The 67,630-nt window shown below is 45.1% G+C and overlaps 3 protein-coding genes across 4 annotated transcripts; 1 reads left to right on the top strand and 2 right to left on the bottom strand.

Annotated features, from left to right (window-relative positions):
• Nucleotides 1-40,110: 40,110 nt before the first annotated feature.
• LOC125545046 (serine carboxypeptidase-like 18) lies at nt 40,111-43,207 on the top strand. Its single transcript, XM_048708893.1, has 11 exons — nt 40,111-40,386; nt 40,489-40,628; nt 40,719-40,795; nt 40,898-41,123; nt 41,274-41,311; nt 41,406-41,507; nt 41,605-41,688; nt 41,754-41,915; nt 42,227-42,537; nt 42,629-42,674; nt 42,747-43,207. Exons 1-11 carry the CDS (start codon nt 40,244-40,246, stop codon nt 42,828-42,830), a joined length of 1,413 nt encoding a protein of 470 aa, XP_048564850.1. The 5' UTR covers nt 40,111-40,243; the 3' UTR covers nt 42,831-43,207.
• Nucleotides 43,208-48,017: 4,810 nt separating this feature from the next.
• On the bottom strand, nt 48,018-49,462 carry LOC125545047. Its single transcript, XM_048708894.1, has one exon. It carries the CDS (start codon nt 49,221-49,223, stop codon nt 48,240-48,242), a length of 984 nt encoding a protein of 327 aa, XP_048564851.1. The 5' UTR covers nt 49,224-49,462; the 3' UTR covers nt 48,018-48,239.
• Nucleotides 49,463-50,798: 1,336 nt separating this feature from the next.
• On the bottom strand, nt 50,799-55,582 carry LOC125545048 (protein MICRORCHIDIA 6-like). 2 transcript variants are annotated; one of them, XM_048708897.1, is made up of 18 exons: nt 55,460-55,582; nt 54,879-55,247; nt 54,704-54,778; nt 54,561-54,595; nt 54,372-54,450; nt 54,088-54,177; nt 53,923-53,998; nt 53,748-53,826; nt 53,530-53,664; nt 53,138-53,236; nt 52,933-53,034; nt 52,713-52,862; nt 52,452-52,544; nt 52,103-52,266; nt 51,637-52,012; nt 51,401-51,477; nt 51,277-51,319; nt 50,799-51,182 (listed from the first exon to the last, which is right to left on the bottom strand). In XM_048708897.1, the coding sequence occupies exons 2-18, from the start codon at nt 55,213-55,215 to the stop codon at nt 51,081-51,083; spliced, it is 2,112 nt and encodes a 703-aa protein (XP_048564854.1). In that variant the 5' UTR covers nt 55,216-55,247; nt 55,460-55,582; the 3' UTR covers nt 50,799-51,080. The 2 variants fall into 2 exon arrangements, with proteins under 2 accessions (XP_048564854.1, XP_048564853.1); XM_048708896.1 differs by lacking the exon at nt 55,460-55,582 and having other exon boundaries at nt 54,879-55,303.
• Between the last annotated feature and the right edge of the window lie 12,048 nt (nt 55,583-67,630).

The raw sequence follows: 67,630 nt of genomic DNA on the forward strand, positions 1-67,630 counted from the left end.
ACTATGGCTTCAATGTCAAGGCGCTTGTGTGGGAAGATGCGAACTTGATTTGTAAAGAATGCATGAGTAATAGCTTCGTTGAGGATAGCTCCAGAACCGATCAGATGATATCCTTTCCCTTGAGTAGGGGTTCCTGGAGCTATCGAAGAATGTGTCGTCTGCCCTGAAGCCATTGATATTGAAGGAGCCAGGTGCTGATGCAGGACCTAGGAACCTTGGCAATCTTGGGATTGGCTTCTGTACCTGAGGCCTGTGCTCAACATGATAGTCGAACTGTGGACCGGCAGCAGACTCAGGAACAGAAGTGACGGGATCAGTGGCTTCGCTGTCTTCTTTTTCCGTTGGGGAGGGCTCCACATTAGCTTCATTGGTGGTTGTGGCAGCCGCAAGATTTTCATCCTCCACTTGACGAGCTGGAGGGTCGGTCACAGGCACGTTCTCCTTGAGAACTGCTTCTTGTTGGGACAGGGGAGTGGGAACTTGTGGGACTCCTTCTTCCGCGGCTGATGCAGCCGGATTGTCTTCAGCAGAGACTTGAGGCCTTGGACCTTTGCGAAGCCTGCGCAACGCGGGCGACGCTTGTGGAGTTGGAGTGGGTTGGGCCTCATAGTCTTCTTCCTCTTGTGGGCGATCTGCCCATGAAGCATCCTGTGCAATTGGCATTAGTGGACGACCAATGCTGATGAGTTCGCTGTTCTGAGGAAGGACTGCACCATCTTCTACATTGTCATGTTGACCAATCTCTTCAACAGCGATGGGATCAGCTGCTGGAAAGTCTTCAGCTTCATGAGCCTCTGTGGAAGCAGGCTCATGAATAATCAGTTGGCGTTCATGGCGTTCAGCTTTAGGATAGACCATAGAGATGGGTTCAACTATCAAGGGCTCTGTGGGAGCAGCCCAATCTTTCTTGGTCTTCCTCTTCTTTTTGGAGGGGGCAGTTGGAGAGGCTTCAGAATGTTTCCTCTTCCTGGCTTCAGCCTCAGCAGTCCTTGTCTTCTTGAGCTCTGAAGCTGTTGACCGGCTTTTTGACTTTGAGCCAGTCATTTTAGTTGGGAAGATAATAGGAACTGCTTCCTGCCTTGGTGCGTCAGGTTCAGCCATAGCAGGCTTCTTCTTCTTCTTTGCGGCCATCCTGGGGTTGATGCCAGGACGCCCAAGGGCCTTGCACTTCTCAGCCTCATTATAGGCTTGCACACATCTGTCAGCCAGAGTCTTCATGCGCTCACGCGAACCCTGAGCTTCTGCACGTTTCTTTACAAAGGCTTCCTTGAGCTCGTGCATCATACTCTTGAAGTTCTTCACTTCTTGCACGCTGAGCTTGGCCATATGCTTCTTGAACTGAGCCTTTTCATAGTCAATCTTTTGCTTCAGTTCAACAATGCGCTGGGCAATAGCGAGTTCTGAAGCAATGGCGCCTTGGAAGGCGACACTGAGGCCAATTGGTAGCTGCAAATCTTCAAAGCTGATGTTTGGCGTGTCAAACCACTCGTCAATGAAGTTGTGGATGATGGTCACATCAAAGAGAGGCAGATCATTGAAGATTTCTGCTTCTTCTTTGCTCTTGATGAGTTGCTCAAGAGCGTCATCTGCTAGATCTTCATCACTTGACAGATCAATGTCGTCATTGCGCAGAATGACAGCAGCAGTTAGCTCTTGTCCGGTGTGAGGCAGAGGCATCTTGACTTTCTGGGGCTTGGAGATGCGAGATAAGTCTTCAGACTGCACACTGTCTTCAGGAGGTGCAGTTGCCAGTGGCTTCGCCCTTGAGATTTTTGGTGAGGGGGCAGGCTTTGAAGCTTTAGGCTTCTTCATCTTCTTTGTCTTCGGCGCTGCAGGAGCTTCTTCTGATTCAGCGTCAGCTGCAGGCTCATTCACTGCAGTCCCTTGAACTAAGATGCGGGTGATGAGGCCTTCAAGGTTGGAGAAAGGACCGATGACATTGGGTTCTGCATCTCATGTGCCATCTGCCCTTGGTGCTGAGGGACCAGGGTTGAAGTCTAGCCCCAAAGTCTTCTTGTTCTACTTCGCTGAGTTCTGGATAAACTGGAAGTTGCGCTTGAACAGATTGTCGTCACGACACCATAGTAGTGATGATGGGTGTGCATCAGCTGGTTGTGGCCCACGGACCATGCAGGGATAGAAGCCTTGAGCAATGGCTTCATCTCTGGACCTGGGTAGAAGATTCTTGTATTGGATGTCTCCCCACGGTCTCTTGATGGCATTTTTCTCAGCATATTATTGGGTTACAAATCGGTATTTGAACCATTGTTCTACCCAATATCTTTGAATCCATTGGATTCGGGTCTTGCGCCGATTGTAATCCTCTTCAGGATCTGTCTTGTACAGTTCTGAGAGTTCATCTGGCAGATCTCTGGATGTTTCTCCATGACGCTTTTTGCCACCCTTCCTTGCTGCTTTCTCTGAAGCCATAAACTTTAACTTGAAAGGCTTCAACATGTTCAAAGGCTTCAAAGGTTTTCGCTTGCTGGACCAACAGGAACTGGCTTCGGGAGAATTAATGTGATGTTGTAAGAATTCTGCAAATGAATGCAGACTATGAGAACCAAAGGATTCTCCCACGGACATGTACCTGTGACAGCATTAAGGTGCGAGGGAAGGGGAAGAGGTCATATGCATTCTCAGAAGATTTTGAAGATAAATCAGTTTAGAAGACATTGACCTCATTTTGCGAAGACATTCACTCATGGATAAGGAGTTGGTTCCAGATTTGTACGAATCCACAGATCAGTACAAGTGAGGAATCTAACTACTTTGTGAAGCATAAGTGAATATACTAGGCATGTTATGAGATGCAGTATGAGAGAGATCTAACTTGTGTGAATAGAAACTGCTTGTGGTAGAAAGTGAAAAATCCATAGGATCAACGGTGCTGTAAAAAGGAAGTTTTATGTACCACACTAAGAACTGCTAGACGAAGTGGAAGATGAGGCCGAGCAGTTCGATCTTCCGTGCCCTAACTTGGTGACGGAGGACACCTACGGCGACGGCGGAGAGGACGATGTCCGCGGTCGGTGTGAAGACGGCGTCGGAGAGGTTGCGGCAGCGAAGCGCTTCGTCGCCGGCGTCGTCGAGGGCTAGCGGTGGCGCTAGGGTTCGTGCAAGAGTGGAAGAAGAGATAATGACCGCTGTGAAGTGTGTATTTATAGGTACATGGGCGGCATTGCGCTATTACACAGGTGCCCCTGGCGATTCGCATCTGAGAAACACGTGGCCATTATGTGGAATTTTGGGGTTTGTTCCATGTCCCACGCACGCCTTGATTGTCGGGTGGTCGTTCCTACTTCATGTGGAGGAATGAGCATTGAAAACGGACTTAATGGTTGTCTCTGTATCTTCTGCTGACAAGGACGCAGAGAAGACATTCGACAGTTTCAATAGAATGCATATGATTTGGAGAGATAGAATTTGAGATAGAAAGCATAGAGAGGTTAGGGTCCGATCACATTCACTTAGTGCAAAAGATTCAACAATGAAGACATAGCTATAAGTGAATGTTGTAGAGGACAGAACACTAATATATATATATATCTATATAATCAACATAGTGAAGATAATCATGAAGATATGTTGAGATCGAAGCCAAACCAAATGTGAAGACATTGCAAGGTAACGTCATGAGTGAAACACTTCAAAATAGAACATTTGGTGGTGGCGTTACCCACCGTATAGGAAGTATTAGACCCAGACACGGCGCACAATTATCGTGGCGCTCCGAAGTCAAATTCCACATTAATGTATTCACACTTAGAATGTATGTCTACATTGATTGAAGATATACTTTACTTCGTGTGTTGCATATCTAAGTCATCAATATGCATAAGGGTTAGGATGTGTGCCTGATCACAGGACATTCGAGGATTCCAGGATATTTAGCTCACACCGTAACTTGCAAAATCTCTTCTCATCCAAGGGCTTGGTGAAGATATCTGCCAATTGCTCTTCAGTGTTGACGTGTATGATATCAATATCTTCCTTCACAACATGATCTCTGAGAAAGTGATGACGAATTTCAATGTGCTTTGTCTTCGAGTGCTGAACTGGGTTGTTGGCGATCTTGATGGTGCTTTCGTTGTCGCAGTAAAGTGGCACTTGCTTCAGATGAATGCCATAGTCCTTGAGTGTTTGTTTCATCCACAGAAGCTGAGCGCAGCAAGATCCAGCAGCAATGTATTCAGATTCAGCAGTGGAGAGAGATACACAGTTCTACTTCTTTGAAGACCAACATACAAGTGATCGTCCCAGAAAGTGACATGTGCCTGATGTAGACTTGCGATCAACTTTGTCACCAGCATAATCAACATCCGAGAATCCAACCAGATCAAACTCTGAGCCCTTTGGATACTATAATCCTAGAGTTGGGGTGTGAGCCAAATATCGAAGAATTTGCTTCACAGCTAAGTGATGCGACTCCTTTGGTGCCGCTTGAAATCGAGCACACATGCAAACACTAAGCATAATATCTGGCCTAGATGCACATAGATAAAGTAAAGAACCAATCATGGAGCGGTATACCTTTTGCTCAAACTCTTTACCATTGTCGTCGGGACCCAGATGATGTTTGGCTGGCATTGGTGTTGTGAAGCCTTTGCAGTCTTGCATACCGAACTTCTTCAGGCAATCTTTGAGATACTTCTCTTGAGATATGAAGATGCCGTTGCGTTGTTGTCGTATTTGAAGACCGAGGAAGAACTTCATCTCTCCCATCATGGACATCTGATATTGCTCTTGCATCATATATCCAAACTCTTCACTGTACTTTTGATTGGTGCAGCCGAAGATAATGTCATCCACATATATTTGGCACACAAACAGTTCACCATCATATGTCTTCGTGAAGAGAGTGGGGTCTAGGGAACCAGGTATGAAGCCTTTGCTCTTCAGGAAGTATTTGAGTGTGTCATACCAGGCCCGAGGGGCTTGTTTGAGGCCATACAGTGCCTTGTTGAGCTTGTATACCATGTCAGGATGTTTTGGATCTTCAAAGCCAGGCGGTTGTGCAACATACACTTCTTCTTCAACCTTGCCATTGAGAAAAGCACTCTTCACATCCATTTGATATAGAAGTATGTTGTGATGATTTGCATAGGCCAGCAGTATGCGTATGGCTTCAAGTCTAGCCACAGGAGCAAATGTTTCATCGAAGTCAATGCCTTCCACTTGAGTATATCCTTGAGCAACGAGACAAGCTTTGTTTCTGACAACTTGACCATGCTCATCTTGCTTGTTGCGGTATATCCATTTGGTGCCTATTATATTGTGCTTCCGTGGATCAGGACGCTTAACTAGTTCCCATACATTATTCAGCTCAAACTGTTGAAGCTCTTCTTGCATAGCTTGAATCCATTCAGGTTCCATGAAGGCTTCTTCAACTTTCTTGGGTTCTGTTATTGAGACGAATGCGAAGTGCCCACAGAAATTTGCTAGCTGAGTTGCGCTTGAACGAGTGAGTGGACCGGGTGCATTGATGCTATCAATTATTCTTTCAATCTGCACTTCATTGGCAACGCGAGGATGTACAGGGCGAAGACTTTGCTCTTGCTGATCATTGTCGTTGTTAGAAGGAATGTCTTCAGGCTGAGCATTGTCTTCATGTTGATCAGGTGCTGAGATGATAAGTTCTTCTTCAGGATGAGCTTCAGAAGGTATAATTTCTCCAGTTCCCATTAGCTTGATTGATTCACTGGATGGAACTTCATCTAGCACATTTGGCAGTTGCTCTCTTTGTGAACCATTGGTCTCATCGAACCGCACATCCACTGTTTCAACCACTTTGTAATGAAAGAGATTGAAGACTCTGTAGGAGTGCGAATCCTTTCCATATCCAAGCATAAAACCCTCATGTGCTTTTGGTGCAAACTTTAAGGTGTGATGTGGGTCCTTGATCCAGCACCTTGCGCCAAATACTCTGAAGTAACTGACATTTGGCTTCTTGCCAGTAAGGAGCTCATAAGATGTCTTGTTCAGAAGCTTGTGAAGATAAACACGATTGATTGTATGGCATGCAGTATCAATGGCTTCAGGCCAGAATTTTCTTGGGGTCTTGTATTCATCTAGCATCGTTCTAGCCATCTCAATGAGTGTTCTGTTCTTACGTTCGACGACGCCATTCTGCTGTGGTGTGTACGGGGCTGAGAATTCATGTGTGATGCCCAAGGTATCAAGATATGTATCAAGGCCAGTGTTCTTGAATTCAGTGCCATTTTCACTTCTGATGTGCTTTATCTTGGCGCCATAATTGTTCATAGCTCGATTGGCGAAGCGTCTGAAGACATCCTGCACTTCAGTCTTGTAAAGGATTATGTGCACCCAAGTGTATCTAGAGTAATCATCAACAATAACGAAGCCATAGAGGCATGCATTAGTAGTAAGAGTTGAGTAATGAGTGGGACCGAAAAGATCCATGTGAAGCAGTTCGAAGGGTCGAGTAGTGGTCATGATTGTCTTCGAAGGATGTTTGGCCCTCGTCATCTTCCCTGCTTCACAGGCACTGCATAAGTGGTCTTTCTTGAACTTGACGCCCTCGATGCCTATGACATGCTTCTTCTTCGCAAGGGTGTGGAGGTTCCTCATGCCAGCATGCCCGAGCCTCCGATGCCAGAGCCAGCATTCTGAAGCTTTTGCTAGAAGACATACGGCAAGCTGTGGTCCTGCTGAGAAATCTACTACGTACAGATCATCTTTTCGATACCCTTCAAACACTAGAGACTTGTCAGATTCCATTAGTACAAGGCAACGATATTTTCCAAATATTACGATCATGTTCAAATCGCAAAGCATTGAGACAGACAATAAGTTGAAGCCAAGGGATTCAACAAGCATGACTTTGTCCATGTGTTGATCCCTTGAGATTGCAACTCTACCTAGACCCAATACCTTACTTTTACTAGTGTCAGCAAATGTGATGTGGCTCTTGTCGGATGGACGTAAGGTTGAGTCCATAAGAAGACTTCTTTTGCCAGTCATGTGATTTGTACACCCACTATCAATAATCCATTCTAAAGACGCTGGTGTCGTACCCTACAGTGCAGTTAGGGGGATAGACTTCACCAAGAGCATTGTGAAGCAAAAACATTTGACGAACCAGTGGGTTATGAAAGCTTAGATCCAGATTAGGACTAATAGGGAGAGTAGCAAGCGATTCAGGAACGAAGTACATAGTAAGACCATTTGGGCATTTGATCTTGCGCCCTACAAGATGTTTAAGGTCCCCAGCAATGGCGTCAGACGATTTTGGTTTTCTGCTGGAGACATTTCCCTGCAAGAGAGAGTTAAGCTTTCTTAGCCACCCACATCTTCAAGGGTGGCTGAGAAGCAATAAGTCTAAGTGCAGCATCTGAGAATTTTGGCTTTGGAGCCCTAGCAAACAGTCTTGCAGGCGGACAATAGTACTCATAAGAATAAGCAGAATAGTTCTTGGTCTTATGAACATGGCGGTTTGATGAACCGCTCTCATATTCATATGCCTGAGTATCGTTTCCCTGCAAAACATTTGCGTTAGTGCGACTCAGGTGAGTCCTCTGTCTGTATGAAGCCTTTGGACCGTATGAAGCCTTTGGTCTGAGGTTTGTCTTCTTCACGTGAGGTGTCATGATGACATTCACAGGAAGATTCTCCACACACCTTTTCGAAACCCAGATCTTCTTCATAGGCGGTCCATTCCTGCAGTTAGTACCAATGTACCTGGCAAACACTTCACCATTCTGATTCTTAAACAGTATATAGTTTGCATCAAAGGATTCATCAATGATAATGGAGTTAGCACAGATGAAGCCAGATAGATTGGATGGGTCTGGTGAAGGTTCCTTTGCAGCAACCCACATGGTTTTGGGGTACTGCTCAGGTTTCCAGTAAGAGCCATCAGCATTCATTTTCCTTACGAACCCAACACCCTCTTTCCTCGGGTTTCGGTTCAGAATCTGCTTTTTGAGGACATCACATAGTGTCTGATGCCCTTGAAGACTTTTGTACATCCCTGTTTCAAGCAATGTCTCCAACCTAGCATTCTCATCAGCAATAGCAGTGCTATCCTCAGCAGAGGGGTTAGTTACCACATCAACAGTTGAAGATATTGCAACAGTAGTAGCAGTAGAACATTCAGCAACAGAAGTAGTATTATCACGCTCAATGCATTTAAGACATGGTGGTTCAAATCCTTCCTGAGCGGGACTGATCTATTTGGAGTGAAGTGACTCGTTTTCCTTTTGAAGATCTTCATGAACCGCTCTCAATTTCTCAAGATCTTGCTTCCTTTGAAGATAATCATAGGAAAGCTTTTCATGAGTTGTTGAGAGAGTTTCATGACGACTTTCAAGTTCCTGATACTTAACGTGAAGATTTTTTATGTCTTCAATTAAGGATTCAGATCGAGTCATTTCAGCACCTAACAGATCATCGCTTCTGTCTAACAGTTTTTGAATATGTTCCATAGCTTTCTGCTGTTCAGTTGCAATTTTAGCAAGTGTTTTGTAGCTGGGTTTTGAATCACAATCAAAGTCATCGTCACTAGATGTTTGATAGTGAGTAGTGCGTGTGTTTACCTTGGCACCGCGAGCCATGAAGCAATAGGTAGAATTGGAGTAGTCCTTGTCATTTGCATCGGTGTCAGTGACGAGGTCATTGTCTTCAGTATTGAAGATGGACTTGGCAACGTATGCTGTAGCCAGACTTGCAACGCCTGAATCGGACTCCTCCTCAGACTCCACCTCTGCCTCCTCAGAAGCGGACTCCTCCTTCGAGTCCATTTCCTTGCCAACAAATGCACGTGCCTTGCCAGATGAGCTCTTCTTGTGTGATGAAGACTTTGAGGAAGACTTGGACGAAGACTTTGAGTATTTCTTCTTCTTCTTGTCGTCAGAGTCATATTCCTTGTTCTTCTTCTTCTTCTTGTTCTCATTGTCCCACTGTGGACACTCAGAGATGAAATGGCCAGGTTTCTTGCACTTGTGACATGTTTTCTTCTTGTAGTCGTGAGAAGAAGCTTCATCATTCCTTGAGCTTGATCGGGAAGACTTTCTGAAGCCTTTCTTCTTGGTGAATTTTTGGAACTTCTTCACAAGCATAGCAAGTTCTCTTCCAATGTCTTCAGGATCATCAGAACTGCTGTCAGATTCTTCTTCAGATGAGGAGACAGCTTTTGACTTCAATGCATGAGTTCGCCCATAGTTTGGACCGTAGATATCTCTTTTCTCAAAAAGCTGAAACTCATGTGTGTTGAGCCTCTCAAGTATGTCAGATGGATCGAGTGTCTTGAAATCAGGATGTTCTTGAATCATCAGGGCTAGGATGTCAAACGAACTATCAAGTGATCTCAGTAGTGTCTTGACGACTTCATGTTTGGTGATCTCAGTAGCGCCGAGGACTTGAAGCTCATTTGTGATGTCAGTGAGTCGGTCAAAAGTGTGCTGGACATTCTCATTGTCATTTCGCTTGAAGCAGTTGAAGAGGTTGCGAAGGACACTGATTCTCTGATCTCTCTGGGTTGAGATGCCTTCATTGACCTTGGAGAGCCAGTCCCAGACCAGCTTAGATGTCTTCAAAGCACTCACACGGCCATACTGTCCTTTGGTCAGGTGACCACAGATGATATTCTTGGCAGTAGAGTCCAGTTGAACAAATTTCTTGACGTCAGCAGCAGTGACACCTTCTCCAGCCTTGGGAATGTCGTTTTCGACGACATACCATAGATCGACATCAATGGCTTCAAGATGCATGCGCATCTTATTCTTCCAGTAGGGATATTCAGTTCCATAGAAGACGGGGCACGCAGCGGAGACTTTAATTATCCCTGCAGTCGACATAGCTAAAACTCCAGGTGGTTAAACCGAATCACACAGAACAAGGGAGCACCTTGCTCTGATACCAATTGAAAGTGCGTTATATCGACTAGAGGGGGGTGAATAGGCGATTTTTATGAAAGTCTTCAAAACATGGAAGTTATGAAGACAAATGATAGAAATAAACCTATTACCATGCAGCGGATGGTAGACTACACTAGGCAAGCCATATTCAAGTGTTCAATGAAGTGAAAGCACAATGACTTAATAGCAGCAATGTAGTAAGGATCAGGTAGGAAGATATTATGAAGCCATACAGAGCATGCAGTCACTCAGTGAAGACAAAAGATAGTGCAAACATACAATGACTTCACAAGGAGCAACAGTAAGTAAAGGGAAGGGAAGATGAAACCAGTGACTCGTTGAAGACAATGATTTGTTGGACCAGTTCCAGTTGCTGTGACAACTGTACGTCTGGTTGGGGCGGCTAGGTATTTAAACCTTAGGACACATAGTCCCGGACACCCAATCCTGAACACGCAGCTCAGGACACCCAGTCCTCACCGTATTCCCCTTGAGCTAAGGTCACACAGACCTCGCCCAATCACTCTGGTAAGTCTTCAAGGTAGACTCCCAAACCTTCACAGACTTCGTTCACCGGCAATCCACAATGTCTCTTGGATGCTCAAAACGCGACGCCTAACCGGCTGGAGGATGCACAGTCCTCAAGTGTAATAAGTCTTCAGATCACACAGACAAGAAGACTTAAGTGATTCCCAATTCTCTCTGGCTCTGGGTGGTTAGGGCTTTATCCTCGCAAGGAATTCTCTCTCAAAGGCTTCGAGTTGGGTTGCTCTCAAACGACAAAAGCCGTATTCTCAATCTGAGCAGCCAACCGTTTATGGTTGTGGGGGGTGGGCTATTTATAGCCACTTGGCAACCCGACCTGATTTGTCCGAAATGACCCTGGGTCACTAAGGAACTGACACGTGTTCCAACGGTCAGATTTCAAACTCACACAGCAACTTTACTTGGGCTACAAGCAAAGCTGACTTGTCCGACTCTGGACAAGATTCGCTCTCATAGTCTTCACTCGAAGACATAGGTTTTTGTTTAGGCATCACTTCAGTCATTCTGACTGGTTCTCTTGGACCCCACTTAACAGTACGGTGGTTCCTATGACTCAACACAAAAGAAAAAGAACTACGAAAGATCTAAGTCTTCAAGCTCCATAGGCTTCATGTGGTGTCTTCTCTTGTCATAGTCTTCAATGTGAATATCTTCATATACCACCTTTGACTTCAATGTCTTCATACATTTTTAGGGATCATCTGTGGTAGGAAAACCGAATCAATGAGGGACTTCTACCTGTGTTATCCTGCAATTCTCACAAACACATTAGTCCCTCAACTAGGTTTGTCGTCAATACTCCAAAACCAACTAGGGGTGGCACTAGATGCACTTACATATACCATGTGAGAGTGGCAAGAACCCTTTCTTTGCCTCACTCATGTTGAACTGCTTCAACACTTTATCTATGTACGTGCTCTGGCTTAAGCCGAGCAGCCTCCTTGATCTATCTCTATAGATCTTAATGCCTAAAATGTACATTGGCTCACCAAGGTCCTTCATTGAGAACTTGCCATTGAATGACTCCTTGACCGAGTTCAACATCGAAATATCATTTCCGATCAGTAGTATGTCATCCACATACAAGATCAAAAACACTATCGAGCTCCCACTTAACTTCTTGTATAAACAAGAGTCCTCTTCGCTTTTGATGAAGCCGAAACTAGTGACGACCTCATCAAAATGACTGTTCCAGCTCCGAGATGCTTGCCTCAACCCATAAATGGATCTCTTGAGCTTGCATACCTTACTAGTGCTAGTCGGATCGACAAAACCCTCAGGCTATATCATCCACACGTCCTCGGTTAAATTTGCGTGAAGGAAAGCTATCTTGACATCCATCTGCCATATCTCATAATCGAAATATGCAGCTATAGCTAGTACGATCCTCACCGACTTCAGCATCACTATCGGCGAGTAAGTCGCGTCGTAGTCAATTCCTTGAACTTGTCCATAACCCTTAGAGATAAGCCAAGCTTTGTGGATCTGAACTTTTCCATCCACATCGGTTTTCTTCTTAAAGACCCATTTGCAACCAATGGCTGTTATGCCAAGCGGCGGATCAACCAAGTCCCAGACTTGATTCTCATCCATGGACTTTAACTCGGATCTCATGGCCTCCAGCCATTTCTCGGAATCTGGGCTCACCATCGCTTCCACATACGTGGTCGGCTCGTCACTTTCTAGAAACAATACATCAAACACTCTGCACAGTCTTTCCGACCTCTGTGGTTCCGGTGCCGCTTCCACTATGGGTTCCCTGACTGACTTCGGTATGATCTCATCACCAGCCGAATCGTCCCCGAGTGGTCCTCGAATATCTTCGAGTCAGACTGTCTTCCCACTAGCCTCCCGACTGAGAAACTCTTTCTCAAGGAAAACCCCGTTCCGAGCAACAAACACTTTGTTCTCTTCCCGGTTATAGAAGCTATATCCCAAGGTTTCCCTAGGATATCCCACGAATATGCATTTATCCGACTTAGGTGTAAGCTTGTCTGACATAAGTTTCTAGACAAATGCTTCACAACCCCAAATCTTTAGAAAAGACAAACTGGGACTCTTCCCAGTCCACATCTCATGTGGTGTCTTGTCTACGGATTTTGATGGTACCCTGTTAAGTGTGAAAGTTGAAGTTTCTAGAGTGTATCCCCGGAATGGCAAGGGTAAATCCGACTTGCTCATCATAGATCAACCATGTCCAACAAGGTACGATTCCTCCGTTCCGATACACCATTTCTCTGTGGCGTACCCGGAGGTGTGAGCTGAGGTACTATACCTCTGCTTTTCAGATGATCATCAAACTCCTGGCTCATGTACTCACCTCCATGATTAGTCGTAGAAGTTTTATAGTCTTGCCGAGATGATTCTCAACCTCGTTTTGAAACTCTTTGAACTTTTCAAAAGTCTCTGACTTGTGTCTCGTCAAATAGATATATCCATATCTACTCAAGTCGTCAGTAAAAGTCACGAAGTACTGATAGCCACCTCTGGCAGTTGTGCTCATTGGTCCACACACATCACTGTATATCAGTTCCAACAGCTTGGATGCCCTCTCACAACTCTTTGCGAAAGGAGACTTAGTCATCTTGCCGAGCAAGCATGATTCGCATGTCTCGAACGACCCAAAGTCGGTCGACGTTAGGAGTCCATCATCATGGATCTTCTTCGTGCATTTTAGACTAATGTGTCCAAGCCGGCAATGCCAGAAGTATGTCGGATTTATCTCATTAGGCTTATGCCTCTTGACATTCACGTTATAGACCGGTTCCTGTTCTAGATTCAATATAAATAACCCATCAACAATGGGTACATAGCCGTGGAACATACCATTCAAATAAATCGAACAACCATTGTCCTTAAAATTGAATTCATAACCCTAACTCATCAAGCATGAGGCAGAAATAATGTTCCGACTAAGTGCAGGATTGTAATAACAATTATTCAATTCCAAAATAAATCCAGAAGGAAGCTGGAGCTGCATCATGCCGATCTCCGATGCAGCAACTCTTGCTTTGTTGCCGACCCTGATGTTAATATCCCCTTGCGCCACACTCCTAGTTCTTACCAGCCCCTGCATCGAGTTGCAAATGTGAACAACCAATCTGGTATCAAATACCCAAGAGCTGCTAGGTATGTCAGCAAGGTAAATGTCTATAACATATGCAACAAGTGTACCTTTGCCTGAAGCAGCATTCCCGGCCTTCTTGCCACGCTCTGCAAGCCACTTGCTAAAGTTCCTCTTCTAGTGACCAGTTTCCTTACAATGATAGCAAATGGTCTTTGAGTCTGGTCCAGACTTCAGCGCAGCGGCGGAGGTTACCGTCTCCGTGCCCTTTGCCTTAGACTTTTTCTTGGACCAACTCTTCTTGAACTTAGCCGATTTCTGCACCATCAACACTTGATGCGTGCCTTTCTTAATATCCTGGTGTGCCACTTTGAGCATCCCATGCAATTCAGTGAGCTTCTTATCCATGCCATGCATATGATAGTTTGAGATGAACGTACCATAGCTGGACGGAAGAGAACCTAGAACTGCATCAGTAGCCAGCTCATCCAAGAGCGGGAAGCCCAACCGATCCAAAGCTTGCACATATCCGATCATCTTGATCACATGCGCGCTCAGTGGATCACCTTCCTTCAGCTTACAATCCATCAAGGATCGCCAGACGTTGAACCTTTCGGTCCTAGCCTGCACCTGAAACATGCGCTTGAGACTCTTGATCATATCGAAAACCCCAACATCTTTGAAATGCTGCTGCAAATCGGGCTCCATACAAGCCAGCATGAGGCAACTAATCTCGCTTGATTCATCAATGAGTTTCTGGTAGGCATTCTTGGTTGTGGTACTAGCATTATCAGCAGGTTCCTCTGGAAGCGGATCCTCTAGAACATGTTCCTTTTTATCATGCTTGAGAACAATTCTCAAATTTCTATACCAGGTAGTAAAGTTTGTTCCATTTAGTTTATCCTTTTCTAGAATTGATTTCAATGCAAAGTTGGGTTGAGCAGGTGGTGCCATTGATCTACAACAGAAAAATATGCAATCACTAAGCAATGTGTTTATGTAGAGTAATTCTAGCCTTAAACAGAAATACTCCCACTGAAGTCAACATCCCTCCACAAACTCTCAGTGATTCAGGATCCGACTAGCACATGTGACTAGTGAGCTTTAGCATCACTGCTAGACAACATGCCTATCCGGTAAGCAATTCCTTACTAATCGTATCTCTATACAACTCTTGTCGGTCGGGTAGGTATCTCATACCCCGGCTCCTGACCTCTTTTTCCACAAGGCCCAAAACCGTTTTGATAGCCTTGTCAAGTTAACCTAATGCAGCGCATGTCCGTGTCCGACACAAACCCTTCAGTTCAAGGACACCTAGCAGCACCCCAATTTAATGAGCCCACTACTAGACGTACTTGACGTGCGAAGGTGCAACATCGGGAATGGCAATTTACTTGATATTCATGAGGGATATTTCTACCATTCTGACATGCATAGAAACAAAGAAGCATAACAATCACAAGTAAAACATATGTTGTGAAATAGTATGGTTCCTTCATGGATGTTCTTCCAGGTCGGCTCCAACTCCGATGACCATCTAGAAACTCCATCTTGTTTGTCACGCTGGGCCGCCAAGCCGCCAACCTGATCTATTATCCAAATACTACAACTAGTAATGAATTTTACATAGAGTCATAAATTGACACGCAGGTCGTTATACAATAAAATGACAGCACTTTGGCTCCTGCCGGCTCACAAACATGACACGCAAGCCATGTATAATTTACACACATGCATCACATACACATGAGCCATACTATTCACATCAAACCCTGCAAAAAAATTTATGCATAGAATCGCATTCTACCGGTTTTGAGTGATCGTGTACGAAATACAAGGCGCTACGCACACGACGGTCACGCCGAATTTTCCGATCTGACCGATCTTATCGATCATCGCGAGCCTGATTTGGATTTACGTTTGTTAACCCCGATGGTGGATACCTACCGGTAGGGGTAGGTTGTGTCACGACCTCATCGATTCCGATCATCAGAAAACATAGCCACATCGATCCCCATGTGTAGTTGATCTCATCAACCGTGCACACAGCCGATCTTATCAACGACAACAGATCTCATCTATCGCCTCCACATATCTAATATGCATACGCTCTGAATCCAAATCCTACAACAGTTGCTCTAATACCACTGTTGGGTTCTATGGTAGGGTGCGTCGACTACAAATTAAAATTTTCCTACGCACAGAACAACCAAGAACATGCTACGGGAGATGGATCACAGTTCGTTACCACTAGACGCGCAGTGTCGTGCAGCAGAAGAAGAGTTGGGGCAGCGCGGCCGTGTGGATCCTCTCCTCCTCGTCCGATCTCCCTCGTACAACCGGTAGTCCGTCCCCACGTACAGATTTGCCGGAGCGGCGCAAGTGCACCGCCTCTAACGGTATCCACGCGTGCAGGAGGAACATCGTGCGGTGGACTGCTATGTCCGATCACACAACCAACAGCGAGTGGAGGTGTCTATTCGCAACACATGCAAACCCTAGTGACAGCGCCAAAGCGATCAATCGCGTGAGTGTGCGGCACCTCCACTTTATATAGGTGTCCGTCGCAGGCTCAACACTTGGGCCTTGCACGGACCCTAAAGCCCATAAGTCTACTCGGCCACAATCCGAATACAGCTCGGATCACATCCGACCAGTGTCCTCGGATCCGACCTCGTAGGTTCCTTCCCTTAAGCGCGCGACCCCTTAGGTTCAAGCCGGCTTGTTCATAGTTCGGATCACCTCCGAACTGCACAGTTGGTAGCGGCCTCTACTGTAACGCCCTCGATGTGGCTATATCTCCCACGTGTCGAAGCACGACATAGAGGCATAACCGCATTGAAAGCAATGTCGCAAGTGAGGTAATCTTCACACAACCCATGTAATACATAAGGGAAAGAGATACATAGTTGGCTTACAATCGCCACTTCACACAATACATGAATAAAGCATTACATTCATCCAAATACACTCAAGGTCCGACTACGGAACCAAAATAAAAGAAGACTACCCCAAATGCTACACAGATCCCCGATCGTCCCAACTGGGCTCCACTACTAATCGACTGAAACAAAACAACACAAAGGACAAGATCTTCATCGAGCTCCTCCTGAGCTCAGTTGCATCACCTGCAAAGAATCATCGGCACCAGCAAACTGGTTTTGGAAGTATTTGTGAGTCACAGGGACTCAGCAATCTCACACCCTCGCGATCAAGACTATTTAAGCTTAAGGGTAGGGTAAAAGGTATGAGGTGGAGCTGCAGTAAGCGACTAGCATATATGGTGGCTAACATATTCGCAAAAGAGAGCGAGAAGAGAAGGCAAAAGCACGGTCGAACAACTATGATCAAGAAGTGATCCGAGAACAACCTACGTCAAGCATTACTCCAACACCATGTTCACTTCCCGGACTCCGACGAAAACAGACCATCACGATTACACACGCGGTTGATGTATTTTAATTAAGGTCAACTTCAGGTTTTCTACAACCGGACATTAACAAATTCCCATCTGCCCATAACCGCGGGCACGGCTTTCGAAAGTTCAAACCCTGCAGGGGTGTCCCAACTTAGCCCATCACAAGCTCTCACGGTCAACGAAGGATATTCCTTCCCCAAGACAATCCGATCAGACTCGGCATCCCGGTTACATGACATCCTCGACAATGGTAAAACAAGTCCAGCAAGACCGCTCGATGCACCAACATCCCGATAGGAGCTGCACATATCTCGTTCTCAGGGCAACACCGGATAAGCAATCCGTACAACTAAAACCAGCCCTCGAGTTTCCCCGAGGTGGCGCTGCAAGGGGCTCTAGTTTGGACCAACACTTAGACAAGCACTGGCCCGGGGGGTTAAAATAAGATGATCCTCGGGATGCGCGACTCCCAAGGGAAAAAGGCTAGGTGGCAAATGGTAAAACCAAGGTTGGGCCTTGCTGGAGGAGTTTTATTCAAAGCGAACTGTCAAGGGGTTCCCATTATAACCCAACCGTGCAAGGAACGCAAAAATCCGGGAACATAACACCGATATGATGGAAATTAGGGCGGCAAGAGTGGAACAAAACACCAGGCATAAGGCCGAGCCTTCCATCCTTTACCAAGTATATAGATGCATTAATTAAATAAGAGATATTGTGATATCCCAACAATAATATCCAAGTCCCAACACGGAACAAACTCCAATCTTCACCTGCAACTAACAACGCTATAAGAGGGGCTGAGCAAAGCGGTAACATAGCCAAACAACGGTTTGCTAGGACAAGGTGGGTTAGAGGCTTGGCTTAACAATATGGGAGGCATGATAAGCAAGTGGTAGGTATCGCGGCATAGGCATAGCAAAAGAGCAAGCAACTAGCAAGCAAAGATAGAAGTGATTTCGAGGGTATGGTCATCTTGCTTGAGATCCCGCAAGGAAGAAGAACGAGTCCATGAAGGAGACAAACGGGCGTAGTCGAACGGATCCTCACAACTCCGGAATGAAACCGAAGCTAACGCGAGAAGTAACCCGGAAAGAAGCAAACAACATAGTAAAACAACCATCACATAAACATGGCATGATGCACAACCAAGTATGATGCATGTCCGGATTAATGAAGCATGGCATGGCAAAGTGCACAAGCAAAACTACAAGTTAAGTGGAGCTCAATATGCAACGAGTTGCATATTGACGAAAACACCACATGACTTATTTAGTTCTCTCTCGTTTATGTACCCAAAAGGATTAAATTTTGTTAGCATGGCAAGAGGTGAAGCATGAAGAAACTATCTAATCTAGGCAAGTTTAAATGAGGCCGGAACAACAAAACAACAAGTCCGGAAACTCCTCATATGCATATATTATGTTTGGTACTGTTCTTCCCTGAACATAATTTTAGAGTTGTTAAACATGCAAAGCAATGTCACCATGTTAAACTAGGCATTTTTCCACCCCATTTACATATAAAGTTTATTAAAATCCGAGTTACGGTTATTTAGTTATGAAATAAAGCATTTTAACATGGCATAGGAGAAAATTAAAACAAAAAACATTTTAAACATTTTAAACATAGATGAAAGTTGCATATTATTAAACTAGACAAAATTCTAAGCAACTTTCATATTAACTTTGTTTTAATCCGATGCACGGTTATTAAGTTATTATATGCATGAACTATGAGGGGTTTTCTATAAAACAGGCAGTCTCTGGTTAAATGGAAAAATTCGCAGCGCATAAAAAAATACAATGGGCTGAAACAGGTTGGCCCAATTGGCGGAAAAAATATCAGCGGGCGCTGGGGGGGCTGCTCACCCTAGGCCGAGGCCCGGTCGGTGTAACAGTGGCAGGCCGGTGCGGGATCTGGGCCTCGCGTGGGAACTGGGCTTGTGCGGCTGAAGGGAGCTGGGCCTGTGTGGCACTGGAGGGGAGCAGCTTGGCCGGGGCGCGGTCAACGCACAGCGATACAGGGCGGTTCAGGGCGCTCGTCGTCCTCTGCATCTGCTTCGATGCAGAGGACGCCGGCGATGCAGGAGGCCGCAGCAGCGGGTCTGGCGGCGGCTTGAGGGACTCCGGTGAGGAGGGCGGCGACCTGGAGACCGACGATGCCGCAGACTTGGAGCTCACTGGAGGTCAACGAAGGCCCGGCGCGTCCTCTCGCCGGAAACAGAGAAGCTAACGGGTCGGCGTGGTGGTCCAGGAGGCAGGGAGGAGGCCGAGGCCGAGCTCTAGAGGCCGGATCTGGTGGCTGCCTCTCCATTCCTGGCGTCAGCGGCGGACTCCGATGGCACCATGGCATCCATGGCAGCGGAACATTTCGGGCGAACGGGACGAGGCAGAGGAGTGTGGTGGCCTCCATGGCGTCCTGCGAGGCACAAGGAGAGAGAGAGAGTTGAGAGAGGAGGGGGAGCACGGGAAGGAGGAAGAAGGACAGGGAGAAGGCCGGTCCTGGTGGTCTGGCGATCACCGGCGCTGGAGGCGGGGGTGGTCCGGCAAGCAGGGGCCGGAGACGAGTCGGCAGAGCGGCGCGGATCGGGTGGTCGGGCTAGTTGAAGACGAGGTGCAGAGAGACAGCGGGGCGCAGCTGGCTGGGGCCTCGGGCATGAGGAGATCGAGAGTTGTGGTTGGTCGGCGGCGCAATTCTAGGGAGGTTGCTGGATTGGATCTGATGAAGAAGGTGGTTGGCCGGTTGGTGAAAAAGAGGAGGTCAACTGGGTGAGATCCCGATGGAACTAGGAGGTGGCGGCGGGATGGATGGAATGGACGGGACAACCTAGTGGTCTAGGGTTTCATTTGCTTTATATATCGCAGATAGGGATTGGGTAGGGGCTAATCCGTCCCTCCAAATAAATCGAGCAGTCGAGAAAAATAGATTAGGAAGTCCAATTAACAAAATGGAGACGTTTTGTAGATGTTTGGGGATGATCCGGACACAACGGTGGCGACAGTCCGGGTCGGGTCCGGGACAGCTTTTCGGACGCGCGCGCGAGGAGGTCCGCGGACTGACGAGAGAGCCTAGGTTGGGCCTGACGGTGGTAGTGGACTGTGAAGAAGGCCTCAGGCTGAGAAAAGAGAAGAGAGAAAGGCCCGGCGACTGTTTCCGGAGACCGAAAACGTCCGACGATAGACCGGCTACTATTGCCACTATAGTTATCCGTTGGGGCATCAAAAAGACTCCGAATGCGATGAAACTTGGCATGCGGCCTATCTACACTATAATAAGACCGCACGCCAACTTTCAACCCATTCTGAGAACATTTTTCCGGCCACTTATTAAATAATATTTCGGACATGCCGCAGGCGCGTGCCAGTGTGGTTGGGCTCAGAACGGACAACAGAAGGAACTGGGGGAACCCGGACGAATGCAGGTTTTGAAAACATGATGATGCAATGCACATGATGACATGGCAAGATGCAACACGCAAGAAAATGACATGGAAACAACAGCGAATAACAGGAAGACACCTGGCACATCGGTCTCGGGGTGTTACAACACTCCACCACTACGAGAGGATCTCGTCCCGAGATCTAGAATGGCACCGGAGGGAAAATAGAAGAGAAAGAGAAGAGGTAAAACTAAGTTGCTTCTTTGAGAAACGAGTGAAACCAAGGAACCTTGAAAAGGTTAAGCCATTTCGAGAAAATAATACAACGGAGATGAACGAAGTTGAAAACACTCCGTTAGAAAAGAGGAACAAGGAAGAACACATTCGGGCAGCACTCCGATTGAAAAGTGATAAGAAACTTTATAAGATGAAAAGAACTTGAGCAGAGGACACAACACTTCGGTTAAATGGATAAGCAAAGGAAAGAACATGATCTTTGATAAAACGAGATGATGGTTGAAGAAGCAATATCACAATGCCTCCGGAACGAAAGAATAGAAGTTGGATCGTCGGAACAAAAGAACGGAGAATTAAACACCATCTACTACCTCAAATGAGCTTGAAAAGAATCTTTAGGAGAATGGTCGAACGGAGTTGTTGGAAAACCAACAAAAAAAATATAAGCTTGTTGTGGACTTATGGAAAACATCTCAAAACTATGAGGTGAAATTCCGCCACTAACGGACACAATAGATTTGATTGAGAGCTCGAAAAGAATAGAAAGCTTCTTCCACCGAGGTGATAAGGATAAAACTTGGATCATAGGTAATCCCCACAAAGAGCAACATTCCCAATGGAAGGCTTTAGGTGAAATATGACCCATGATAACTCCAATGAAGAGATTGATGGATTTCAAAGGATCTCATGAACGAAATGAAAAAGATGGGTTTAACATATGTCATTCCGGACAACTTGTGAATCGTGAAACACGAAGGGAAATTGTCAAGAGTGACATAACACCATCTCAAAAGATAAGTTAGAAAGAATTGCACTCCGGATTGCAAGATGAAGAAAACTTGAGCTCCTTAGAAAAGAATCTCGATGAAAGCTTCAAGAAGGAATTATATCATTGGTGAACCATCATGTAGAACATCCATGAAGAACTCCGGTAAACAAAAGAATTATCAAACGAAAGGAAAGAGAAATTGAAAACACAAGGTGAATCCTTGCAAAGATCGGATGAAGCTTTGCGACGAGATAAAGTGGAAACTTGGAATACCGGGAGAAAAGATAAAGCATCTCGAACCGAGAATGTGATGTGATGAACCACTCCGGAAAGCAGGGATTGAATTCACTCGATGACACAAGAATAATAATTACATTATGCTTATCCTTCACCAATTTAAATTGATGACAGAAAATGGATTGCATACACTTATTCTCGTAGAAAGGATTAAGATAGATATCGCGCCAACTTGAGAAGGTCTTCAACGAACCACCGGTATAATTTGAAAGAACGAAAGAATTGATATGATAGCCAAGGAAGAGAGATCTTGAACGAACCACCGTAAAAATTGAAAATGAACGAATAAAAGATGAAGAACCACCGGGAAGAATTAGAGAACGAAAGAAGATACTTGAGAGAATTTAGATACAAGTGAACGAAGAGATGCCGAGCTGATTAGAGAAATTTGAATGATGCACCGGTAAGATTTAGAGAATGAGAGCTGAAAGCTGAGAATGACTAATTATGAGATGATGGCCTCGAACTAGAACCACGAATCCCCGAGATAACGGATAAGATCTGGAGGAAAAACTCTTCTTCGGTCTTCAAAATCCGAGAATGACGACGAGAAACACCACCAAGAATTGTTGAGGCACTCCGGAATGAAGAATGGAAAAGGTTTGGCCAACGATGAAAAGAATTTGAAAGATCTTGGAGAAATACATATGACTGATGATGAATCATACTTATGTCAAACTTTGAAAAGAATTTAGGATAGCTCTGGAAAAATTAGAAGAGTCAGGTAAGATCCTGGAAAAAGACCTGTGGGTTAGGGGCCACTGAAAAGATATACCGTTGAACGATTTTGAAAAGAGATTGCACCGGTTGATTCAAATGTCTTGAATGGGATAACAACCTCGAAATAGGTTGAACGGATCTTGAATGAAAAGATGAGCCTTTTGAGATATCTTGAGCACTCTGGAACAAATGAATAGCGAGAAGTGAAATATTATGAGGTGCACCGGTATGAGAAGGCATTGAAACAAGGAAAAAGATATGATCAATAACGCTTGAATTGAAACCACCGGAGAAGAAAAAAAATGGAGAATGATGAACTAGAAGCTCCGTTAGAATCTTCATGAGCATCACCGGATAAGAACATTCAAAGACAAGAATGAAGAGTCTTCACATGAATAAAATGGATACTTTATTAAGATATATGAGTCCTTGAAGAAAAAGGGTAGGAGGGAGGGAAAACAAAGTCAACTTGAAGATGGATGAAATGAACAACGTTGATGAAAAACTGAGATTGGATCTTGCAAATGTTGAAATGATCGGATCCACTTGAAGAGAGACACACCGGTTGAAAAAGGATTGACATGGCAATCTCGATTATCATGAAGGATTAGTGTTCACATCACCGTTTAGAGAAGGTATGGAATCAACATTTGACTTTGAAGCAACTCGAATACCACAACTCAAAACAAAACAAGGATTGGCTTGCAGAATAAGCCGGAACAAATATATGATAGAGATTTCATCCGAAGTTTTCGTGGTGGGGCCTACACGGGCTCGGTCGTATAGTACCATCATGTACAAGGTAGTGCACATGACATACGAAGCATCCCCGAGTCGGCATAGCCAAGGACTCTTTAAGACACAACGAGACCACTGTAAAACCAACCGTGGATAGGCGGACCACTAGACGTCGAACCCCAATTTCATATCATACATCTGTCGGAAAGATATCCTAGGAGCTACTTGAATTCCCACTAATAAACTACCGAAATTTTCCGGTTATGCAATCAGGTGTTGGGGATACAGAGGAAGCATAATATCTCACCCAAAAACTAGCAAATCCTACATCCAGCTGTATCCATCCTTCAACACATAACCAAGAAATCTTCGGAAATCGTTTACCTCAACCTTTGAAAAGCATTCGTTATACAAGTTATGGCAATACTCCCGAACTCCCGCCCCAGTACTGGGTGGTGTCGAGGTTATGTCACCAACAACTGCATAAAAGAGATTTTCGATGTCGGCGAACTCGGGTATTCCAGAACTGCAACGATAAAATTGTGACGACAACACCTCGGAGCTCAACTCCCCGGGACACTGCCATAACCCCTAAATGTCAGGAGGCACCAAGAACAATGTTCTCATCACAAAACCATTGGAACGATTACAAAATACCCGCGTGATCCTAAATTTTTTTTAGTGAAATTCGAGAAGAGAAGAGTAAAAACTCTACGTGAGGATGCCTCACCAGAGTGACGAAGGGACTGAGGAGTAAAAAGAATCCTACTCTCCAATATATATATAATCCTAAATGACTCAAAACAATTTTCTAGACTCAACAACGCCAGCGATTCGATCAAGCAAGGGGCTCCTAAGGTCGGGGAAGGCTCTGATTACCAACTTGTAACGCCCTCGATGCGGCTATATCTCCCACGTGTCGAAGCACGACTTAGAGGCATAACCGCATTGAAAGCAATGTCGCAAGTGAGGTAATCTTCACACAACCCATGTAATACATAAGGGAAAGAGATACATAGTTGGCTTACAATCGCCACTTCACACAATACATGAATAAAGCATTACATTCATCCAAATACACTCAAGGTCTGACTACGGAACCAAAATAAAAGAAGACTACCCCAAATGCTACACAGATCCCCAATCGTCCCAACTGGGCTCCACTACTGATCGACTGAAATGAAACAACACAAAGGACAAGATCTTCATCGAGCTCCTCCTGAGCTCAGTTGCATCACCTGCACATAATCATCGGCACCTGCAAACTGGTTTTGGAAGTATCTGTGAGTCACGGGGACTCGGCAATCTCACACCCTCGCGATCAAGACTATTTAAGCTTAAGGGTAGGGTAAAAGGTATGAGGTGGAGCTGCAGTAAGCGACTAGCATATATGGTGGCTAACATATTCGCAAAAGAGAGCGAGAAGAGAAGGCAAAAGCACGGTCGAACAACTATGATCAAGAAGTGATCCGAGAACACCCTACGTCGAGCATTACTCCAACACCGTGTTCACTTCCCGGACTCCGCCGGAAAGAGACCATCACGGTTACACAAGCGGTTGATGTATTTTAATTAAGGTCAACTTCGGGTTTTCTACAACTAGACATTAACAAATTCCCATCAGCCCATAACCGCGGGCACGGCTTTCGAAAGTTCAAACCCTGCAGGGGTGTCCCAACTTAGCCCATCACAAGCTCTCACGGTCAACGAAGGATATTCCTTCTCCCAAGACAATCCGATCAGACTCGGCATCCCGGTTACATGACATCCTCGACAATGGTAAAACAAGTCTAGCAAGACCGCCCGATGCACCGACATCCCGATAGGAGCTGCACATATCTCATTCTCGGGGCAACACCGGATAAGCAATCCGTACAACTAAAACCAGCCCTCGAGTTTCCCCGAGGTGGCGCTGCAAGGGGCTCTAGTTTGGACCAACACTTAGACAAGCACTGGCCCGGGGGGTTAAATTAGATGACCCTCGGGATACGCGACTCCCAAGGGAAAAAGGCTAGGTGGCGAATGGTAAAACCAAGGTTGGGCCTTGCTGGAGGAGTTTTATTCAAAGCGAACTATCAAGGGGTTCCCATTATAACCCAACCGTGTAAGGAACGCAAAATCCGAGAACATAACACCGATATGACGGAAACTAGGGCAGCAAGAGTGGAACAAAACACCAGGCATAAGGCCGAGCCTTCCACCCTTTACAAAGTATATAGATGCATTAATTAAATAAGAGATATTTTGATATCCCAAAAATAATATCCATGTCCCAACAAGGAACAAACTCCAATCTTCACCTGCAACTAACAACTCTATAAGAGGGGCTGAGCAAAGCGGTAACTTAGCCAAACAACGGTTTGCTAGGACAAGGTGGGTTAGAGGCTTGGCTTAACAATATGGGAGGCATGATAAGCAAGTGGTAGGTATCGTGCCATAGGCATAAGCAAAAGAGCGAGCACTAGCAAGCAAAGATAGAAGTGATTTTGAGGGTATGGTCATCTTGCCTAAGATCCCGCAAGGAAGAAGAACGAGTCCATGAAGGAGACAAACGGGCGTAGTCGAACGGATCCTCACAACTCCGGAATGAAACCGAAGCTAACGCGAGAAGTAACCCGGAAAGAAGCAAACAACATAGTAAAACAACCATCACATAAACATGGCATGATGCACAACCAAGTATGATGCATGTCCGGATTAATGAAGCATGGCAAAGTGCACAAGAAAAACTACAAGTTAAGTGGAGCTCAATATGCAACGAATTGCATATTGACGAAAACACCACATGACTTATTTAGTTCTCTCTCGTTTATGTACCCAACAATATTAAATGTTGTTAACATGGCAAGAGTGAAGCATGAAGAACTACCTATCTAGGCAAGTTTAAATGAGGCCGGAACAACAAACACAAGTCCGGAAACTCCTCATATGCATATATTAGGTTGGTACTGTTCTTCCCTGAACATAATTTTAGAGTTGTTAAACATGCAAAGCAATGTCACCATGTTAAACTAGGCATTTTTCCACCCCATTTACATATAAAGTTTATTAAATCCGAGTTACGGTTATTTAGTTATGAAATAAAGCATTTTAACATGGCATAGGAGCAAATTAAAACAAACAACATTTTAAACATAGATGAAAGTTGCATATTATTAAACTAGACAAAATTCTAAGCAGCTTCCATATTAAGTTTGTTTTAATCCGATGCACGATTATTAAGTTATTATATGCATGAACTATGAGGGGTTTTCTATAAAACAGGCAGTCTCTGGTTAAATGGCAAAAATCGCAGCGCATAAAAAAATACAATGGGCTGAAACAGGTTGGCCCAATCGGCGGAAAAAATATCAGAGGGCGCTGGGGGGGCTGCTCACCCTGGGCCGAGGCCCAGTCGGTGTAACAGTGGCAGGCCGGTGCGGGATCTGGGCCTCGCGTGGGAACTGGGCTTGCGCGGCTGAAGGGAGCTGGGCCTGCGCGGCACTGGAGGGGAGCAGCTGGGCCGGGGCGCGGTCAACGCACAGCGATACAGGGCAGTTCAGGGCGCTCGTCCTCCTCTACATCTGCTTCGATGCAGAGGACGCCAGCGACGCAGGAGGCCGCAGCAGCGGGTCTGGCGGGAGCTTGAGGGACTCCGGTGAGGAGGGCGGCGATCTGGAGACTGACAACGCCGCAGACTTGGCGCTCGCTGGAGGTCAACGAAGGCTCGACACGTCCTGTCGCCGGAAACAGAGAAGCTAACGGGTCGGCGTGGTGGTCGAGGAGGCAGGGAGGAGGCCGAGGCTGAGCTCTATAGGCCGGATCTGGTGGCTGCCTCTCCATTCCTGGCGTCAGCGGCGGACTCCGATGGCACCATGGCATCCGTGGCAGCGGAACATTGTGGGCGAACGGGACGAGGCAGAGGAGTGCGGTGGCCTCCATGGCGTCCTGCGAGGCACAGGGAGAGAGAGAGTTGAGAGAGGAGGGGAGCACGGGAACGAGGAAGAAGGACAGGGAGAAGGCCGGTCCTGGTGGTCTGGCGATCACCAGCGCTGGAGGCAAGAGTGGTCCGGCAAGCAGGGGCCGGAGACGAGTCGGCAGAGCGGCGCGGATCGGGTGGTCGGGCTAGTTGAAGACGAGGTGCAGAGAGACAGCGGGGCGCAGCTGGCTGGGGCCTCGGGCGTGAGGAGATCGGGAGCTGTGGTTGGCCGGCGGCGCAATTCTAGGGAGGTTGCTGGATTGGATCTGATGAAGAAGGTGGTTGGCCGGTTGGTGAAAAAGAGGAGGTCAACTGGGTGAGATCCCGATGGAACTAGGAGGTGGCAGCGGGATGGATGGAATGGACGGGACAACCTAGTGGTCTAGGGTTTTATCTGCTTTATATATCGCAGATAGGGATTGGGTAGGGGCTAATCCGTCCCTCCAAATAAATCGAGCGGTCGAGAAAAATAGACTAGGAAGTCCAATTAACAAAACGGAGACGTTTTGTAGATGTTTGGGGATGATCCGGACACAACGGTGGCGACAGTCCAGGTCGGGTCCGGGACAGCTTTTCGGACGCGCGCGCGAGGAGGTCCGCGGACTGACGAGAGAGCCTAGGTTGGGCCTGACGGTGGTAGTGGACTGTGAAGAAGGCCTCAGGCTGAGAAAAGAGAAGAGAGAAAGGCCCTGCGACTGTTTCCGGAGACCGAAAACGTCCGATGATAGACCGGCTACTATTGCCGCTATAGTTATCCGTTGGGGCATCAAACGGACTCCGAATGCGATGAAACTTGGCAGGCGGCCTATCTACACTACAATAAGACCACACGCCAACTTTCATCCCATTCTGAGAACATTTTTCCGGCCACTTATAAAATAACATTTCGGACATGCCGCGGGCACGTGCAAGTGTGGTTGGGCTCAGAACGGACAACAGAAGGAACTGGGGGAACCCGGACGAATGCAGGTTTTGAAAACATGATGATGCAATGCATATGATGACATGGCAAGATGCAACACGCAAGCAAATGACATGGCAACAACAGCGAATAACAGGAAGACACCTGGCACATCGGTCTCGGGGCGTTACATCTAGCAAGGCATGCCGAACACAAAATAGACTATGAAGCTGGTTAGGCGAACCTGTACATCATACTTCCATTCCTTTTGCAACACAATATATGTTGTTGGGCTCGAGGCGAGTGTGTCATCCTTGTGCTTGCCCGACCTCTTTCTCGTTCCAGTGATGCCGACCACAAACCGGATTATCTCATAATCCTTGTCGCATGGCCATGCTTATCCTGGTCGGATCACACGAGGGGCCCAGAGTATATCTCTCCTGATCGGAGGGGAAAATCCCATCTTGCTCGACCACGTCTCGCAGCATGGTTCTAGACAAACCCGAAACCTACCTTTGTAACTACCCAGTTACGGAGTAGCGTTTGGTTAGCCCAAAGCAAGTCTGTCACCATCCCGAGTACATGCGTCAGCTCAGGTCTTAGGACATAGAACATATGTTGTACTCGAGACTCACAGATGACATATCGCTGCGTCTCATAGTTGGGTCTGTCCGACTCGGACCTTATCTCGACTCGGATCCAACTACCTCGAATTCGACCAGATCCTTCCAAGTCCATATTATCCGGTTAGCATCCAATGCTCCATGCCTAGTGAGACCAAGCCATCGACCGTGTCATATGCTAGTCTAGTTGGTTGCGCCTCCACACAGCCCTTTCGACTAGGGGCCTTTTAGGACAGTCATCATACAATGCATAGTCCCACAAACAAGTCACGTACTTGGTGATACACATCATTATAATGTCCAAGGACTATCTTTATTCATAAACACATAGGAAATATCATCATACATGATTGTCTCTAGGGCATATCTCCAACAAAAGCTTGCATCGACGTAACCATTTACGACAAGCCCTTTGTCACCTCCATAAACGAGAAACATATCCTTCGTCTTTTTCAGGTATTTCAGGATGTTCTTGACCTCTGTCCAGTGATCCACTCCTGGATTATTTTGATACCTCCCTGCTAAACTTATCGCAAGGCACTGATAACCCACAAGTATAAGGGATCACAACAATTTTCGATAAGTAAGAGTGTTGAACCCAACAAGGAGCTAAAGGCAGAACAAATATTCCCTCAAGTTCTATCGACCACCGATACAACTCTACGCATGCTTGACGTTCGCTTTACCTAGAACAAGTATGAAACTAGAAGTACTTTGTAGGTGTTGTTGGATAGGTTTGCAAGATAATAAAGATTACGTAAATAAAAAGTAGGGGTTGTTTAGACAAAGACACAACTAAGTTAGTTTCAGTAAAGAGCTTTTTGTTACAAGAAAGTTATTTGTCCCTAGGCAATCGATAACTAGACCGGTAATCATTATTGCAATTTTATTTGAGGGAGAGGCATAAGCTAACATACTTTCTCTACTTGGATCATATGCACTTATGATTGGAACTCTAGCAAGCATCCACAACTACTAAAGATCATTAAGATAAAACCCAACCATAGCATTAAAGCATCAAGTCCTCTTTATCCCATACGCAACAACCCCCTTACTCGGGTTTGTGTTTCAGTCACTCACGCAACCCACTATAAGCGAATCATGAACGTATTGCAACACCCTACAGCGGGGATCCCTCACGCTTGCGCGACACGGAGAGCACCATAGGACAGCACCAATAATAAAACATGCAACTCAAACCAATCGCGATCATCAAATAGCCCATAGGACAAAACGGATCTACTCAAACATCATAGGATAACCATAAATCATTGGGAAATAATATATAGCGTTGAGCACCATGTTTAAGTAGAGATTACAGCGGGTAAGAGAGAGGTTACACCGCTTCATAGAGGGGGGAGAGTTGGTGATGATGGCGGTGAAGTTGTTGGTGAAGATTGCGGTGATGATGATGGCCACGACAGCGTCCCGGCGCCACCGGAAGAGAAGGGGCGAGGGGGGGCCCTTCTTCTTCTTCTTCCTTGACCTCCTCCCTAGATGGGAGAAGGGTTTACCCTCTGGTGCTTGGCCTCCATGGTGTGGGAGGGGCAAGAGCCCCTCCGAGATTGGATATGTCTCTCTGTCTCTCTCTGTTTTTGCGTTCTCAGATTCTACCCTTTCACCGTTTCTTATATTCCCGGAGATCCGTAACTCCGATTGGGCTGAAATTTTAACACGATCTCTATCTGGATATTAGCTTTCTTGCGGCGAAAGAAGGGCATCAACCGCCTTACGGGGTGGCCATGAGGTTCAGGGGAGCGCCTGCCCCCCTGGGGCGCGCCCCCCTGCCTCGTGCCCCCCTCGGGCATCGTCTCGCGTGGATTTTTCTTCCCAAAAATCACATATATTCCAAAAAAATCTCCGTCAGTTTTTATCCTGTTTGGACTCCGTTTGATATGGATTTACTGCGAAACAAAAAGCACGCAACAAACAGGAACTGGCACTGGGCACTGGATCAATATGTTAGTCCCAAATATAGTATAAAAAGTTTCCAAAAGTATATGAAAGTTGTAGAATATTGGCATGGAACAATCAAAATTATAGATACGACGGAGACGTATCAGCATCCCCAAGCTTAATTCCTACTCGTCCTCGAGTAGGTAAATGATAAAAAAGATAATTTTTGATGTGGAATGCTACCTAGCATAATCTTGATCATGTATCTAATCATGGCACGAATATTAAGACACGAGTGATTCAAATCAATAGTCTATCATTTGACATAAAAACAATAATACTTCAAGGCTACTAATAAAGCAATCATGTCTTTTCAAAATATCATAGCCAAAGAAAGTTATCCCTACAAAATCATATAGTCTGGCTATGCTCCATCTTCACCACACAAAATATTCACATCATGCACAACCCTGATGACAAGCCAAGCAATTGTTTCATACTTTTGATGTTCTCAAACCTTTTCAACTTTCACGCAATACATGAGCATGAGCCATGGACATAGCACTATAGGTGGAATAGAATGGTGGTTGTGGAGAAGACAAAAAAGGAGAAGATAGTCTCACATCAACTAGGCGTATCAACGGGCTATGGAGATGCCCATCAATAGATATCAATGTGAGTGAGTAGGGATTGCCATGCAACGGATGCACTAAGAGCTATAAGTGTATGAAAGCTCAGACTGAAAACTAAGTGGGTGTACATCCAACTTGCTTGCTCATGAAGACCTCGGGCGTTTGAGGAAGCCCATCATCGAAATATACAAGCCAAGTTCTATAATGAAAATTCCCACTAGTATATGAAAGTGATAACTCAAGAGTCTCTCTATATGAAGAACATGGTGCTACTGTGAAGCACAGGTGTGGTAAAAGGATAGTAACATTTCCCCTTCTCTCTTTTTTTTGTTTTTTTGGTGGGTTTCTTTGGCCTCTTTTTTTGGGGGCTTCTTTAGCCTCTTTTATTTATTTTTAAAGTCCGGAGTCTCATCCCGACTTGTGGGGGAATCATAGTCTCCATCATCCTTCCCTCACTAGGGCAATGCTCTAATAATGATGATCATCACACTTTTATTTACTTACAACTCAATATTACAACTCGATACTAGAACAAAGATATGACTCTCTATGAATGCCTCCGGCGGTGTACTGGGATGTGCAATGATCTAGCGTAGCAATGACATCAAAAAACGGACAAGCCATGAAAACATCATGCTAGCTATCTTACGATCATGCAAAGCAATATGACAATGAATGGTCAAGTCATGTATATGATGATGATGGAAGTTGCATGGCAATATCTCGGAATGGCTATGGAAATGCCATGATAGGTAGGTATGATGGCTATTTTGAGGAAGGTATATGGTGGGTTTAAGGTACCGGCGAAAGTTGCGCGGTACTAGAGAGGCTAGCAATGGTGGAAGGGTGAGAGTGTGTATAATCCATGGACTCAACATTAGTCATAAAGAACTCACATACTTATTGCAAAAGTCTATTAGCTATCGAAACAAAGTACTACGCGCATGCTCCTAGGGGGATAGATTGGTAGGAAAAGACCATCGCTCGTCCTCGACCGCCACTCATAAGGAAGACAATCAATAAATAAATCATGCTCCGACTTCACGACATAACGGTTCACCATACGTGCATGCTACGGGAATCACAAACTTCAACACAAGTATTTCTACAATCCACAACTACCCACTAGCATGACTCTAATATCACCATTTTTATATCACAAAACTATTGCAAGGAATCAAACATATCATATTCAGTGATCTACAAGTTTTATGTAGGATTTTATGACTAACCATGTGAATGACCAATTCCTGTCATCTCTCTAAATAGATATAAGTGAATCAAGAGAGTTTAATTCTTTCTACAAAAGATATGCCCATGCTCTAACAAATATAAGTGAAGCAAAAGAGCATTCTACAAATGGCGGTTTTCTATGTAAAGAGAAACAGGCAATCCAAACTTCAAATGATATAAGAGAAGCACATGAAGCATTCTATAAAGCCATACTCAAAAGATTTAAGTTAAGTGCAAAGAGAATTCTATAAATCAACCAAGGACTATCTCATACCAGCATGGTGCATAAAAGAAAAATGAAAGCTAAATGCAAAAGACGCTCCAAGATTAAGCATTCTATAAAGCCATACTCAAAAGATTTAAGTGAAGTGCAAAGAGAATTCTATAAATCAACCTAGGACTAACTCATACCAGCATGGTGCATAAAATAAAAATGAAAACTAAATGCAAAAGACGCTCCAAGATTGCACATATCGCATGAACGAAACGAATCCGAAAACATATCGATACTTGTTTAAGAAAGATGGGATGCCTTCCAGGGCATCCCCAAGCTTAGACGCTTGAGTCTCCTTGAATATTTACTTGGGGTGCCTCGGGCATCCCCAAGCTTGAGCTCTTGCCTCTCTTCCTTATTCTCATATCGATACCTCCTCGATCTTCGAACACTTCATCCACACAAAACTTCAACAGAAAACTCGGTAAGATCCGTTAGTATAATAAAGCAAATCACTACTCTAAGTACTGTTGCAAACCAATTCATATTTTGTTTTGGCATTGTAGCTACTGTAATATAACTTTTTCATGGCTTAATCCACTGATATAAATCGATAGTTTCATCAGAACAATCAAACTATGCATCAAAAACAAAATCTGTCTAAAACAGATCAGTCTGTAATAATCTGAACATTCACCATACTTCTGATACTTGAAAAATTCTGCCAAAATTAGGAAAAATAAACAATTTGTATATAAAGACAGTGCAAAAAGAATCAGAACCATTTGACATTCCAGTAAAAAATGTAAGATCGCGCACTACAGCCAAAGTTTCTGTCCTGCACCGTACAAACCAACAAGCAAAGTAAACATCCTAAAGGCAAACCTTGGCATTTATAATACAATGGAATTGTACAAGGGGATAATTATTTTTGTTGAAAAGTTTCTGTAATCAAGGGTCACAAAGTTTCCGTGAGCATGAACAAAGTTCAAGGCTAGCTCCCACTTCAACAATGCTTGTCTTTCTCACTTTCGCTTTTCTTTTTGAAAAGTTTTGGGTTCCCCTCTTTATTTGTTGTTGTTTTTAAACTATATAAAAGCACTCAATAGAAATAAATGACTCTCTAAAACTTCCGGGTTGTCTCCCTGGCAGCGCTTTCTTTAAAGCCATTAAGCTAGGCATATAGTGCTCAAGTAGTGAATCCACCCGGATCCCAAGGTATATCAAAGCCAATTTTAATTAACAATGATTTAGCATTTAGTAGTGAGCACAAAGTAACATATATCAAGCAATGACGAAGTCTAACTCTCTTCCTATGCATCGGCATGTCATAAAAGAACAATTCATGCACACCTAGTAAAGGCCAATGCATAGTATAAGCAGTTTCTTGCAATTTTATCATATTGGAAACATAGAGAGGTGGAGATATAGTTCCTCTCTCATAATAATTGCAAGTAGGAGCAGCAAGCACATGCATATTATACTCATCAAAATCATCATGTGTAGTAGTAAAAGGCAACCCATCAATATAATCCTTAATAAGCACAGACTTCTCCGATATAGTGTAATTTGGAGAATTCAAAAAGATAATAGGACTATCTTGTGTGGGTGCAATAGCAACAATTTCATGTTTAACATAAGGAACTATAGCAAGTTCATCTCCATAAGCATAATTCATATTGGCATCTTGGCCACAAGCATAGCAAGCATCATCAAAAAGGGATATTTCAAAAGAATCAATGGGATCATAGCAATTATCATAGCATTCATCCTTCGGTAAGTATGAAGGGAAATTAAACAATGTATGAGTTGAAGAGTTACTCTCATTAGAAGGTGGGCACGGGTAATCAATCTGCTCTTCCTCCTTTTGTTCTTCGCTCTCCTCCTCATCTTTTTCATCCAATGAGCTCACAGTTTCATCAATTTCTTCTTCCATAGATTCCTGCAAAATATTAATCTCTTCTGGGACAGCGGAGACTTTCTCAATAAACGCATCAATGTCGGAATTGTATTCATAATTCTCATAACAATATTTAAGGATAGCTAAATTTTCAGTTCTGTAAACAGCATCATAAAGATTTTCATATTCTTTGAACATAGATTCAATTTCATAAGCACCCATAAAAGCAACAAATTCTTCTATTTGTTCCACATCATAGTAGTCATATATACCTCTAGCATAAGAATCCAATGTTTCATTATCATTAAATTTGCATGAAAAGGGAAGGTGTGGAGACTTCATCCTAGAGCAACAAGTATAATCATATCTCAAGCATAGTTGCCTAGCATACCAATATAACATATAAATTTGATCCCATAATAGTTTCCCTTTTTGAGTCAAGTGATAATCCCTAAAGTATTCACGTTGATCCAACGTGTCTCCCATTACCAAATTGAATGGGGTTTTCTCTGGATTATACAAGTAGTACATAATATCTGTCACATAACGAGCATCGAGGGTTTTAGGAGGTTCCCCATCTCCATGAGCAGCAAGTACACCTAATTTTTTTGATATTTCGTGTTCCATATCCATAACTAAAGATAAAGAACAACTAAGAACAGAAATAAAAATTACTTAGTGATAAAGCAAACAAGCACACACGAGAATATTCACCCCACACTATTGCTCCCCGGCAACGGCGCCAGAAAAAGGTTTTGATAACCCACAAGTATAGGGGATCGCAACAATTTTCGATAAGTAAGAGTGTCGAACCCAATGAGGGCTAAAGGCAGAACAAATATTCCCTCAAGTTCTATCGACCACCGATACAACTCTACGCATGCTTGACGTTCGCTTTACCAAGAACAAGTATGAAACTAGACGTACTTTGTAGGTGTTGTTGGATAGGTTTGCAAGATAATAAAGATTACGTAAATTAAAAGTAGGGGCTGTTTAGATAAAGACACAACTAAGTTAGTTTTAGTAAAGAGCTTTTTGTTACGAGAAAGTTATTTGTCCCTAGGCAATCGATAACTAGACCGGTAATCATTATTGTAATTTTATTTGAGGGAGAGGCATAAGCTAATATACTTTCTCTACTTGGATCATATGCACTTATGATTGAAACTCTAGCAAGCATCCGCAACTACTAAAGATCATTAAGGTAAAACCCAACCATAGCATTAAAGCATCAAGTCCTCTTTATCCCATACGCAACAACCCCCTTACTCGGGTTTGTGTTTCAGTCACTCACGCAACCCACTATAAGTGAATTATGAACGTATTGCAACACCCTACAGCGGGGATCCCTCACGCTTGCACGACACGGAGAGAACCATAGGACAACACCAATAATAAAACATGCAACTCAAACCAATCGCGATCATCAAATAGCCCATAGGACAAAACGGATCTACTCAAACATCATAGGATAACCATACATCATTGGGAAATAATATATAGTGTTGAGCACCATGTTTAAGTAGAGATTACAACGGGTAAGAGAGAGGTTACACCGCTGCATAGAGGGGGGAAGAGTTGGTGATGATGGCGGTGAAGTTGTTGGTGAAGATTGCGGTGATGATGATGGCCACGACAGCGTCCCGGCGCCACCGGAAGAGAAGGGGAGAGGGGGGCCCTTCTTCTTCTTCTTCCTTGACCTCCTCCCTAGATGGAAGAAGGGTTTCCCCTCCGAGATTGGATATGTCTCTCTGTCTCTCTCTGTTTTTGCGTTCTCAGATTCTACCCTTTCACCGTTTCTTATATTCCCGGAGATCCGTAACTCCGATTGGGCTGAAATTTTAACACGATCTCTATCCGGATATTAGCTTTCTTGCGGCGAAAGAAGGGCATCAACCGCCTTACGGGGTGGCCATGAGGGTCAGGGGCGCGCCTGCCCCCTGGGGCGCGCCCCCTGCCTCGTGGCCCCCTCGGGCATCGTCTCACGTGGATTTTTCTTCCTAAAAATCACATATATTCCAGAAAAATCTCCGTTGGTTTTTATCCCGTTTGGAATCCGTTTGATATGGATTTACTGCGAAACAAAAAACATGCAACAAACAGGAACTGGCACTGGGCACTGGATCAATATGTTAGTCCCAAAAATAGTATAAAAAGTTGCCAAAAGTATATGAAAGTTGTAGAATATTGGCATGGAACAATCAAAAATTATAGATACGACGGAGACGTATCAGGCACACATCAGGTCTGGTACACAACATTGCATACATGATAGAACCTGTGGCTGAGGCATAGGAAATGACTTTCATTTTTTTCTCTATCTTCTGAAGTGGTCGGGCATTGAGTCTGACTCAATTTCACACCTTGTAACACAGGCAAGAACCCTTTCTTTGACTGATCCATTTTGAACCTTTTCAAAACTTTATCAAGGTATGTGCTTTGTGAAAGTCCAATTAAGCGTCTTGATCTATCTCTATAGATCTTGATGCCCAATATATAAGTAGCTTCACTGAGGTCTTTTGTTGAAAAATTATTTTTCAAGTATCCTTTTATGCTATCCAAAAATTCTGTATTATTTTCAATCAACAATATGCCATCCACATATAATATTAGAAATGCTACAGAGCTCCCACTCACTTTCTTGTAAATACAGGCTTCTCCAAAAGCCTGTATAAAACCATATGCTTTGATGACACTAGCAAAACGTATATTCCAACTCTGAGAGGCTTGCACCAGTCCATAAATGGATCGCTGGAGCTTGCACACTTTGTTAGCACCTTTAGGATCGATAAAACCTTCTGATTGCATCATATACAACTCTTCTTTAAGATATCCATTAAGGAATGTAGTTTTGACATCAATTTGCCAAATTTCATAATCATAAAATGCGGCAATTGCTAACATGATTCGGACAGACTTAAGCATCGCTATGGGTGATAAGGTCTCATCGTAGTCAACTCCTTGAACTTGTCGAAAACCTTTCGCAACAAGTCGAGCTTTGTAGACAGTAACATTACCGTCAGCGTCAGTCTTCTTCTTGAAGATCCATTTATTCTCTATGGCTTGCCGATCATCGGGCAAGTCAACCGAAGTCCACACTTTGTTCTCATACATGGATCCCATCTCAGATTTCATGGCCTCAAGCTATTTCACGGAATCTGGGCTCATCATCGCTTCCTCATAGTTCGTGGGTTCATTATGGTCTAGTAACATGACTTCCAGAACAGGATTACTGTTGGGGAACGTAGCAATTTAAAAAAATCCTACGCACACGCAAGATCATGGTGATGCATAACAACGAGAGGGTAGAGTATTGTCTACGTACCCTCATAGACCGTAAGCGGAAGCGTTATGACAACGCGGTTGATGTAGTCGTACGTCTTCACGATCGACCGATCCTAGCACCGAAGGTACGACACCTCCGCGATCTGCACACGTTCGGCTCGGTGACGTCCCACGAACTCACGATCCAGTAGAATGTCGGGGAAGAGCTTCATCAGCACGACGGCGTGATGACGGTGATGATGATGCTACCGGAACAGGGCTTCGCCTAAGCACCGCTACTATATGACCGAGGTGGATTATGGTGGAGGGGGGCACTGCACACGGCTAAAAGATCAATGATCAACTTGTGTGTCTATGGGGTGCCCCCCTCCCCCGTATATAAAGGAGTGGAGGGGGGAGGGGGTCGGCTTCCTAGGCGCCCCCCAAGGGGAGTCCTAGTCCCACCGGGAGTAGGATTCCCCCCCTTCCCTAGTTGGATTAGGAGAGAAGGAAGGGGGGAAGGAGGAAGGAAAGGGGGGCGGCCCCCCTCCCAATTCGGATTGGGCTTGGGGGGCACGCCCCCTCCTTTGCTCCCTTCTCCTCTCTCCCACTATGGCCCAATAAGGCTCATATACCTCCCGGGGGGTTCCGGTAACCTCCCGGTATATCGGTAAATGCCCGATCTCACCCGGAACCATTCCGATGTCCAAATATAGTCATCCAATATATCGATCTTTATGTCTCGACTATTTCGAGACTCCTCGTCATGTCTGTGATCATATCCGAGACTCCGAACTACCTTTGGTACATCAAAACACATAAACTCATAATACGATCGTCACCGAACGTTAAGCGTGCGGACCCTACGGGTTCGAGAACTATGTAGACATGACCGAGACACGTCTCCGGTCAATAACCAATAGCGGAACCTGGATGCTCATATTGGTTCCTACATATTCTACGAAGATCTTTATCGGTGAAACTGCATAGCGGTATACGTCGTTCCCTTTGTCATCGGTATGTTACTTGCCCGAGATTTGATCGTCGGTATCTCAATACCTAGTTCAATCTCGTTACCGGCAAGTCTCTTTACTCGTTCCATAATGCTACATCCTGTAACTAACTCATTAGCTACATTGCTTGCAAGGCTTATAGTGATGTACATTACCGAGAGGGCCCAGAGATACCTCTCCGACAATCAGAGTGACAAATCCTAATCTCGATCTATGCCAACTCAACAAACACTATCGGAGACACCTGTAGAGCACATTTATAATCACCCAGTTACGTTGTGATGTTTGGTAGCACAAAGTGTTCCTCCGGTATTCGGGAGTTGCATGATCTCATAGTCAGAGGAACATGTATAAGTTATGAAGAAAGCAATAGCAACAAACTAAACGATCATCGTGCTAAGCTAACGGATGGGTCAAGTCAATCACATCATTCTCTAATGATGTGATCTTGTTAATCAAATGACAACTCATGTCTATGGTTAGGAAACATAACCATCATTGATCTCATCATTCATCTCCCCGGTGACTTTAGTAGGAATGGCCTTTTTTGGTGAGAGGACTCCTACATTATTTTTAGGTGCTCTTTTGTGTTCGTTTAGAGTTTGTGTTCTATTTAAAAAAACGAGACGACGGAGGCTCTCTGAAGTTGAAATAAGGTTCTTCCGCCTAAGGCCCGTTCTGGTGGTGCGTCTAGCATCATCAGAGGGCGTGTGGAGATTTGTTCCCGACGGATCTCGCGGGATTCGGTCGGCGTTTGTCTTTGGTGGATCCACTTGGATCTGGTCTTCGTTCATACGTGTTCGTATCTCTTCAGGTCAAATCCTTTCGGTCTACGTTTCTCTTCGTCGGCGGCGGCTGTTGTTCTGGTGCGTTGATCCTCTTGGGCCTTAGCAGATGACTTCCCGACTGTTTACTACAACAAGGTTTGTCCGGCTCCTATGATGGAGGGACGATGATGGCGACGCGCCTTCGGCTTGCTCCAGTGATTGTAGTCGTCGCTATGTGGTCTATGGATCTGGATCTAATTTTCACTTTTAGTGTTCTTTGTACTACCTTGACAGTTGATGAATACTCCCTCTGTTTCTAAATATTCGTCTTTTTAGAGATTTCAAATGGATTACCACATACGGATGTATATAGATATATTTTAGAGCGTAGATTCACTTATTTTGCTCCATATATAGTCACTTGTTGAAATTCCTAGAATGATAAATATTTAGGAACGGATGGAGTAGATCGCAAATTTTTATTGTAAAAAAAAAGTTACTCTCACTAAGTTACTCCCACTATTACTAGCGGAGGCGTGTCACTGATTGGAATTCACCGAGCTAACGTGATGAGTTTCGGTGATCAGATTCGTTTCCAAGCGGCGGATGTTGCCAGTCGTCCTGCCGTGACACGTCTGGATAAGAGGCATGACACGTGTGGTAGAGCAGTTGAGACCGGCAGAAAATCTCCAACACCTCTCTAGACAGTTCCGGCCAAAACTATGCCAGCAGTTGATCCGCTCTGCTCTGCTCTGCCGCCGTTGCCGCCGCTAGTCCGAGTACGAGTACTGAGATGATCCCGACGACGCGGCTGCTCAGCTGCTGCTACTTGCTGTCGTTCATCTTCATCGCCGTCGCCCCGCGTGCGATCGATTCCAAGCTGGTGACCAGCCTCCCCGGCTTCGACGGCCGCCTCCCCTTCCGCCTCCACACTGGGTGTGTGTGTACCCTCATCCCCATCTCAATCTCCATGAGCCAAGTCTACTTCCTCCGTTGGATTCTTAAGTCGACATGTCCATGAATGAATTGAATCGCAAGGTACGTGGAGGTGGACCAGGGCACGGAGCTCTTCTACTACTTCGTCGAGTCGGAGGCCGGCGGCGAGGGGGTACCTTTCCTTCTCTGGCTCACCGGCGGCGACCGCTGCTCCGCCTTCAGCGGCCTCGCCTACGAGATCGGTCTCTCTTTTCATTCAATCAACTAGAATTGCTGACTGCTGGGTCGTCTCTCCGTCTGCAGCATGATCACATCATTCATGTATAGTGCAGGTCCCGTCAGGTTCGTCCTGGAGCCCTACAATGGCAGCTTACCACGCCTGCACATCAACCCAAACTCATGGACAAAGGTCTTCCTAGCCAGCTTCTTCTTCCATCTGAAGCAGCTCGCTGCCTGTAATGTATCTGTACGCATGCTGCTTGCACCCTGACAGCACCAAGGGAATGTGCAGGTGGCACACATCCTGTTCGTCGATTCGCCGGTCGGTGCTGGATTTTCCTTTGCCAAGCAACCCAAGGGGTACGAGGTCGGGGATGTGTCCTCCTCATTGCAGCTCCATGACTTCCTCATCAAGTGGTTCAGCGACCACCCCAAATACCTGAAAAATCCTTTCTATATCGGTGGAGATTCCTATGCCGGAAAACTTGTGCCATATATCGCACACATCATTTCACAAGGTACATATATATACCCTACGCCCTGTTTGGCAAGTCCATCTGCGTCAACCTGTGTGCAAACTAGTATCATCAACTGTTTCAATTCACTATAAGCTCTATCTGAAGTTCTGAACTGCATATGAATTCATGCTCACTAGCTTCCCTCTTCAGGTATTGAAGCAGGAAATAGTCCCCGCATTAATCTTAAGGTACCAAATGACATAATCATTACTACTTAGTTGTTTTAGCGATAACAGTAAGTATCATAAATCATTATCATATATGTATGTTTGTTGATTTCAGGGATATCTAGTAGGCAACCCATCGACTGGTGAAAGCATCGATATAAGCTCTAAAGTGCCATATGCTCACGGAGTTGGTATAATATCAGATCAATTGTATGAGGTAAACTAGACTCGAGCCTAATATCAGCCATGTATATACTCCATTTTATCGCAATCAAAGTGGCCATTAATATTTTCTTTGCTGATAATATATGTAGACCATATTGGGCCATTGCCAAGGACAGGACTACATGTTCCCGACAAATGATTTGTGCGCCCAAGCTCTGGATGATTTCAATCATGTAAGAAGAAAAAGAAACATCTTATGCTAGAATTGACTTGACCGTTCGCAATGCAACTTTTGCAGCTTTTGTCCGAAGTTCAGCAGGCCCAGATTTTGCTGGACACCTGCGTTTTTGCGTCCACTCCAGCCCGGCCAGAAGCTGATAGTGGGACCGAGTACTCGGGTGGCGCTGGTAGGAGGATCCTAGTTGGAAATCCGCCACCTCGCCCTCCATTTGGATGTGTTGTAAGTAGTAATGTCTCCATTCCTCATGTAGTACAATGCGAGTTAGATAGTTTCCATCGCTTTTAACAATTTATTACTCCCTCTGTCCCATAATATAAGAACGTTTTTGACAGTATGCTAGTGCCAAAAACGTTCTTATATTTTGGGACGGAGGGAGTAGTACTTAGCCAAGAAAAATGCAACTTATAGCCAATATTGTGTGGACTTATGGGTACTACCTACCGTATTTTTCCATCACTTTGACAACTTACAAGTACATACCCGAGAATAAAAGTAACTTATTAGTGCTATGTATACCAATATTGTGGCAGACTTATGGGTACTACCTATCGTATTTCTGGGCAAACGCGGAGGTGACCCGAAATGCTCTTGGGATCAAGGAGGGGAGCGTGGAGGAGTGGGTGAGGTGCCACAACGGCGATCTGCCCTACACAATCGACCTCAGGAGCAGCATTGAGTACCACCGGAACGTCACGGCCAATGGTGGCTACCGTGCGCTTGTATACAGCGGCGACCATGACGCATTGGTGCCGCACCTGGGGACACAGGCGTGGATCAGGTCACTTGGCTTCCCCGTGGCACACCATTGGAGGGCGTGGCATCTCCATGGCCAGTCTGCTGGGTACCACACCATCGTTGCCTCGCTACTACTACTTCTTACTTCACGCTGACTGTATTCTGCTTATTGTTGTTGATGCATGTATTTCTTGCAGGTTCACCTTAACTTACTCCAACAACATGACATTCACAACCATTAAGGTAACACTTGCGTTCTTTTTTTTGCCTGGATACACAAACTGGTTCTGATCAAGTTCGATTCGGTTGCTGCAGGGTGGCGGGCACACCGCGCCGGAGTACGAGCCCGAGAGGTGCTTCGCCATGTTCAGCCGATGGATACTCGGCGAACCACTCTAGTACTCCTAACAGCAACAACCAAGTAGAGAAGGGGGCAAGCCTCACGATTTCAAGTATTGGGTACCTCTCCACTCCACTAATCAATGGTTTCGCCTACATATGAACTATACTGCCTGGCAGTGTAGATCGTACTAGAACATATAGGCGTCTGATGCCGCGTCCGTCTATATTGGAGAAAAACACTTAATATATTTTAGAAAGAAAATACGGATACTACAAATATCTTGTTAAGTATGGTATAGATATATGCGACAAGGAAAATTCTAGGAAGATACAATAAATCTGCATTTTGGTGCAGCAGACAAAGATTTTACAAATGCAAGGTTCAGAGGGATCACACTGATGCTATTGCTATACAAATTGTCGTCATGTTTACATACGCTACTGTTCAGAACTAAAGATACAGTGATCTCACATTAAATTAACACATGGCTATGGCTGTTGCTTTTCCAATTTCAATTAAATTGGCATATGGTTATGGCCATTGCTTTTCCAATTTCAGTGCCGCCTCCTTGCACGCCATATTTAAATTGACACACGCGACTTTAGGTCGCGTTAACGAGGCCCCACGGCTTTCTTATTCAGATGAAAGAGCATTTTGTCTGTCAATTTACTAAGTGCTTGACTTGAGGTCCTGAGCTGGAGCTACATGGTCTTTTCAAATTGCTCCTTTATAGCACGGTTCCAGGAAATAAAAGGTACAAATAGGAGTAACTTTCCAGAACATTTATACAAAGTAGGTTACTGTTGGACTTGAATTTGAACCGAGTGTAAGAGCATAGATGAAATTCCTATGTTCACCATTTCGTATGGATCGAACACCCAATTATACAAAATTCCTATGTTTCCACAATCTCATGTTTTGCGCATAAAATCCTATGAAGTTTTGGACATACAATCCTGTTATGTTCCTGTGTTTCTATCCCTACTTTTCGGAATCCTACAAATCAAAGAAGCCTTTATTCTTGTCCATCCATCAGCCCAAAGCAGGTGTGCACTCCGTTCATTGGAGATATTAGTGTCCCTCAAAAGACTTTTAATATAATTTTTTAGAGGATTAGAATCCCTGGGAACTTCTCCTATTCAACAATTTGATTTGATTTGTAGGATTGAGTTAAAATTTGCGAACGATTCATTTGTGCTACAATCAGTAGGACATTAAGCATCAACTCCAAAAAAAAATCCCTTTGATTTCCTATGATGCAATCACACAAACCAAATCTTGTACTCCCCCCGTAAACTAAACTAATATAAGAATGTTTAGTTTACAAAGGGAGTAGGATTTTTTCTTTTCGAAATGGTAGCATTCCAACATTCATTAAGAAAATCTTCTAGGATTTTCATGGGCATGACATCGCAATCCTACGTATTTCCTATTCATGTACTTCGAATGAATGGAAGAAGCCATTACCGTTCGAGTCTTACGTCAGTCGAACTTCAAAGCAGATTCTATTTAAAACAAAAACAAAAACTGGAACAGTTCAACCCATTATCAGTGATGCAGGCCTGCGCAGCGAGACACCGGCGCCGATCGAGCGGTTGAGTGTTAATCTATCGCTACGGACGCGAACAGCTGACAAGGTCCAAATTGGTCAGAACCGCTCTGTGAAGCAGTCCTTCCAGAAAGACAAGCAAATCCGGCCGGCAAAATCATATTACAGACAGACAGGACAATGCACGCTAAACAAGTTAAGAGGACGAATTGTAATACCGTATGACCAACAAAGACGGAAATACGACGGCACGCAGCAGATGAGTGACCGAGTATAAACGGAAGATCGAATAAGTATATAAAGAAGTGATCAAGCATCACCAGCCATCAGCATCAGGCTAAGCGAGCAGATAATCGCTTCGCTGCTTATTCAAACGGAGAAGTTGTGTGACACGGAGGAAGTGCATTGATCATAATACTACTACAGGCTAAAGAGATGGTATCATAGTAGGTCGACACTCACATGTCAAAGTGCATTCTGACTGGGCATCAACACAATCCATAGTTCCATACTCCACAAACATGGTATATATGTTGGTCCTACTACCAAAATGGCTCCCAAGTTCTCAGGCCCATGTTTTTTTTCTTTCTATTTGGAGAAAATTCACCACTGATATGTGCCTCACTATCTTGTGCTGATCCATAGATAGAAGAAAAAAAAAGGTAAGCACACTGGTCATGCATGACACTCCTACCACTATCATGATGGAGAATTAATCTTGCAAACCACTCTCCAATCTACACAACTTTATGGATATGATTTTAAGGTTCTCATATGGTCGGTAAGTTCAGTTATCTTAACAAAGTGAATCAAACATGAAGAATGAGGGAACCAAAATAAACCGTTATTGTTGGTTTCATGAAAAGCCCGGTTCCAATTAAGCGTAGTTACAACTTCCTGGTGCCCTCTTACATAAAAACATCTTCACTCATCCCTAGATAGCGGCTTTTTGCCTTAGGATTTGTTCATTGTCATCCCATTCAGACTAGGTGTAATGAAAATGACAGGGCTCTAATGACACATACAGATCTTGGGAGAAAAACTAGCGCATCCCGGCCCCCGCGCCGCTCCTTCCCCGGGGCGACACGGGCGGCGGCCCCCCGTCCCCCGCAGCCTCCCCCTCTCCCCGACTCTCTCTTCCTCGCCGTCGCCGGTGGCCTCCAGCAGGCAAAGCCTGTGCGGAGCCGGCGGCGGCGGGGCGCGCTCTCTGGCTGCTGTCGCTCGGGAGAAGGGGATCTCGCGGGCGATAGGCAGCTGTCCGGCGCTCGGCCTCGGGGCGGCGTCCTGGCGCGCGGCGGAGGTGGTCTTCGGCGCACGGCGAGGCGTTTGGTCGTGGCGGTGGGCGCACGGCCGCGGGCGCGGTCGCGGTCATTCGCGCTTGGGCGGTCCCGATCTAGGACCTCGCGGGCGGCGGCTGGCGCGGACGGGCGGCCGGCGTTCGGCTTGGCGTCGGCTGCGGCCAGAGGTTGGGGCGCCGGGGCGGCGGCCTCGGTCCGAGCTCCGGCCGTGACCTGGGAGTGGACGGCGCGCGTGGTTGGGCCGGCTCTCGGCTCTGGATGTGAGCGCGGGGCGCAGATCCTTGGCCAGGCGCGGCGGTGACTGCGCGCGGCGGGCGCAGTGGCTGGTGGGGCGCGACGAGCGTGGCATCTCCAGAGCTCGAGGTGTGCTGCGGTGCAGGGCCTGCTCGTCTACCATGCTGCTTCGTTGGAGCTACTCCGATCTGGATCTGGCCTTGGTGGTTCTGATCTTGCTGCTGCTCCTTGCGATGCCTTGGTGGTTCTGATCTTGCTGCTGCTCCTTGCGATGCAATGGTTGCTGCGGTGGTGGTGGTCACTATGGTGTTGCGGTGGTGGACGGCGGCTACGGCCAGGGGGTGGTGCGTGCCTGGGCGCGGTGGATCATGGGATCCCGTGGCTAGGGTGAGGTCAGCCTCAGCAGGGGTGGTGATTGGTGGGCGGCGGTCGGTGGGGGTGGTGCTCACCGGGAGAAATTCTTGCTCCGGTCTTCATCGGAGCCGGCGACGGCGGCGCCCGCAGGTGTCGTGATCTTTCTTGGAAGCGTCACCGTGGAGGTGCTCCTCCCCACGGCTTTGGCTCCGGAGGGAAACCTCAGATCCGCTGGATCGGGCGATGGAGGCGTCTTCGCGTCTTTCTCCTCCTTGGGGGCATCGTCTCGGAGCCGGCTACGACCGAGAGACTAGTGGATTGCGGCATCTTCGCCGTGGATGGTGGCATCTTCGCCGCGTGGTTTGCTGAGGCGGGGCGCTGGTTTCTAGTTGGCAACGATGATGGCGTCGAGAGGAGCTTGGGTCGCGGCTTGGACTTCGGTAGTCGGTTCTTCTCGGCGTGTCCGAGGTGCTCTTCCGGTTTGTGGAGGGCACGGTCAGCGCAAGTCCTGCATATCTTCCTTGTGAGGCTCGCCGTCAAAGTCGGAGCTGTCGGTTGCTTGCGCGTGTGGCCATTTGATGGCATGTGCCGTCGGGGTTGTGTCCCATGTCGGTGGCCAGGATGGTCGGTGGTGCCCATGTCATGTGGGTTGGGTTGTATCTGTTTTAGCCTGGTTTTCCGTCAATTAACCGGGCAATTCTCTTCTTCTTAATCAATGAAAATGGCAAATATTTTGCCTCGTTTCAAAAAAAAACATACAGATCTTGCAAAATTATAAAGTTTTGAATACCATGTAACCAGGTAAATTTCTGCAACCTAAGGTGAGACATCAAATTGATATTTCTTCAGAAGTTTCGACAGATCAAAGCAATCCTTGAAATAGCATATTCTAAACTTAAAATTGATTCAATTCAATCAAGCAACAAACTGGAAACATGGCATATTTTACTAGCACAGTACAAGAGAGCGTGCATTCATTTCAACAAGCTTTGCTTCCTAGCACGGTGATAAAAAACATAACAAGGATGAATTCTAATGGTTGCAACTTGCTACAAGAATATACCAAATTAAAAACAACAAGATCACAGGTAAATAATAAGATAAACTGCACAATGTTATGACAAAACAGGAACATACTGATTTTGACAACTACTCCCTCTGTAAACTAATATAAGAGCGTTTAGATCACTAAAATATATTAGTTTACGGAGGGAGTACTTCAGAACCATATTCCAACACAATTGAGTATAGAAGCTGAAAGGAATGCATCAGTAATGGTTTACTGTGCACTCTTCCTCAAATTTTACACCTCTCTTTCTCTAACAACAAAGCTAATTGTGCACATTTATTTTGTTGAAACCATTGTGCACATTTGTTAGATAGTTCTCTGTCTAAACTATAGAAGTGCATAACAGGACCAGTCCTGTAACATGAAAATAATAGTGTAGTTTATCTCCCAAACTCCCACAAAAAACTGGTCATCTCCACTCCAACCATGCCTAAGAACTCAAAATAATAGTCCTGCACGATTGCTATTCTAAGTGTCAAGACAGTCATCATCAATTCTACACAATTGCTTTTCTAAGTGTCACGACGGGAAGAATAAGAGCATCAACAATCATGAACTCCTCAAATTGGTAAAGAGAATAATAACTCGATATCGCAATGCTAACCTCCACTCTTACCACTAAATCAATCAGTAACCATGAGCCAAGAATAATAAGTACTACCTCTGTCAACTTACCACTAAATCAATTTGAACTACCAAAACGTCTTATATAAGTTGACAGACGGAGTAACAAACACAGTAAAGAAGAAGAGGATTTTGCAGCGGAATGAGAACTTCCTTTATGTTCCATACCACAGATCAGTCCATACTGCGCATAATTATTAATTACAGATTACAACAGGCAAGCACAATAAACTAGAAACAAGAAATCCTGGCAACGGCATGCTCTTCTTTAGAGCAAGATCCAGCAGGACAGCTAGTATTTGTAAGGAGCAGGCAAGTGAGCAGCTTACGACGAATCTCACAGGTTCTCCATCTGGATATTGCTCTTGAGCGGCACATACTCGCCAAGGTAGCCGCCGAGGTGCTCGTACAGCGCGGTCCTGTCGATCTCCTGGTTGTGGTAGGCCTTGCAGGCGTAGTAGAAGACGCTCTGCGCGAGCAGCCCCAAGAGATTGACACAGACGAGAACAGAGACGAGCAGAGCGCCGACGCCTATCCGGCCGGCCAAGCTCATGTCGAGGCTCCCCTCCTCGCCCCGCGCCTTGACGACGGCCGAACGGAACATCCCCGTGATGAGGCCGCAGATGGCGAAGTAGGAGAAAACGAGGACGGCGGCGGTGCGGGTGCGGCCCTGGAGGAGCTGCCTGCTCTTGGACATGGCGGCGAGGCCGCAGAGGGGCTCGAGCACGGAGATGACGCTGGCGAGGTGCCAGAGCGCGGAGATGTAGACGTGGATGGCGAGGAAGAGGAAGGCGACGGCGAGGAGGGCGAGGAGGAAGGAGAGGGGCGGCGGGGTGGAGGCGGTCATGGGCGGGTCGAAGAGGAGGATGAGGAGGACGACGGTGAGGACGAAGCCGACGTGGTAGGCGAGCATGAGGAGCGAGACCCAGAGGAAGGTGCGGAGGAGGCGGGGCAGGATGGGCGGCAGCGCGGAGAGCGAGGAGGCGATGGAGGCCGGCTTGGCGGCGTAGAGGGAGGCGACGGTGAAGACGGCGGCGGCGGTGGAGAGGAGCGAGAAGGTGAAGAGGAAGATGAGGTAGAGGAACTGGTAGGCGAAGAGGGCGACCCACTGCGCGGAGGTGGCGGTGTAGTCGGAGGTGCGGATGCGGCGGAGGATGGGGTGGGTGAAGAGGGAGTGCGCCAGCACGGCGAAGGAGAGCGGGAAGACGAGGCAGGCGGTGAGCAGCGCGAAGGTGCGCGGCGCGGCGCGCGGGATCGCGGCGGAGACCCGGACCAGGTCCGCCGCGCCCAGCGCCGCGAGATCGCGCGTCGCCAGCTCCATGGGCGGTGCGGAGGGAGGAGGGAGGGGGATCCGGCGAGGCGATTGATTTGGTTTGGTTTGGGCCCGCCGGAGCTGCGGCGTGGTGGGGAAGGCGCGGTCGGTGGGGGGCGTCGGGCTCGCTCGAATCGGGGAAGGGATAGGTGGAAGAAAACTTGGCAGGGTGTTTGGGTGGATGGATGGACCCCGTGTCGAGCGTGCCGTGTACGCGCGTGGCGCCGGGCGACGAGGGCGCACGGGAGGCGGCATGGCTTGGGCTCATGTGGTAATCGCCCGCGCTGCGCGACGGACCACGAGTGAGGGCCGCGGCCAAAAAAAAAAGTGAGGGTCGCGGGTGACTTCGACGCCAAGTATCACCGAACGGGAACCACGAGGGGGCGCTCTAGCGACTTTCTATGACCAGTTTGTATTATTAAAAAAATATTATTAAAAAAGATTCCCTAAGGCCCCTCCTGGTATTTTTTATGTTTAGGGAAGGACCGCTCGTAGTATTTATATAGAGAGTAAAATACATTGGAGGTTCTAAAAGTATTCCAAATGTGTCAAGTAGGTCCTAAAAGTCCCTGTTTTTTGTGTAGCTCTTCGAGGGTGCTTCGAAAACTATAGAAATTGGAGTTGGAGTGAGTTACCAACCACTGCCACCAATGTCGCCGGAAGAAGCTTCTTGCCACTTGAGGTCGAGGCTTGGAAGAGGGAGGCACATGCCATACTCGCCGAGCTAAAGACTGGGATAGACGAGGAGGACATTGTTGAGGCCGTGAAGGGAAAGGCCTTCATGGAAATTTTCTCCCTCGACACTGCCAGCGACCCAAGCTATCATTGCTAGCTAATTGCCTGTGTGCTGCAATGGGGATCATACATATTCTTGTGGTTCAACATCAATCCGTGTCCAACATGTACGTTACAACCATCATATTTGGGATTTTCTGTGAGATTTGATTTGAGTATGTGGGAAGGTAAGGAAAGTTTTGATTTAGTTCAGGTTTGGGTGAGATTTGATTTGATTTGGTTACGGGTAAGGAAAAGCAAGGAAAGTTTTGATGTAGTTGGGGTTTTATTTGGTTTGGGTATGGATGGGAGAACGCAAGGGAAGTTTTGATTTTAATTGAGATTATGGTAAGATTTTTTTTTTATTTGATTGAGTTGATTTTGATAAGATTTGATTGAGTTAATGGAGAGAAGGGGAGGGGACGAAATCACATTCCAGACGACTATTACGGGGCACAATGCGAGTAAGGAACAGAAGAGGTGGCTCAACTCGTTTGAGCTATAGATTAAGTAGGGTGTCATGGTTTGACTAGAAAATTATGTTTATCATGCCTTTGACTCCATGTTAGGTCTGAATTTGAATTTGAATTTTTTTTTGAAAAATGTACATTTTGAAATGTTGTTGAATTGTGTGGACATTGAAACGCATTAATGTCAAATTGGAGTTGAAATAGAGTTCATATGCATATACGATACCTATCGTTAAACTAAGAGGAAAAAATATACTACTAATCTGAAATAGCAAAGGGCTACAAAACCTCAAACAGTTTTAGAGATCCCAGTGCAAGACCACTCTAGAGGGTGCCCTTCTAAGGAGTCAGCCAGAGTTGAACGGATCAATTTAAAACTGCATGTATACACAGTATACACGGGTACACATTACAAAACCCACTGTGGTCGGCATATGACAAGCAGGGAGATGAAACACCAGTCCGACCGATCTTACAGCGTTCCTCGTAACGGGCGTGTTCCCCTAGCTCAGCCCTTCATCATGCTAAGTTGCTAGCCATTGTAAGTTCAGGTTCAACTTCCTCTGAAGTGTTTGCGATTCTTCGTCTTCGTTTTGTGGAAGAAAACCAAGGCCAGTGACATCTACGGCATTCGCGTCCTCACGGGAGTGGCGGAAATGTACTCGTTCAGTAAACTCTTGTATTGCGCCTCCGCCTGCTGAATTTGGAGCCTTAACTGTTGCTCCTGGACACGCAAGAAAATTATAAGTTCGCAACTTCCATCAGCAAAGTGCGGTTTAAAGCAAAAATGTTTGTACTACTGATGACCATGGCAATACCTTGAGTAAAAGCTCCTTCTCAGCCACCTCCAGCTCCAAGCACCTGGAAACAACAAATTTCATGAAATTTAGCCAAAATTACCAGTGTTTGCTAAAAAAGGCAGCCGGTGGTTTTCGTACTCACTCTTCATGGAGCTGCTGATTCTCAAACTTCAAGTGCTCGAACTCATTCAGATCCCGTTCGGTCATGTGTTGGCAAATCTGTGGCATTCAAATGCAGAAGTACAAAGTTGTAAGTTAATCAAGTGCCATTGCAGTGGTAGGCAGAGAACACCTCTGTCAAGATGGATCATCCACGGAAGCACAGGATCGACCAACGCCGTAAGCCTGTAATAAACTAGCAATGGAACTTAGACTGACCTGATTATCGACCTCCAAACTCTGTATGGCCTGCCTCTTGCACGGATCCATCTGGACATCATCCTCGTTTCTCCTTTTTCTTGTCTCCGCTGAATCAGTGGCAGGCACCATCTGCGCAGCTGGCATGGAGCAAGGTGCGTGCCCGCTGGTTCCGGCAGGAACAGACAGATGCGGAGGAGCAAAGGCGATCAGAATAGCACTCGCGGGGTGATCGTGGGTGCCGCCTCTCCAGGGTGCAACCGAGAGACCGGCACCGACTGCGTTCCTCTCGGACGGTTCAGCAATGGTGTCTGATGCTGTAAGCATTCCAGGAGGGGTGGGAGAAACGGATGCACGGGGCTTCTTTTGGTATCCAATCAGGTGACTATGTAAATCCCTGAAAGCAAGTGGAAATACTAATTACAGAACAGAAGGAGACTTTGGTGGTTGTGGATTTGGAAGAAACAGAAGTGAAAACAGGAGTTACCAGTACTCAGTTGTCATGTCTTTCAAGCGAATGATCAGCTTCTGATACAGCTGCGACTTCTCAAAGTCTTGCTTGTCATGAGTGGGCTTGATAGAGTTCGCCTCCAGCACCCCAGCAACGCCTCTACCTTTACTGCTTGCAGAACTCAACACTCGATGGAAAGGCTGAACAGAGTTAATTTTAGTGTAAATAATCAGATAAATGTTTTTTTGAACCGGGCTCGGCCCCTTTCCAAACAATCAGATAGATAAAGATAATCAGGATGTGATTAAGTTGAGCTTGTTTTGATGTTTATATGCCCATTGACCATCTTGAAACAAAGTAAACACGGAGAGAATTTGAGGCTCACCAATATAAGGCGATTCCTATGGTAGATATTAAATCCATGCACACTAATTGTTGGAGCACCGTTTAAGAATCCGATACTTGTAACAACCTCACCCTGAATTAAGCAAGTGGACGCAAAAATGAGCAATGTAAACATGTGGATGCAAAAAGGAACATTGAATAAATTTAATAATTCCATGCTGACATGATTATAGTAAATGAACGGGCAATGTGGGTGAAAGACGTGAAACTTGGAAAAATAATGGTGTATTTCAAGACAAACCTCCTTTTTCCGTAGGAATTCTAGGGGTGTATAAGAAACAGCTTGACGGTATATGAGGTCAGTCGCAATGCTGTGGCGCTGAACTTCTTGTCCCCGAAGTATGATCTTGAAGTACCCGGGCAGCTGCAAATATAAGACAGAAGCATACACCTGCAAAATGCTAATTCAGCAATCTTTCATGAGTATCGGAGGTAAATGATTAGCCGTGTGATATACTCACCCTAAGAGAATAGCGCAGTTGATTTGACAGATGGTTTTCGTTCGTTCTTTTGACAGCATTAGTTGTTTCTGCTGGATTTGGCGCACCACTAATCATAATATCCTGGTGAAAGGGAAAGAGAACTTCATGACTATGAATGCTACTTCAACAATACAAAAAATTATACAAAGTCATTTAAGAAATAATATAAGCATCTGATGCTTACTTCCTCCTTGGTGTCAAAATCGAGCTCCAGAACACCATCGTCATTAGACCACAAATTGAAGACTACAATCTTTGTGCCATGTGGACCAATGTCACTGAACTGTTCCTCATCAACCATAAAATTAAAACAATCATTAGTACACTGAACTGGTGATAAGCTACTAGTAGGTAGTAACTACTAAATGAAATAGTACTAGCTACATGTTTTGTTTGAGCTTGATTGTTTCCCCCTTTGCAACCAATTGTGCCGTTTATCTCGAAGACAATCAGATGAAACTTCTAGCTTTGAAAGGTCTAAGATTTGCATGTTTGGTAAAATAATTGTCTTCTAAGGGTGTAATAAAAAGATAGTATCTACAGAACAGCAGCCAATAGGAAGGACGTCTAACTTACATTGCCCATCAGATCTTCTTCTGTTGCAAAAGGGGACCATTTTAATAACACGGACAGATTTGAGCAGAACTGATCTGCACCATGTCGCTCATACTGTATAGCGTCCCCTGTCAATAAATCGTACTTGTAGTCCACCTAATGAAAACAAAGAATATCATCAGAACCATCAACATATTTTGATAAGTGTCGTGCCAAAGAAATCGGTTCACATAGCATACCATGGGAACTACGACATCCTTTTGACCGGTTTCCGCCAAGAAGGTGTAGGAGAGAAGACCCACCGATTGTGTAGGTCCACTGAAAAACCAGTAGTAGTTTGGCATTAACTCAATAAAAAGTAAGGCACAAAGATAACAAGTTATTGCACTAAAGCAAATAAAAGTGACTCCATACCTGCCCTTCATGCAACGACTGAAGACGATAGCGTCTGCCCCTAGCCGCATTGTGCTAGTCTTGAAACCGTTGCCATCTGTCAGTAAGCCCAGTGCCAATACATCAGAAGTCATATAGTTTTGGGGGCAGGATAAGTGAGTATGAAACCGAGTTAGTAGAACGTACATTGTCCAATTGAAGAACCTGATTGCTTGTCGGAAAATCCAAAGCTCATGCAACGCCTCATGGAATCGGGGTCCATGCCTCCGCCATCATCTTTGTAACAAACAGCAAATTCATAAGAACTCTTTTAGTTTTCTATTTCTGAGTTTGGAGTATATCTGAATATTGTCGGCTGTACAGTTTATAAGAAATATTTTCTGATTGTTTTATGTCCCTTTCGTCAGGATATCGCTTGCCATTCTGAAGGAAGAAAACATGGTACTATAAGATTAACATAACAGGGTTACCTTGAACAAGCAAAGCTGGCGACCCCTTTCGCTTGTTAACGATTTTGTCCACCACGATTCTAGTAGCACCAGTTTTGATCTGTCATCAAACAAATCCATTCAGACACACGATCCCAAATTACGTACAAAATGCGCTCCTATTCGTCCCGGAAACGCAATGGAAACAATGAAGCTACTGAATTAAATTACCTCGTCGACCGCGTTATCCAGCAACTCTGCAACGGCTGCAATAATAAGGCAGAAAGAAGGTGTAAAGACGCAAATGCACAAGCAAAATATTAACTTTTGGCAGCAGACGGAGAAATTACAGCAGCAACCGCGTAACCGCTCACCTCCAAATGGCCATTTGTGCGAGGTCGCGTTCGAGTGGAGGAATTTCGGGTGGACGCACATTCGGCTCCCCACATCTGCCAAGGGAGGGCAAGCAAGAAGAAGGGACGGTGAGAAAGCGAGCATGCGAAACGGCGAAATTGGCAGGAAAGAACCGGGACATTGCGGCGTGCTTACTTCGAGGCGGTTGCGCGGGGCTCCCGCCGGCCGCGTCGTAGTCGCCGGCGGTCCAGAACTTCCTGCTGACCCGCGCGGCGAGGAGAGGAGGAGGAGGAGGAGCGGGGCGGCGAGCCGGAGCGCCCGCCGCCTCGGCGTCGCGGCTGCAGCCGCCTTCCGGCTCGAGGGAGGCGGCCCGGTTGACGACGCAGGCGGCCTGCTGCGGGGCCGCGGAGACGCGCGCGCCGCGGCCCAGCGGCGTCGGCGCCGCCTGGCAGACGCCGAACACGGGGACGCCTCGCTGGCTGTGGCTGGTGACCGGGGCCAAGAAGGGCTTCACGTCCCGCCGCGTGTCCATGGGGTCCGTCGTCGTCCCGGTGTGGCGGTTCCCTGTGCACATGTCAGACACCACGGATCAGTGGCGCGATATGGCCGTGCAGTTGCGAGATCACGTCCCTGATTAACCCAGAGAAACCAGCAAATTCTCCACACCAGAAAACAAGAAAAGAAGTGGAAAATATAGCAAAAATAATTTTCAGCCCTGATGATGAAAGATTAAAAGGTTTAAGGCAAGAAGAGTTTGGTAAACCTAATTTCAATACCTTTTGATGAAGCACCACAGATTCAATAAGTGTATGTGCCCCTTAGGCTATCTTCATGGGTATATATATGTACTTGAATAGAAGTGGGGGAGGGGAGGGGAGGGGGAGAGTCCGATTTGTACAAGACTTGTTTGTTGAATCAGAGGAGGAAACCAATCTACTCCTATTTGTATGCCTACCTATTGGGTATCCCTAGCTTTTAGGAGACAACTAGTAGTTTAGATTTGGTGTTGGTAGTTATCCTTCCACTTTTTTAGGAAGAAAGAATATTAGAGAGGACTCCTCCAAGATCTATACCATGTGAATAGGACAAACCTAAACAATCTCTATTTTTTTTATGTTTATTATCCTTTTATTCATGTTGATTTTCTGCCAATGCTAGAAAACTCGCCCTCACTGTCAAAAATATATCCACATCTGATTGGACAACACATGCAAGTTCACTCAATTAATTACCTTGTTGTCTAATTCACAAGAAAAAATGACCTTGTTATCTGAACAGTCTCTCTCTCAACTTCTGTTTTTTGGCGATTTACGTTGAATTGACTATCTCTACTACGTTCGTCTCACCTCCTTTTGTCGCCCCTATGTAATTTTTTCTATACTAGAACAATGCACGTGCGTTACAACGGAATATAAATATTCTAGTACATTAGATTGTGATTTACATGTCAATAATAATGCGATTGTGTAAATAAATGTTCATCAAATTCTGACCGTGAATTACCTTATATTTTGATTATAAGTCTGGTAAGTAAATTAAGGTGAAACTGGTTCAGAAGGTAAGTAAATTAAGGTGATTGATTATCATGTACATGGAAGGTTGAACGAATAGGCTGTGGGAAAAAAAGTGAAATGGAAACCTTACGTTATTTTTAAGTAAGTAGAGATTGACTCAATCAAATCAAATCAAAATCTTACAACCTCAACTAAATCAAAAAGTTTCTTACCTTCTTCTACCCATATGAAATAATCAAATTTACCAGAACATCAACTAAATTAAAACTTTCCTTGCCTTCCCCACTCAAACCAAATCAGATCTTATCAAGGCATATCATAGGAGTAAGATTTATGTCAAACATGATTGTTAAACCACTAGAATATGTATGCAGCCCTTGCAATGCATGAGTAATTAGCTAGTAACATAGTAAAATTCCTCAAAGGCTAGGTTTTCTTGACAACCAAGAGCAAGTATTTAATCTTACCCCTTTTTCCAGTGCTCCGGCGGGCTTACGCCGGCCCGAACCATTTTCATTTTAAATAAAAGTGAGATAGAACACATCGGGTACGACAGATAGTACCCAACACAACACACGCAAGAATAATTAGGAGTGAGTCGCGACAAACAGCCTACACCGAGAACTACACGTTGTAACTACGGGACAAATATTCTATGCACAATTACTGTAATTTATCGAACTTTTTATTATGCATACAAAAATAAATTTTAGCTATAAATTAAATCAATCCTTATTGTCATTTTATTTCGTAAGCGAATAAGACGTGGGTTAGTTGAGGTGGTTTTCAAGGTAAGTTTGTCAGACAAAATCAACAAATCTAAAAACTGCATGAGCAAGTTGAGGCAAAAAGAGAGCGGACGAAAGAAAGAAACGCAAGATAGAGCCATGTATACATTTTTTAGTAAAGAGATATTCAAGATATTTTATTGTCGTATAAAAACACAAGAGGTTTTCAATAGGCTACGATCCTCTAAACATATTCAAACAAGTTCACAATCGATCTAGATGCAAAACTCAAATAAGGCCCTAATGGATCCAGATCCAAAAATCAATTGTTTTTCTTTTTTAAGAAAACGGCCTCGGTTTAAAGGAATCTTGTAGGAATTTCATAGGATAGGATTTCTATAGAAAAAATTCCTTTAGAGCCTTTGGTTTGTAGGAATGGAATCCTATTCTTGTGGAGGAATTTTTCCTATCCTCCACATTTCATAGAAAAATAAACATTAGCCTAGACTTAATGGAAAAAATTCTATGATGTGAATCAAAGAGCATCTCTTTTCCTATTCCTACTCATAGGATTTGATATACATATCATCTTATTTTCTATGACTTTCCTATTCCTATGATTTTCCTACCTTATGAACTGAAAGAGGCCTGAATTGCCTGATGTACCACAATATACAAGTAGAAAAAGTAACTCACCAAGAAAATCCTTTGGACAGTACAACACAGGAAGAGGAAAACCTTGAATATGTTTAGATGCTCAAGATACTTACGTGTGCTTGTGGATTCACAAGTCGAGTTACTTTTCTCCTGCCACCTATCCACTTCCGCGGTGGTTTCTTGGATCAGATCAAGCGATCTTGATGTTGGATGCTTTTTGGAAATTGATGAGGTCTCTTAATTTGTCAATAACTTCTGTTGGAAGTTCCTTCAACTTCAGAAGCTTTTGCCCTGCCCTTGATGACAGTGCCAAACCCTAGCAACTGGGGATCTGCAATCTAATAAGGTGTTAGTACAATGAAGCCCTTCATCACATATTTATATGCCAAGAGAATATCCCTGAATCTTTAGGCATTGGTCCAAAACAGGGCCATGTACATATTTTGAAGGAAGGAAATATGTCCAGGAACATATACTGGGCCAGGTACCCAGTTTTCTTCTTCTTTTGAGACAAAGGTACCCAGGTAGAAGTCCTACTCCAACACGTGATTACCAAAAAAAAAAATCCTTCGGTCAAAACAATAGCCTGACCAACAGAGTCCTTGTAGGATAAGCCTTTCTTGTTTGATATTCCAAATATCCATGCCTAGTATAACTCTAACTTATGGTACCTAGGCCTACGTGAGATGGCTCACCATATACAACAAGAGATTAGAACGTAATATAACAGAGATTTAAAAAAATCAAAGATATATATTTGCTCAAAAGAAAAAGAAACACGGAGATTAGAATAGATAACAATTTTGAAAAACCTCACGCGGCAAGGCATTCAATCGATTCTCTACGTACTCGGAAACGAACCGGAAGGTAGAAAAAATCTGACTCATATATGGAGGATACCAAATTCCAAATCGAACGTGATCGACAAAATTAGAGAAACCAGAAACGAACAGGTTAGCTATTAAAAAGCACTATTCTAAAAAAAGCTATATTTTTTAGAGAAAAACGTTGCTATTTTATTCATTATTCATAGTCTCCTCTATGGAGTTCTTCGAGCTAACACAATCCGGAGCCACATGAAACGAAGTTTTACATAAGACTTACAACAACCTTCCCTAGCAAGGATATGCGCTACCTTATTTGCGGAACGACGCACCCATACCACCCTAGAATCTTGAAACTGGGCTAGTAGTTCCTTAATCTCTTGGACAACTTGTCCGTTCGTTGATAAGTCCCGCTGTTGGCTGGTGATCTTACCCACAGCAATATGCGAGTCCATCTTCACCATTACCTTTTGGGCGTTAACTTTCTGTGCTAGAAGAACACCTCGACGACAAGCAAATAGCTCCGTATTCTTTGGATCGGCAGCAGCTAGGAAAAATGGCATGCTCCTGCCACAAACATGACATGGTAGTCTCGAAGAACAGCTCCACCTCCTCCTGATCCGCCCCGCTTAGCCACTGCCCTGTCCGTATTGACCTTTGTCCAGCCCTTCTCCGGTTTCCTCCAGGATTCCAAGGTCCGGTGCACAGGTGAGTTTGTTGGAGACTCTCTGATCGCTCTCCACTCTTCACCAAGGCGAACAACTCTCTCGGAGATCGAGCCCGAATCCTCAATCCGGCTGCTCTCCCACGCACTGTTGCGCGCAAGCCACAACTCATACCACGCCTTCATAACAGTTTGTTTCTCCTCATCTACTGCACACACAAACCAGTACAGTACCCACGATCGCATGTTGTCCACCGAATCTATGTGTTTAGGTAGCTATGGCAATGGGACCCTTTATTTCTTTACTGAGCAGTCTCCAGAATTGAACCGAATGGGGCAATGCTAAACCCTGTGGACAATGGTTTCCTCTCTCGCACATGCGATACAAAAAAACTCCGGGATTAGAAAGCACCAAACTCTAGATTAGGCGTGATCGAGTCTACCTAGTGAAATCGACGTGCTTGCGCCGCAACCTAGTGACACCAAAGTACAATTTATTTCGATGTTGTTTAAGACTGGGACATCGACATTTTAAGGTCTACGTCGATGCTTCTACAAGCTCTTGGGTCTAAATAAGTTTGCTCCGTTGAGGCAGAGGTCCAAAGAAGACAACGAGCGTTGCTCATGACAAACAGCCGGTGCATGCAGAAGGAAAAATACTTCGGTGCCCCATGAATTTGAATGTGTTTCTTACTAGTGCCTTTGTAAAGGTTTGTGCTACTTAATACATCACCTTTTGCCTTTTCTAAAAAAGTGTATATTATTTATAGATATTCTACTAACTTGTATGGTGCGCCGTGGACCACCAGTAGGCCACCATAGAATGAAAAGAGCATCCTTATTCCGGTTTGGAGGGTTGGCTTGCAGCTTTTTGTAATTTCTTTTCTTTCCAGTACATATCATTTTTTAAACTTAATATATTTCTTGATAAGCTAAATTATCTGTAGTTATCGTGAAAAAATACATGACAAGTGTTGTTGCCACCTCATCTAGATTGGTTTAATTCAGATCTAGTCATTGTGTTGCCTTTCTTTTTGCCCATTGGTATCCTCAGGATTGGGTCGCAGCTCGATCCAACATTCAGTCATGATAATATTGATGTGGACCGAACCCCGTTGGCGAGATCCGGTCTGTTGTTGCGGCCCGATCTTTTACGACACTCCACCTTCAGTAGCAGTAACCTCTCGCCCGCACACGCGATGTACACGAAGTAGAGGGTTTGAACCTTGCGGCTCAGCAAGAGAGAAACAATCTGTACGACGGCACCTCACGCGCAAAACAATTTTCTTACAGAAATCGCAACAAAGAGGTTTTCTAAAGTTACCTCAAAAACTTGATACGGATTTCTACCCTCGAAAACACATCTCTATTTCATATAAAAATAACCTCTCCTTTTACATTGATCATACTATGACTATATATACTAGTATACCTGCGAACTCAAACTTGCCTAAGAAGTTGACCGAACAAACTTTCTTTCTATCTCTAACTCTCGATCAAAATAACCAAGGAAAGTAAAACTGATCACGTGCTTTATTTTAGCAGGTAATCATTACAAAATAAATACCTAAAATAACTAAACACAATTTATTTGGTGGCCCCCAACCTATATCTCTCAAGGAAAGCAACTGCCACCATTTAAATCTGTTGACGTACGCTTGTTGCTCCGGCGGTCTTGACTGTGAGAAATAGTAGTAGGTTAGGATTCTTTGATTAGTCCCAATAAAAAATATCTCTTGTGCATCTATAGCCGGACCATGTTTTGTACGTGACAACCAGAAGAAACAACCAAATTCCTTCACACCTTGATCAAACATACATACAGCTTCTTGCGAACAAATACTGACCAAAACTTTGTCCACTCCATTATCTTCACTCAACTGACAATAATTAGGAGCGTAAGTATGCCGCCTTGTTAATTTCCCGACATCACTAGCATCACCCATGTGTGTATCATCCTCTCCTCCTTGAAACGAAACCGTCCTCGGTTTCAAGTCAATCTCTTCAACAATAGCAGACTGAGCAATGACCGATTTTTTTTCAGGAGCTTCAACTTTCTTCTTCTTTACTTCTGATGCAGCATGAGCAATATCCCGCTTCTGACGGTCCACCTTATACTGATCAAAAGTGTACGTGTCAACTGGTACGTATTGTCCTCCATGAACAAAAGAAAATTCTCCAACTGAATGATATGTTAACCGTCTTTTATCTGTCCATGGTTTTCCTAACAGTATCGAACATGTATGCATGTGCATAGGAAGCACATCACACATAACCATATCACCATATCCGCATAAAGTAAACCGCACCTCGATGCGATGCATAATCTTGACAAACTTATCCTTCCACCAAAGCTCATACGGTTCTGGATGTTCAATCAACGACAGGTTCAAAGCATCAACCATAGTCCGACTCACTAAATTCATCCCAGAATAGCAATTCATTAAAGTTGCACAGCTCGCCGGCCCTACACGCACACGCGTAAAGCATTGGTACCACGGCAAGGCACACAATGGATCCTTCTCCACCGACATCATCATTTACGAGCTACAATCTTTCCTCATGATGAACAAGTTTAATAATAACTCAAAGAAAAATATTGTATCGTGAATAACCTTTGCTCTGATACCACTTGATGTGGACCGAACCCCGTTGGCGAGATCCGGTCTGTTGTTGCGGTCTGATCTTTCACGACACTCCACCTTCAGTAGCAGTAACCTCTCGCCCGCGCACGCGATGTACACGAAGTAGAGGGTTTGAACCTTGCGGCTCAGCAAGAGAGAAACAATCTGTACGACGGCACCTCACGCGCAAAACAATTTCCTTGCAGAAATCGCAACAAAGAGGTTTTCTAAAGTTACCTCAAAAACTTGATACGGGTTTCTACCCTCGAAAACACATCTCTATTTCATACAAAAACAACCTCTCCTTTTACATTGATCGTACTATGACTATATATACTAGTATACCTGCGAACTCAAACTTGCCTAAGAAGTTGACCGAACAAACTTTCTTTCTATCTCTAACTCTCGATCAAAATAACCAAAGAAAGTAAAACTGATCACGTGCTTTATTTTAGCAGGTAATCATTACAAAATAAATACCTGAAATAACTAAACACAATTTATTTGGTGGCCCCCAACCTATATCTCTCAAGGAAAGCAACTGCCACCATTTAAATCTGTTGACGTACGCTTGTTGCTCCGGCGGTCTTGACTGTGAGAAATAGTAGTAGGTTAGGATTCTTTGATTAGTCCCAATAAAAAATGCATCTATAGCTGGACCATGTTTTGTACGTGACAACCAGAAGAAACAACCAAATTCCTGCACACCTTGATCAAACATACATGCAGCTTCTTGCGTACAAATACTGACCAAAACTTTGTCCACTCCATTATCTTCACTCAACTGACAATAATTAGGAGCGTAAGTATGCCGCCTTGTTAATTTCCCGACATCACTAGCATCACCCATGTGTGTATCAAACATTGTGTTGGCATCTGTTATCGTCGTTCGCCACCGTTAGGTGCAATGTAAACAAGGTGTTGAACTAACAGTGTTTAGACAGTGATAGGAAAGACCTATAGTCAAACAAAACGAGAAAAATATTGATGAGGAGGACGAGGGAGGAAGGGTGTTTTTGAAGGTGGAGCATATTGTCTAGCAGAAGCAACCGTGGTGTGTTGGTTTTGATGAAGCCAAGACAATGAGTCCTCAATATGGATTTCAGTGGAAAGCAATCAACATAATGTCAAGACATAAAACCCACTGGTAGGTGAAATAAGAATCTGCGGTATAATTCTAGAAGCGTCCATGTACCAACGTATTTTGTGGTAAATTATTGTAATCTAAACAATACATACAATTGGAATCTCAAGATCCTCGAATTGATAAACATCACAAGTATAAAATTCCGCCAAAACACATTGTAATGCTTTAACTTTGTATCCGGGCCGCAATCCACGCTCTTACTCCAACGTGATGCAGAGACCGAAGTAACCAAATTCAGCGCCTCTTTGATTCTGCATATTTAAAACACAAAAAATAGGAATTGCATGAACACATGTATGTGCAAAGCAAAAACATAATATTCACAAGTGGATGGAATGGATGGATATATTCGTATGAAATCCGGTGCAAATGAATCATAAGTAAAGAAAACCCATATAGATTGTAATCATACGGATCAAACAACCTTCGTTGGGAAATTTTCGAGGATTAAAATCCTCTACAATTCCTAGTCCCTTTGAATCTATGAGGCCCTTAGATCTAGATCTATTGGTATTCTAGACCCGAGATTTAGGGTGGACAACAATCACAAGCGGGGGTGGATCAAGGAGGCGGCCATGTGCATGGCTAGTGAGTTAGGCGTCGGGCAGCAGGAAGTGAATCTTATATTAATGATTTGGCGAAGATAAGAAAAGATGTTATGAGACGACGTCAGTGTTGAATTTGGAAGAAAGATAAGAGCCGAGTGTGACAAGAACGCCTTCAAAGTCGTGTGGATGACTATGATATCCCATCTTTCAGATCTAGTCTAGCTGGCAATTGCCATAAATTTAGATGATATTCTACCTTTGTTCCTTTTTTCTTTTGTAAGAGAGTCTGAGCGTTTCTTTTTCCTATTTTCCGGTCAAGCAATGTTTTTGTGAGGAAACAATCAAGCGGACTATATAAGGAAGGAAAAGGTGTTGGATACTTACATGTAAGGCCGGCGATGAGGAAAATGTTATTCGACGCTTCGCGTGCCATATATTAGTCATTTGGTAGAAAATGCACACATGAGATTGCACATCTTTGACCGGCCCATACAACTGTTGGAAATATGCCCTAGAGGCAATAATAAAAGCATTATTATTATATTTCCTTGTTCATGATAATTGTCTTTATTCATACTATAAGTGTATTATCCGGAAATCGTAATACATGTGTGAATAACAGACACCAACATGTCCCTAGTAAGCCTCGAGTTGACTAGCTCGTTGATCAACAGATAGTCATGGTTTCCTGACTATAGACATTGGATGTCATTGATAACGGGATCACATCATTAGGAAAATGATGTGATGGACAAGACCCAATCCTAAACATAGCACAAGATCGTTTAGTTCATTTGCTAGAGTTTTCCAATGTCAAGTATCCTTTCCTTAGACCATGAGATCGTGTAACTCCCGGATACCGTAGGAGTGCTTTGGGTATACCAAACGTCACAACGTAACTGGGTGACTATAAAGGTATACTACGGGTATCTCCGAAAGTGTCTGTTGGGTTGACACGGATCAAGACTAGGATTTGTCACTCCGTATGACGAAGAGGTATCACTGGGCCCACTCGGTAATGCATCATCATAATGAGCTCAAAGTGACCAAGTGTCTGGTCACGGGATCATGCATTACGGTACGAGTAAAGTGACTTGCCTGTAACGAGATTGAACAAGGTATTGGGATACCGACGATCGAATCTCGGGCAAGTAACATACCGATTGACAAAGGGAATTGCATACGGGGTTGCTTGAATCCTCGACATCGTGGTTCATCCGATGAGATCATCGTGGAGCATGTGGGAGCCAACATGGGTATCCAGATCTCGCTGTTGGTTATTGACCGGAGAGTCGTCTCGGTCATGTCTGCTTGTCTCCCGAACCCGTAGGGTCTACACACTTAAGGTTCGATGACGCTAGGGTTGTGAAGATAAGTATATGCAGTAACCCGAATGTTTTTCGGAGTCCCGGATGAGATCCCGGACGTCACGAGGAGTTTCGGAATAGTCCGGAGGTGAAGAATTATATATAGGAAGTGCTGTTTCGGCCATCGGGACAAGTTTCGGGGTCACCGGTATTGTACCGGGACCACCGGAAGGGTCCCGGGGGTCCACCGGGTGAGGCCACCCATCCCGGAGGGCCCCATGGGCCAAAGTGGGGAGGGGAACCAGCCCATAGTGGGCTGGTGTGCCCCCCTAGGCCCACCCCATGCGCCTAGGGTTGAAACCCTAGGGGTGGGGGGCGCCCCACCTTGGCTTGGGGGCCACTCCAGCCCTTGGCCGCCGCCCCCCCCTTGGGAGATCCAATCTCCAAGGGGCCGGCGCCCCCCTAGGGGACTATATAAAGGGAGGGGGGAGGGGGGCAGCCGCAACCCTGCATCCCTGGCGCCTCCCTCTCCCCTGCTACACCTCTCTTCCTCGTAGTACACGGCGAAGCCCTGCTACTGTGACGCCCTGCATCCACCACCATGCCGTCGTGCTGCTGGATCTTCATCAACCTCTCCTCCCCCCTTGCTGGATCAAGAAGGAGGAGACGTCATCCGCTCCGTACGTGTGTTGAACGCGGAGGTGTCGTCCGTTCGGTGCTTGGTCATCGGTGATTTGGATCACGTCGTGTACGACTACCTCATCCCCGTTCTTTGAACGCTTCCGCTCACGATCTACGAAGGTATGTAGATGCAATCTGAATACTCGTTGCTAGATGAACTCATAGATGGATCTTGGTGAAACCGTAGGAAAATTTTGTTTTCTGCAACGTTCCCCAACAGTGGCATCATGAGCTAGGTCTATGCATAGTTCTCTTGCGCGAGTAGAACACAATTTGTTGTGGGCGTAGATTTGTCAACTTTCTTGCCGCTACTAGTCTTATCTTGCTTCAGCGGTATTGTGGGATGAAGCGGCCCGGACCAACCTTACACGTACGCTTACGTGAGACCGGTTCCACCGACTAACATGCACTAGTTGCATAAGGTGGCTGGCGGGTGTCTGTCTCTCCCACTTTAGTTGGAGCGGATTCGATGAAAAGGATCCTTATGAAGGGTAAATAGAAGTTGAAAAATCACGTTGTGGCTTTCACGTAGGTAAGAAAACGTTCTTGCTAGAACCCTATTTCAGCCACGTAAAACTTGCAACAACAATTAGAGGACGTCTAACTTGTTTTTGCAGCAAGTGCTTTGTGATATGATATGGCCAAAGTTGTGATGAATGATGAATGATCTATATGTGATGTATGAGATGTTCATGCTATTGTAATAGGAATCACGACTTGCATGTCGATGAGTATGACAATCGGCAGGAGCCATAGGAGTTGTCTTTATTTTTATATGACCTGCGTGTCATTGAGAAACGCCATGTAAATTACTTTGCTTTATTGCTAAATGCGTTAGCCACAGAAGTAGAAGTAATAGTTGGCGAGCAACTTCATGGAGATACGATGATGGAGATCATGATGATGGAGATCATGGTGTCAAGCCGGTGACAAGATGATCATGAAGCCCCAAGATGGAGATCAAAGGAGCTATGTGATATTGGCCATATCATGTCACTATTATTATTTGATTGCATGCGATGTTTATCATGTTTTGTATCTTGTTTACTTAGAACGACGGTAGTAAATAAGATGATCCCTCATAATAATTTCAAGAAAGTGTTCCCCCTAACTGTGCACCGTTGCGACAGTTCGTTGTTTCGAAGCACCACGTGATGATCGGGTGTGATAGATTCTAACGTTCACATACAACGGGTGTAAGACAGATTTACACATGCAAACACTTAGGTTGACTTGACGAGCCTAGCATGTACAGACATGGCCTCGGAACACAGAAGATCGAAAGGTCGAGCATGAGTCGTATAGAAGATACGATCAACATGAAGATGTTCACCGATGTTGGCTAGTCCGTCTCACGTGATGATCGGACATGGCCTAGTTGACTCGGATCATGTTATACTTAGATGACTAGAAGAGGGATGTCTATCTAAGTGGGAGTTCATTGAATAATTTGATTAGATGAACTTAATTATCATGAACTTAGTCTAAAATCTTTGCAAATATGTCTTGTAGATCAAATGGCCAACGTTGTCCTCAACTTCAACGCGTTCCTAGAGAAAACCAAGCTGAAAGACGATGGCAGCAACTATACGGACTGGGTCCGGAACCTGAGGATCATCCTCATAGCTGCCAAGAAAGAATATGTCCTACTAGCACCGCTAGGTGATCCACCCGTCCCACAGAACCAAGACGTTATGAACGCTTGGCAGACACGTGCTGATGACTACTCCCTCGTTCAGTGCGGCATGCTTTACAGCTTAGAGCCGGGGCTCCAAAAACGTTTTGAGAGACATGGAGCATATGAGATGTTTGAAGAGCTGAAAATGGTTTTCCAAGCTCATGCCCGGGTCGAGAGATATGAAGTCTCCGACAAATTCTTCAGCTGTAAGATGGAGGAAAATAGTTCAGTCAGTGAGCACATACTCACTATGTCTGGGTTGCATAACCGCTTGACTCAGCTGGGAGTTAATCTCCCGGATGACGCGGTCATTGACAGAATCCTCCAGTCGCTTCCACCAAGCTACAAGAGCTTCGTGATGAACTTCAATATGCAGGGGATGGAAAAGACCATTCCTGAAGTATTTTCAATGCTGAAATCAGTAGAGGTAGAAGTCAAGAAAGAACATCAAGTGTTGATGGTGAATAAAACCACTAAGTTCAAGAAGGGTAAGGGTAAAAAGAACTTCAAGAAGGACGGCAAGGAAGTTGCCGCGCCCGGCAAGCAAACTGCCGGGAAGAAGCCAAAGAATGGAC

Source organism: Triticum urartu, chromosome 3, assembly GCF_003073215.2.
Source record: "Triticum urartu cultivar G1812 chromosome 3, Tu2.1, whole genome shotgun sequence".
Classification (NCBI taxonomy): Eukaryota; Viridiplantae; Streptophyta; class Magnoliopsida; order Poales; family Poaceae; genus Triticum; species Triticum urartu.

What these genes read in the sequence shown, in the direction of transcription:
- LOC125545046 (XM_048708893.1), top strand. Translation starts at nt 40,244, where the DNA reads ATGATCCCGACGACGCGGCTGCTCAGCTGCTGCTACTTGCTGTCGTTC. An exon ending in CGGCCTCGCCTACGAGATCG is followed by an intron (nt 40,629 to 40,718) that starts GTCTCTCTTTTC and finishes TGTATAGTGCAG; the next exon opens with GTCCCGTCAGGTTCGTCCTG. An exon ending in TGACATTCACAACCATTAAG is followed by an intron (nt 42,675 to 42,746) that starts GTAACACTTGCG and finishes CGGTTGCTGCAG; the next exon opens with GGTGGCGGGCACACCGCGCC.
- LOC125545047 (XM_048708894.1), bottom strand. Translation starts at nt 49,223, where the DNA reads ATGGAGCTGGCGACGCGCGATCTCGCGGCGCTGGGCGCGGCGGACCTG.
- LOC125545048 (XM_048708896.1), bottom strand. Translation starts at nt 55,257, where the DNA reads ATGTGCACAGGGAACCGCCACACCGGGACGACGACGGACCCCATGGAC. An exon ending in CCCCGCGCAACCGCCTCGAA is followed by an intron (nt 54,779 to 54,878) that starts GTAAGCACGCCG and finishes CTCCCTTGGCAG; the next exon opens with ATGTGGGGAGCCGAATGTGC. An exon ending in AACTGCGCTATTCTCTTAGG is followed by an intron (nt 52,863 to 52,932) that starts GTGAGTATATCA and finishes AGCATTTTGCAG; the next exon opens with GTGTATGCTTCTGTCTTATA.